The 72,089-nt window shown below is 39.6% G+C and overlaps 1 long non-coding RNA gene across 1 annotated transcript; it reads left to right on the top strand.

Annotated features, from left to right (window-relative positions):
• The first annotated feature begins 5,389 nt into the window (after positions 1-5,389).
• LOC142172890 (uncharacterized) lies at positions 5,390-32,883 on the top strand. Its single transcript, XR_012702007.1, has 2 exons — positions 5,390-6,276; positions 32,637-32,883. It is a non-coding gene; the product is annotated as an uncharacterized LOC142172890 (long non-coding RNA).
• Positions 32,884-72,089: the final 39,206 nt, after the last annotated feature.

The raw sequence follows: 72,089 nt of genomic DNA on the forward strand, positions 1-72,089 counted from the left end.
TGAGAAAGATTGTACTGGGCTTTCTTTGAATTAGCATTTCATGTTGGACCTTGTAGCATTTCAGAGAACTTCACGTTAGGACACTACAATATTCTCGAGAGTCTCATGTTTTGGATTTTCAAAGGCTCTTACGTTTAGGACTTTGTAAACTCTCAAAGACTCACGTTTTTGGACTTGTAAACTTTCAGAGAGTCTTATGTTTTTGGACATTGTAACCTTTTATGTTGGAAATAGTTAGTTTTCTTTAATAGTGTTGGAAGATGGTCCCTTTTTTTCAAAGAGAGTGGGACACACTTTGATGGATTAGTTGGCCACTAATCCCTTCAAATTATTGCCACATTTCATGTGATATTATTAGTCATTAGGTTACACATATTTGGCTGCCACGTTTTTGTGGGGGGGGGGAGGGATTAATCTTATCCAAATACATCTCCAATTAATTGGGTAATGTCCCGTTACCCCGGTAATTAATCATTACCTGCAAAATTGAGAAATATTCTCACTTACTTAAAACATTACTCACTTTTCACATACCTTATACACCTTATTATTATGGTCATGTGGTACCCTGTATCATACTAGTCCATAAATAATGAGTATTTTAGCTCGAGCCGTATTTTATCCCAACATGCCAAACATGGACGAAAATTCGTTTTCTTTGACTTGCTCCCTCTTTCACCTTTACTAATCACTTGTGAAATAGCATAATCCTTATAATCTCCAAATAATCTTTTACTTGGACTGATGTTAATTACCTTAAGACAAATTTAACGTACAATACTACAAGGTGCAACATCGTTGTAACTTAATACTACGAAGCGTGATATCATCGTAATGTAATACTGTTGGGTGCAACACTATCCTAACTTGATATTGCAAAGCGTAACATCACCGTAATGTAATACTGCTGGATGTAATACTATCGTAACTTAATACTGCGAAGCATAATATCATCATAATGTAATACTACAAGGCGTAACATCATCGTAATATATAACTGCAGAGGGTAATATCATCATAATATATTACTGCAGAGCATAACATCGATGTAATACTGCGGAGCGTAACATTATTCCCCCTTTTGGAACATTCATCCTTGAATGTTGACTGATGCACTTACCATTTTCATAACTTATATCTTTCGAATACTTTAGAACTTCCCTTGCCATTTAGGTGACTTTTCTGCGAATAAGTCCAAAGTCCAGGGCATTCCCCCATTTGGCCTCCTTCTCATACCACAACTTGTAGTCGGAATCCTTCCAATCTCGTAACGGTTGCTACCTTTCATCATGCAGCCTGTACAATTTTGACCTTGTAAGTGTGCCCAATCTCTAGGCTTCATAGATGTCCATTTGGGCATTTATAAGTATATTGAAGTTCTTCGTTCGGTACTTTGTTGAATTCACGAATATTGCTATATCTCATCGCATAAGTCCGTTTAGCCATCCGTATGGATTTATAGCCATAACTCTTACTTTAATTTATCGTTGCTGAGGTCAGCTACCAAATCCTAGCTTACTCTCGTTGCTTATTCCATATGTAAATTTAAGTCCTTCAATGCTTCCTCATTACTGCTTATCTTTAGAATGACGGCCAAATCTCATCTCATACTTTGTGACTTTTATCCATCCATTATTGATTCACCTCAATTTTGATCTATAATATACAATTGATAACTTGACCTTTTATTTAGCACCGCGGCTAGAGATCACGTCGCATCAAGGAACATTGGAAGTGATTTTCCTGGTCCACCCGGGGGCGATACCATACTTCTATAATAGTATTTCTATAGCATTCCAAGGTGATTCTCTTACGTGGGTATTTTAATCCCGTACAATTCATGAATCCCTTTTCTTTTTTTTTCAAATCATTACTCAATCAAAGGCCCAAACGTCATCCTTTATCTATCACAATTACACCCTTATTCTACTATTAGGGCAACATTCCATCTCTTCTAAATGCTACTTATGAAGAGTAACTCCTTTGAGTCCATTCAGGCTATACTGAGCTTACTATAACATAGAGAAGCCATTAGCTCCCTTGTTTTCATGGGCTTAATCCTGAGGACTAATCCATTCTCGTCACCTTCTCACTCGCCTTTTCTCGTTCTTACATCCTGTCATAAAACTTTGTCGCTTTACTATACTTTAGCTTGAGACCTATACATATCTATTTATACTGCTTGCAACTTTCCTTCAACTTGCTTGCACCATAGATTTTCTTATGTTATTCTGGAATGTTAAGCAAGATATCATATCGTCTCTATCCCTTCTCTACTCTCTTAGCTAGATTTCTCAGTACTTAGAAACAATAGGCTAGAAATATGCCACTGACGATGTCGCTATCATTCCTAATTATTGGATCCCCGCGCTTCTAGCCTTCTACCCGAAGTATGGACTATTCACAACTTTCTGCATTTAAGTATCTTGTATGTTATTCACCTTTACCTTATTTACTTAAAATCTCGCATCATATCTCCTATCTCTTTCATAATCTCCCTTCCACATAGGTATAATTCACACCACAATCTGAAGCTCTATTATAATACTACAATTCAGTAGGAGCTTCATACTGACTTCTTATGAGGTTGTTAGTTTTTTAACTGGTTTTATCATAGAGCTGTTATAGACTATGGTTGGTGTACTTTATCTCTTGTACCTCTGATATTAAGAGTGATCATGCAATGTTCTCTATCACTAGGTCCATAATATTCCGGGTCAAGTAATCAGACTCTTGATTTACTTAGTTGATGTCACTCTTTAGTTTCTTCTTAACTCTGATCAACCTTTATGTAGGCTTAATCTATCTTCCGATCTGTGGTTCATGGTATTAGTTATGGGCTTGAGAAATATGCATGATACAACCCTTTAATAATTTAATCCTTCATTTATGACCTGACTCAATTCTTTCTTTTAACGTATACCAGAATCTTCTATGGCTGTATATGCTACATGTATAAAACTCTGAACCCTTAAGTGAGTTCATAACGTAACAAACTTTGGATCATTGATCGAATAATTTCTTTCGTTCCATTTTAGCTTTCTTTCAACGTAAGCTATTACTTTTTCTAGTCTTTCTGCCCCTTGTTGCGTCCATACTTAGCTCATCTTAGTGCTCATACATGCCAGAGTTTTTATGCAACTCATACGATCTCGAATATTACTTTTAATTTTACTTCTTGTTCATTAGTCATGGTAGGTTCCACTTTCCTTTGGAGTGCTTACAATGTTGTTGTGAGACTATTATTACACGACCATTTCCTCTATAGGTCATTGTATTTAAGTTGAAGCCTTATTCCTTATTTCCTCAGCTAGTCTTTTGTTGTAGTACTTAAGAATAACCCTTGACCCTCGTAAAGTTGTGAGCTTATTACAGACCTTTTGATGTTCTTGCCCATAATTATCCGTAGTTACTTACCTCCGTGCCCTTGTGCTTATAGGGTTGCTTCTGAGCTGACATTTTGATTGCCTTCCCAGTGTCACTTTCTTTTATCCCCGTAACACTCATACGGAACCTTTAACTACTCCAACTCCTATTTGAATATATCTCAAGTATTATAATGACATTACTGCGAGGTTGAATTCTCCATGTTGGGGTTTACTACATTCATCTTGCATGATCTGTTGAATTTTCCGTAACTTCTTGTCTAGTCATGACTAGGCTCTTCATGAATCAACTACTAATTACTCGTCGGCCCATTCTCATATCCATATTCTGTGTAATCTTTCTCAGGTTATTTCCTTTGTCTAACTTACCTCTTGCACTGGCTCCTTATTTATCAATAACCTTCTAGGCAAGAAACCTTACTTCTTTTTTCTGACATCATGCTTATGTAACGTTATGGAATCATAGCATAACTGTAGGATTCAGATAAGTGCAATCTCATCCCTTTCTCATTTTTATCGCATTCTTCCTTTATCATTCCATATTCCCCCTTTAGGGGAGTACTAAGACTTGGAGCTGCGACAACCTTCCTATAGATGTTTTTCCTCTCCATCTTTGGCGTCCTTTCGCATCATTAATGACGCTTACTTGCCTTGCGGTAATTCTTATGTACCAAGGATAACAAAATTCTTCAATCGCAATGGTGGCACTTAGTGTAAGTGGCACATATAGTCCCTTAAGCTTACTTTGCTCACATTGCTTGCTTTAGAGAAGCATTTTTCTGAATGACCATCCTTTGAATTCATCATGGATCTTCTTCTGTTGTCCATTCTATTATTGCTAGAACGCAAATCTGAAATTCTCATGATGCTGACTATTATCAAATCACTCAGTTCCTAATTCATGTTTAGTTCATCTTGTTTACCAGTCCATATTGATTTCTATTAATCTGGGGTCTAACTTTTCCTTCTGTTAATCACATTAGAGTTCCAAACTTATTTCTTGAAATGAGGATATGACTTTATGGCCTATATTTTATTTTATTTTATTTTTCTCAAGGCCTGTCATCTTTCGTCTTTTCCTTCACTTGACTGTAGACTCTGTAATACTGTCATCATTTTTTGACCTACCTTTGTCATCCATGTATCACATCTTACTCATAATGCTTCATTAACTCTCTTCTTATTTCCTGCTAATCATCTAGGTCTATTGCTTTAGTTTGAAAACTTGAACAAAATATTCTTTTGCTTTTGGCTCCCCTTGCTCCATCCCTTGGCCCTTCGGATTGCGAAGCATTCTCGTTCTACTAGGAATGGGAGCCATACTAAGGTAATATTTATCCCTTTAAGGCTTCCAGTGCATATCTTTGTAGTACTCATATCTAGCTGTATTATTTTAGAGTGCACCATCTGGGTGTCTCATAAAGAGATCCATTAGCACATTTGCAATATCCTTCAGAAATGTCAACTGACGCAAACAATTCATCTATCATATCTTCTTATACTACTTCTGTTAACCCCCATAGGTATATCTGGAATGGGTGCGACCAATTGTATATACATCTGTTACTATTGAATATAACTCAATAGCTTATATTCCTCTGCCTCAATTATAAACGCCGTCAATCTTCAATAATTGGGCGCCTCGTACCTCTAGAGATGTGATTTTTGACCCTCCCCAAGATTTTACATATTTTAGCGTTTAAATACTTAGTTTAGGTCTAATATAGGTATTTCAACTAATTTTTACTCTTTTACTTTATTTCGTCACAAAAAATGAAAATTACAAAAATATTTTAGTTTACGTATCTTTCATAAATTTAAATAAAAAATATACAAAATAGTACCTTATTTTTTTATTTTTATATAATCTTGAAAACACAAAAATAGTTTTAATATAGTTTAGTTTAATCAATTAGAATTAGTTCTATATTTTTATATTATAAATTGTATATAATTTTAGAAGGAGAAATTAGTTTTGGGTTGGTTTATCCCGTCTTTATGAATTTTGTAGTTTTTGTAGTCTTTGGCCCAATTTCAAGGCCCAATAATACCAAACCCATACCCCCTTAACCTAAAAAACTTTCTATATAACTTAAAACCAGTATAAAAATCCCTAGACCTACACAGACCTAGACCCTAAGAATCAACGCCGTTCAACATCAGAAACTGCCATCCCCTCCCTGAACCTGAACATCGATTCTTCTTCAACAAAGATCGAAAAATGCCCAAGTATGAGCATCAGCTTCTTCAGCGTTTGAACACACGAGAATACCCCCCCCCCCCCACCCCCACCGTTCTGCTTCTTCTTCAACCTTCCAATGACCCCTCCTCTCCAAAAACACAGCAGCAACAACCACTAAGCCCGCCTGAAATCCATCTCCTCTCCATCGTTACTGTCATCGCCTCACAGCCGAAATCCGGCGAAAAGACACTAGTAGCAAAAAGCTTAAAATCAGCCGCAAAGAACAAGAACAGAACGCTCTCCTCCATCTCCAATATCCAATGACACCCATCCTCTTCACCACCAAGCCAGCCGTCGACCACCTTGACCACCACTCCGATGCCTCGCTCACGAACAGACCCTTCCCCCTAGTTTGCCTTTTCTTCTTTTCCTATCCATCATCTCAAAACAAATTCCTTCAATCTCTCATCCATAATACGCACGCAGATACACATAAAAACTGATGAGGAAAAGTTGGAAAGAAATTCCGAGATCTAAGAAAACTGGAAAAAAGTCGCAAATTGCTTCTGTCATCTTCCTTGACTCTGATTTTCATTTCATTGCTTGGTCTTGGGTTTGTTTGAAAGCAGAAGGGAGGACTATTGTGTAGGGTTCTATTTCATCCGTGGCTATTTTTTTTCAGATCTAAGATCTATTTGCTGCTACTAGGTATGTCAAAATCCGCTTGGAGCTCCCTTTGAATGTGCAAATAAAGATTTAAAGGATTGTTTGATTCCATGGTTATGTTTAAATTAATGAACTCTTTGGTTTTGTTTGTTTGGATATGTTTTTGTTTGGAATCTTGTTTTATTTTCTTAGTTCTTTAATAAATATGTACTATTGGTCTCTACTATATTATGCTTTTGTATTGTGATATTCCTTTTTGGTTTTGATGAAGATTCTAAATTTGATTAGTGAATAATTTGTAGAAATTAATCTTTTCGCTAGGAAAATATGTGGGCAAGTAAGAAAGTGTACTGTTTTTTGGCCTGTTTGGTTTGAATTATTTTGGAAATTTATTCTTAGAGAAATGTTTAAAATATAATCAATTCAATGAAGTAATGATTTTATTTGCTCAATATCTTTTGGACATTAACAAGACACTAATTCTGATTGTGATATGAGATATGTTTTGAAACAGGTAAATTGATCCAAACCAAAAATACCCATATAGTAAACAAACATTGTAGCTTGCTTTAGGCGTGCATTAAATCTATCATCCTGATTGTGGACACGTTCGCGTGACATAATTACGATTTTAAAAAACAAAATCGGAGTATGCGTTCGCGCAACTTCAACTAAATTTTCTTAATAATAATAATAAAGCATTATTAATTGTGGACACGTTTGTGTGACATGATTTTTGACGCGCCAAACAAATGGGTGCACGTACGCGTGACCTGTTTCAAGATAATTTCCTAATTAAAAGAGGCAAATGCATATATGTTCTAAAATCAGTAATCAAACAACTTAAATTAGCCAAGTATGATCAAAGCGATCGTGCTAGAACCACAGAACTCGGGAGTGCCTAACACCTTCTCTCGGGTTAACAGAATTCCTTACCCGGATTTCTGTGTTTCGCAGACATTAATACAGAGTCAAATTTCCTCGATTCGGGATTCTAAACCGGTGACTTGGGACACCATAAATTATCCCAAGTGGTGACTCTGAATCTAATAAAAAATCCCGTTTTGATTGTCACTTAAATTGGAAAAAGCTCCTTTATACCATCCTGGGGGTAGTAAAAAGGAGGTGTGATAGCCTTCTTTGTCTTGCTTCTTTTTCTTGTTGAAACTTGTATTTATCTTCTTAATCTCTCATTGTCTTTTACCATAAAGATGGATAGACATTCTTGCCTTAAGGCTTCTTATCCAGAAGCTTGCATATTTTAGTACACCCATGATCTGCTAAGGATCTTACATTTACTTGTCGTAGGAATCTTACAAAAATCTAATTTCTCTGACTCAGCTCTTCCACAACTATCTCTCTTTCCAGTCCTTCTTTCCGGATATAGGTATCGTCTTATTATGAATAAAAAAAGAATTTTGAAATTTAAATAATTATAAGTGAGGTCTACCACACTATCTAGAGTAAGAAGAAAGACTGACAATCCTAAATGCCCTGAAGCCTCCTGCTAATAATGCGGTTCACAACACACCCATAAACAAGACTCTACTAGACATGGCTTGTAGACTCCCAAGGACAGAACTGCTCTGATACCACTTTTGTCACGACCTAAACTGATGGGTCGCGATGGGCACCCGGTACCTTACTCAACTGAGTACCAATGTGATGTATCTTTCTTATTACATCATCATATACGCGTGACATACGGGCCTAATAAGCCAACATGATCATTTATAACTCAAAACATAGGCCGATAAGGCCGTATAATCTTTCACGTACACGACATATGTCTACAAGCCTCTAAGAGTACATAAATGTCATAAAGTTCGGGACAGAGTCCCGCCATACCAAACAATACACGTCTAAATCATGCCAACCAAACAAGCAACTCCGAAGCAAAATGGAGCTCACCAACATCTTCCGCTGAGCTGATAGCCTACTTGGAGGGCTCTCGACCTGTCTATCGGGACCTGCCAACATATAACGCAGCATCCCCAGGGAAAAGGGACGTCAGTATGAAAAATATACCGAGTATGTAAGGCATATAAATAAGTACATAACAGACATGGAAGAAATATAGAGTAATCGACTCAACCTGTAAATCTGGATAACTCTATAAATCATGAAATACTTTTAGCGTCATGCATATGCGTATGAATGTCATGTCATGCATAGGTACATGTTTCATAACATCATCAGCCTCTAAGGGCATCCCATCATATCATATCGGCCACTGTGGGCAAAATCATCAACGTATACCAGCTGATCAGGTAGTGGTGCATATATAACGCCATAACCTTTTCCCATATCCCATATACATATAATATACATATATATATATATACATACATATATATATATATATATATATATATATATATATATATATATATATATATATATATATATATATATATATATAATGTCATATGATCACGAGTTAATGTACATGAATGCAATGCATGAAAGTACGTTAATAAAATCTTTTGGAATGTCATAAGATCATTTTGCCTTTGAGTAATATCATAAAATAAACTCTTTTCAACTTTCGTATTTTTCTGAGACCCATGAACAAACGATAGAATAATATGACACATGAGGAATCAATAATATAAGCATCTCCAATATTTTTATGAATAGTGTCATGTATGGAAATTGTGCATTTGCACGTTTTATTTATATCGTATGGATCATACCAAAAGAAAGAAGGGATGACCTTAACATACACGAACTAATTCTCTTTTGCGAAAACACGTAACGGCGGATCGAAGTAGAAAAATAAATCTGTATGTTATCCTTGAGAAAGTTTGTACTGGGCTTTCTTTGAATTAGCATTTCATGTTGGACTTTGTAGCATTTCAGAGAACTTCACGTTTGGATATTGCAATATTCCAGAGAGTCTCACGTTTTGGATTTTCAAAGACTCTCACATTTAGGACTTTGTAAACTCTCAAAGACTCACATTTTTGGACTTGTAAACTTGTACAAAGTCTTATATTTAAGGACATTGTAACCTTTTATGTTGGACATAGTTAATTTTCTTTAATAGTGTTGGAAGATGGTCCTTTTTTTTAAAGTGAGTGGGCCCCACTTTGATAGCTTAGTTGGCCACTAATCCCTTCATATTATTGCCACATTTCATGTGAAATTAGTATTCATTAGGTTACACATATATGGCTTCCACATTTTGGGGGGGGAGGATTAATCTTATCCAAATATATCTCCAATTAATTGAGTAATGTCCCGTTTTCCGGTAATTAATGAATTACTCGCAAAATTGTAAATTATTCCCACTTACTTGAAATATTACCCACTTTTCACATACCTTATACACCTTACTATTATGGTTATGTTGTACCCTGTATGGTACTAGTCCATAAATACCGAGTATTTTAGCTCGAGCCGTATTATATCCTAACATGCCAAACTTGGATGAAAATTCATTTTCTTTGACTCGCTCTCCCTTTCACCTTTACTAATCACTTGTGAAATACAATAATCCTTATAATCTCCAAATAATCTTTTACTTGGACCGATGTCAATTACCTTATGACAAATTTAACGTACAATATTACAGGGTGCAACACCGTCGTAACTTAATACTACAAAGCGTGACCTCATCGTAATGTAATACTGCCGGGTGCAACACTGTCGTAACTTGATACTGCAAAGCGTAACATCACCGTAATGTAATACTGCTGGGTGCAATACTGTCATAACTTAATACTGCGAAGTGTAACATCATCGTAATGTAATACTGCAAGGCATAACATCATCATAATATATTACTACAAAGGGTAACATCATCGTAATATATTACTGCAGAGCATAACATCAATGTAATACTACGGGGCATAACAGATAATGTTTGTATTTTTTATAAAAACATATCAAATATTGCTTGATTTATTTTACCATTGTTTTAAAATGTTTTATGAACCGCCGATTATCATGTTGATTAAATTGTTTGCTTGCCTAATGGTATCGTTTGGGCTCCATCACAGTCTATTGTGGGTACTAGGTCGTGACAGTTTGGTATCAGAGCACTAGGTTCACTTAGGTCTTACAAGTCATGAGCAAGTCTAGTAGAGTCTTACGGATCGGTACAAAGATATATGTACATATATTCAAGAGGCTTTGAGGCGGTTACGAGAACTTCCCTCTCTTTATTCCTTATCGTGCAATTTAATTTCAGTTGAAGCTTATGTCTTCAGTTCCTTCCTACTCATGCGTACACGATGTCGAGCAATCGATATCAGTTGGGCACCGACGAGTTGTGGAGATGCTACAGATGTGGTGCAGGATACTTTTCCCTACGTATGCGGGTAGGCTACTATCATCACCTTGTGGAGGGGTGTTCAGTCGTTTCATTCTAGTTTTGGTGTTGCCCACGAGTTCAGGGCTATTCATGGTGTATTGTGATATTTTCTATTTGTTATCACGCAGTGTTGGTATAAATGGTAGGTTTTCTACTTATGTGTTGTGGTAGTGAATGCTTCAGAAGGAGGATTATTCGGTTTGTGACTAGAAGATTCAGTATTTAATTTTAGCACAGGAGAGTCAATTGAGCTATGGATGTTCAAGCTTGGGTTGACGGAGTAGCGAGATTTGATATCTCCGAACATAGTGGAATTCTTGTTTGTGTTGTGGTGTCATCGTCCTCGTTTGAACACATTAAGGTTTGTCGGTATGATGGTCTTAATTTGTTTTCTTTGGGGTTAGGTTTTGCAAAGTGGTACCTTATTGGAGATGACAGTGTATTGCGACTTTAGGGTCGAATCGGTGTTCCTTGTGTTGATGGTTCGAGGGAGATGATCCTTGAGGTGGTTTATATACTTAGGAAGTTCGAATGTGATGAGAAGAGTTTGCTTGGAATGTAGAGGAAAGTGAATGCTTGAATATCGTTTTGGGATGCAATATGGCTTTGAGTTTTACACATATTGTTGCACCTTAAGTTGATGTTAAATGGAATGGACGAACTCTTACAGCTAGTAGGCGAGTGTGGACTTCGGAGGATTGGCTGATTTCATAGTGGTTATAACCATGGAAATGTCATTGGAATATATAGATATGAGGCTACACAGGTGGACTATCCCCTATGTTACATCAGGGGTTGCATGATTTCTGATGAAGTTCCCATGAAAAGTTTTACCTTCTATCCAACAGGAGGCATATACTGCAATGTGGGCCTGGATCGTCTGAGGAAGATGGCACGACCGTCATGAAGTTGAGTGTATATTGGGGCTGACAATTCGGGTTATGCCATTATTTATGCAACATGAGCTTACGAGAATTCAGCTGGGCAATTGTGCGAGATCGTGGTAACTGAGAAGGAGAAGTTATTGTGGGTTCTTAGGTTATGTGATTGTGGGTTAAAGATAAGTGGGGAGCCAACGGTTGATGATTAGGTCACATGGTCATGTGTTTTTATAATTTCTAGATTTCGTAACATTGGCGGATTAGTTATGACTTGAGAGGAGTACATTAGGGGCAACTCGAGCAAGGAACTTGATGGAGGTGTGTTACTCGAGCAAATGTGAAGCCTGCCAACCCAATATCCCCTTCGAAAATGCGATATAAATTTTGCAAATGCGGTTCTCGCAAATGCAAACTGATGCTCGCATTTGTAATAAATACTGCACCAATACACCAATAGCTGTGATTCAAGTCCAATCCAATCCGAAACACATCTAAAACTCACCTGAGCCACCAAGACTCCACTCCAAACATCCACACAAGTAAAAAAATATTATACGAACTTGATCGCGCCTTAAAAATACCAAAATAACATCCTGAGCCATGAATCAGACACCAAAACACATAGAATTCACAATAAAACTCAAGAATCACTAAAATCACAACCAAGCGTCCTATTCTTATCTAACCAACTCGGAATGACGCCGAACTTTGCTGACAAGTTCCAAATGAAAAAACAGACCTGTTCTAAGTCGAGAAACAAAAATCCAAACCCGATAGCCAAAAAGTCAAACCATGGTCAAATTTAGAAAATTTCTAAACCTTCAAATTGTCAACTTTTGAATAAATAAATAAAAATAACTTAGGAACCTCCGAATCCAATTTCGGGCATACGCCTAAGTCCAAAATCACCATACAAACCTATTGGAACCATCAAAACACTATTTTAGGGTCATTTTCACAAATATCAAACCTCGATCAATATTTCCAACTTAAGCTTCCATATAAGAACCAATTGATCCAAATCAATCCAAGACCTCCCCAAAACAAAACCAACCATCCTTGCAAGTCATAAAATGAAAAATTTACATACGGGAAGCTTCAAAAAAGGATACGAGACTTAAATATATGAAACGACTGGTTAGGTCTTTACTGTCTCCCCTTCGTAAACAAGCGTTCGTCCTCGAACGAGTATAGAGACATGCCTGAAGTGCCAAAAAGATAAGATAATGCCTCCGCATATCATTCTCGGTCTCTCAAGTAGCCTCCTCGACTTGACCTCTCCATTAAACCTTCACCAATGTAATGTTTTTTGACCTCAACTTCCGGACCTGCCTGTCCAAAATATCCACTGACTCCTCAATAAAGGTCAAATAATTGTCCAATTGTACCAGCTGAAATCTAACACATGTGATACATCGCTATAATACTTTTAGAGCATGGAAATATGGAATACCAGGTGAAATTTTTATAAACTGGGTCACAAAGCAAATCTGTAGGCCACCTCACCCATTCTCTCAAGAAACTCAAAAGGACTAATATATCGAGGGCTAAACTTTCCCCTTCTTCCCAAACCTCATCACACCCTTCATGGGTGAAACTCTGAGCAGAACCCTCTCACCCCCCGTGAATGCCATATGACGAGCCCTCCTATTAGCATAAATCTTCTGCTCGGACTGCGTTGTATGAAGCCGATCCTGAATCAATTTCACCTTCTCCAAAGCATCACTAACCAAATTAGTGCCCAATAACCTAGCCTCTCCAGGCTCAAACTAACTAACTAGAGAATGACATTGCCTCCCATATAAGACCTCGTATGGAGCTATTGGATGCTAGGCTTATAGTTGTTGTTGTAGGAGAACTCTCATAGTGGTAGAAAATGATCCTATGAACCCCCAAAATTAATAACGCACGCACGTAACATGTCCTCCAAAATTTGAAGAGTGCGCTCGGACTGCCTGTCTATCTGTGGATGAAATGATGTACTCAGCTCGATCTGTGTGCCTAACTCACGCAGCACGACTCTCCAAAAATATAATGTGAACCGCGTGCCTCGATCTGAGATGATAGATACCAGCACACTATGAAAACAAATAGTGTCACTAAGATAAATCCGAGCCAACTACTTTAAAGAGTTGGTAGTCATAATTAAAGCATCGTCCACCACATTCACCTTTCCAAGATAATAAAGAATGGTAATACCATAGTCCTTTAGCAGCTCTAAGCACCTATGTCGCCTCAGGTTCTGATCCTTTTGCTTGAATAAGTGTTGTAGACTCCTATGACATGTGACCACCTCACATGACACGTCGTAAAGATAGTGGCTCCGAATCATCAATGCATGAATAATGGCTACCAACTCCAAATTATGCACTGGTAGTTCTTCTCATGGGGATTCAACTGACGCAAAGAATATGCGACCACTCTATCCTACTGCATCAACACACCCCATTGTCAATCCGTGAAGCATAAAAATAAATTGTATAAGAACTCGATGCTGAAGGCAAAACCAAAACTAGAGTTGTAGTAATGGCAGTATTGAGCTTTTGAAGCTCTTCTTACACTCGTTAGACCACCTAAATGGGGCACCCTTCTGAGTCAATCTAGTCAAAGGAGCTGCGATAGATGAAAAACCCTCCACAATTTGGCAATAATACCCAACTTAGCCTAGAAAACTTCAGATCTCAATAGTGGTAGAAGGTCGGTGCTAACTCTTGACTGCCTCCACCTACTTCGGATCCACCTTAATCCCCTCACTGGACACCAAGTGTCCCAAGAATACCACTTAATTAAGCCAACACTCGCACTTGGGGAATTTGACATATAGATTCTTCTCCCTCAAAGTCTAGAGCACGATCCTTAAGCGATGCTCATGATCCTCCCAGCTATGAGAACCACTATATCATCAATGAACACGATGATGAAAAAATCAAGATATGTCTGGAACATGTTGTTCATCAAGAGTATAAAGGCTGCTGAGGCATTGGTCAGCCCAAAAGCCATCATCAAAAACTCATAATGGTCATCGCGGGTCCTGAAAGCCGACTTTGGAATATCTGAAGTCCGAATCTTCAACTTACGGTTCCTCAATCTCAAGTCAATCTTCGAGAATACCCTAGCACCCTGAAGCTGGTTAAACAAATAATCAATATGTGGTAGTGGGTACTTGTTCTTGACTGTAACCTTGTTCTGCTGGCATGTACTCAATACACATCCTTATGTTATCTTTCTTCTTCACAAATAGAACTGGAGCACCCCAAGGTGAAATATTTGGTCTGATGAAATCCTTATCAAGCAACTCATGAAGTTGTTCCTTTAATTTCTTCAATTCCATTTGTGCCATGCGATATGGTGGAGTAGAGATGGGCTAAGTGACCGACACCAAGTTAATACCAAAATCAATATCCCTATTGGATGGCATGCTCGGTAGGTCTGTTGGAAATACATCTGGTAACTCTCTCACTACCGGAACTGACTCAACGATAGGAGTATCAACACTAATATCCCTCAAAGAAGGCCAAATATTTTAAGCACCCCTTCTTAACCATCCGTTGTTCCTTCAAAAAAGACACCACCCTACTAGGATCATGTCCCAATGAACCTCTTCATTCCAAGCCCGATATAGCCAATGTCATGGTCTTAGCATGATATTTAAGAATAACGTGATAGGGTGACAACCAATCAATATCCAAAATTACATCAAAATCCACCTTATTGAGTAACAAAAGGTCCACCCTAGTCTTGTAACCCCCGATATTGACCAAATTGGAACAATAGACACGATCTACCATAATAGAATCTCCAACAGGAATAGGTAGACACATAAACATGAGTACACAATGAATCACGAGACATATCCAAATATAAAGCAAAATAGGATGACACATACGAATAAGTGGAACCTGGATCAAACAAAATTGATGCATCTCTATAACAAACTAGAAAAATATGTTTTATGACAGCATTTGATACAATAGCCTCAATCCTACGGGCCTGGCCTCCCCCTCTAGGACGCCCTCTATAAGATGCACTGGAAGATGGCTGTTCGAAATGAGTACTTTGGGGTCCTTGAATAGCTAGAGCACTCTGAGTAACCTGAAGTGCAGACTGAACTAGTAGACTGATGAAGCCTCTGCCATGAAGAGTTGATACTGCTGAGCGGGTACCACTAAAACATCCAAAATTATGAGGCCTATTTGCGTGCCTATCCTTTCTCTCTTGATCACGGATACTTTCCAAACTCCCAGCGATCTTCACAAACTGCTAAAATGAAGTATGAGTCTCAAACTCTTGTGCCATGCCAAATCTAAGGCCATACCTAAGTCCCTCAATGAATCTGTAGACTCTCTCTCTAACAATGGAAACCAAAGTAGGTGCATGAAGAGATAGCTCACTGAACCTCATAGCATGCAAGGACACAGTCATAGTCCTCAGACGCAACTACTCAAACTCGGCATGCAACACATCCATGTGGGTCTATAGAATAAATTCCCTCAAAAATAGATCAGTAAATTGATCCTAAGTAAATGGCGTTGCTCCAGCTAACCTACTCTCCTCGTAAGCTTGCCACCATCTATATGCTGACTTCATCAATTAGAAAGTGGTAAGGTCGACCCACTCACCTCCACTATGCCCATAGTGCATAAAATATGGTGACACTGGTCCAAAAATATATGTGCATCCTGAGAAGTTGCACCATTGAAAGAGGGAGGAAAATACTTCTTGAACCTCTCTAGCCTCTTCTGCTCCTCCTCTGACGCTACTGGCCTGACCTCAGGCTAAACCGCTATAGCACCCAGAGCCTGATCAACATGAGCCCGTTGCTATTGAGTACGGGCAGCGACAGTCTAAGCTCTTCCGCTAGCCTGAGAATTAGCTTGTGTAACTAGGATCAATTGCTAAAGTCTCCTAAAGCAAAGGGGTAGCGACATGCGCCTCGAGTTCATGCTCCCTAGCCGGAGCTACTGGTGGCTCCTCAACTGCAGCTCTAGCATGGCCCTTTGCTGCAACATGTGTTTCCTCGTCTGCCTCAGCCTTTGCCATGCCCTCTAGTAACACCGGTACTGGGGACAACATTATTAGTAACTGAAGCTCATGTCCTCACCATCTCTGAGATAATAGAAAGACAAAGGCTCAGATTCCGAAATCAACAAATTTGCACAACAAGGAATGAAAGAAGTAGAATTTCCTAATAGTTCTTTAGCCTCAAGAAGATAAGTACAGATGTCTTCGTACTAATATGCAAGGCTCTACTAGACTTGCTTATGACTCGTAGATTTTATAAACTTAGAGCTCTGATACCAACTTGTCATAATCCAAAATCCCACCTTGAGGATCGTGATGGTACCTAATTTCTAGGACTAGGTAAACTATCACATAGACAGATCAACAGAATCAAACAATGACTTAAATATTAAGAAAGCTGAAAGTGCTAAAACATTAATCGAAAGCGGAATACAACAGTCACACAAATCCCAAAACCCAGTAATATTGAGTCATAAGCTCTATAGAGAGTGTAAGCATATGATTTTTGCCCTGTATGAGAATTACTCCCAAAAAAAAATTCAAAATAAAACAATTTTCCTTTGTGTGCAATTTTTGGAATTTTCGTGACATTTTTTTGATAATTATTTGTATTTTTTCCTGTGCGTGTTAATGTATTAAATTAATAAAAAAAATATAAAAATATGTCGCATTTGCATTTGATATTTAATATAGTTTGTTTTACAAAATGAAAAAATCATAAAAATAATGTATGTTGCATTTTTAGCATTTAATGTCCAAATTGTGTGATTTTATCGTTAATCGATATTTAATTGTGTGATAATTATTATTAGGAGTTAATTAAGTATTTTAAGATAATTTTGGTTTTTATAATTTAATTTTAGCATTTTAGTTTTATTAATAAGTAAAAGAAAAGAGAGCAAAAAATATAAGGAAAATCGGATTGGGCCACTTTCTAATTCAAATCAACAATGACCCAAATCAAATAAAATGCCACCGGGTCGACTCGACCCAGTCCATAACCCCAAAGACCCAACCCCTTTCTTCATTTTTCATTTTTCTTGCATTTTCCTAACCCTAAACCTAACAAACACTACCCGCCTCCCCCCTCTCTTCTTCTCCAAACTCCAAACCTTAGCCAACCATGGCTGCCCCCCACAGCAACACACACACACACACAGCAACACACACACACAACAACACATACACAACACGTACACACATACACAGCCCTCGTCATCAACACCCCTCGAACCCCAATCCGCCATGGCTGCTGCCTTTTCTTCTTCGTCAAGCTCTAGCAGCCATCGCGCGAGCTGCCAGGCTTCACCTTCTTCGTCGTCGTCACGTCGCCGGAAAACCTTCGTCGAGACCCAGATCCACCAAGCCAGCCCGTCACCTTGCTGCTTCTTTATCGTCTTCGACCAAACGACCTTACTGTGTCATCACTGCTGCTGCCCGTCATCCATGGCTGCTCCAGCAGCGTCGCTGCTGCTGCTCTGTCCAGCCAGTAGCACGCCACTGCTACGTTCAGCTGCTTCTTCGTTGGTCGTCTTCGTCGTCGAGTTATTTTGGTGCGATAATTGTTTTCGAGCAGATTTGTTTCCGTTCGAGTTCGTCGTTATTCCAATCCGGTTAGTTGGTTTAAGTTTCATTTCTGTCCGTATTTTGTTTGATATTTTCGGATCCAAAATTAGTATAAGTTTGATTCTTTTCTTGTTCATTATTTTCACTTTGATTATTTCTTCAGTTTGTTTTTATTCATTTATTCTTGTTTAGTTTTAATATAGAAATGTATTAGTCAATTGAATCCTTTAACTTGTTTGTAAAATTGTTAGATTTAGTTTGAGGTGCCATTGATTATTGAGTTTAGTGATTTGAATTTGTTTAGTTGTTCCGTTTAAGTTAAATTCGAATTTGAATAAATTTGTTTGTTATTGTTGTTGAATCTGAAAGTAGGTTTGTTGTTAAAAAATATTGTTTAGTCAAAATAATTCCGGTTGTTTCTTTGTTGTTCATCATTTAGTTTGAATTTTTTGATTGAATTTGATTAAAAATTGGTTATAGTTGCTATATTTTGGTTAATTGATTTAGGTGAATTGGTTATAGTTGATGGGGGTTGAACGGTAATTTTACTAATTTTAGAGGGGTATTTTTGGAATTGAAAATTTGAGCAATTATTTATTTTGAGTGCTCCGCACATAAAAGCGGTTAAAAGTCAAAATTCGCACATATGTTCAACATGTATTATATCAGATAACCAAGCCGAATATAATAGTTGAGCGACCGTTCTAAAACCACGGAACTCGGGAATGCCTAACACCTTCTCCCGGGTTAACAGAATTCCTTATCCGGATTTCTGGTGCGCAGTCTGTTAAACAGAGTTAATATTTTCCTCGATTTGGGATTCAACCGGTGACTTGGAACACCATAAATCTCCCAAGTGGCGACTCTGAAATAAATAAATAAATTCCATTTCGATTGTCCTTTAATTGGAAAAAACTCCCTTCCGCGCCCCTTGCGGGCGGCGCGGGCGAAAAAGGAGGTGTGAGAGCTCTGGTGACTCTACTGGGGAACGAACCCAGAATCTCTGGTTAAGGGTTCAGAATTCTAGCTTGAATGAATTGTTATATTTGGCTTTATTATTATCTGATCTTATTACATGTTTTGGCCTAAATGTGCAAAATGATGCCTTTTACTGCTTTGATATTATTTGAACTGTACATATAAACTGTGCCGAAACCTTCTTTTCTTACCTCCGGGGATGTGCTTACTGGTTGAGACTCCCTATTCTGTTAGTGTCATACCCTAAATAAAAGAGGCTCGAAAAGTTTCTAAGCCGGCTGGCCTTTTGGTTCCCGGAAAGGAGCTCCTTCCTCAACTCGAGTTGTCCGCTCGGGTACACTGTCTAGAACATATACCCAGGTTGAACCTAGAATAACTTGACTTCATGCCGGATCCCTAGTAGGAACGTTTATTTGCATCATGTTGCATTTGACTTAGGGGACTCAACACAGGGGTTGGGTCCGTCTAGGACAAGCAACCTGAAATGAAAAAAGACCATCCTGCTGCATTTTGTTTGTATTGCACATTTATTTGCTTCAGATCTGCATGCTGACCGGCTTCTGAAATCGGGAATTTTTGAAAAATTGTGGAAAAAAAAAATAGCAGTGTAGGGAGATAACTACTCATTTTTAGAAAAATAAAACCAATGTCCAAGTAGTGTCGAAACCCTGCCGAAATTTTGAAAAATGGAAAAAAAAAATTGTTTTTTTTGGTTTGATTTATTTGAAAAATAAAAGAAAGGAGTCTTGTTTACAAGTTTAGTTTATGTTGGCGAACTACACCGGTTTGATTCTCACAGGGGGTGAGATACCTAGGCAACCCTCATCGGGTCCAACCTCCCCTTTTGTAAAAATAGCAACAAAAAAAATGTGTCAAAAATGTGGAGTCAGAGATTAGACTCATGAAAATGGGAGGCAAGGGTTAGCCTTATACAAATATGGAGTCAGGGATTAGACTCATGCAGATATGGAGTCAAAGATTAGACTCATGCAAGCATAGAGTCAGAGATTAGACTCATGCAAATGGGAGGCAAAGGTTAGCCTTATGCAAATATGGAGTGAGGGATTAGACTCATGCAGATATGGAGCCCAGGATTAGACTCATGCAAGTATGGAGTCAAGGATTAGACTCATGCAAACATGGAGTCAGAGATTAGACTCATGCAAATGGGAGGCAAGGGTTAGCCTTATGCAAAATATGGAGTCAGGAATTAGACTCATGCAAATATGGAGCCCAGGATTAGACTCATGCAAATATGGGGGACAGGGATTAGTCCCATGCAAATGTGAAGTCCAGGATTAGACTTATACAAATATGGAGGACAAGGATTAGTCCCATGCAAATGTGGGGGACAGGGATTAGTCCCATGTAAAGACCGAATAACAGATAAGGGTAGTGTATGTCTTAGCTGGAGATATGTTCAGTGTCTGATGGCCGGATGGATGGTTAATTTGTTTTGTGTATACATGTTTTGTGAATGCCACCGTTACGTTAAATGTGTTTGTGTTCAGAGAAAAATCATAAGTTTTATGAGGGGAGGTTGGTTCTTACTTCGTCTGCCGGCCTTGCTCTGCTCCGCTCTGAAAGCCCCCTTTGAGTTTCCCTAGGTAGCGCTTGACTGTTATAGAAATAGAATTTTTGAAAAATATGCAATCATTGATAAAAATAGAATTGTTTTGGAAGCGTATTGATATATCAAGTAATTTTTGATGAACCAACGACTATGACACATTTCAAAGGCATTGCAGCTCTCTTATGGAACCTCAAAATTTTGCCCCAGTTTGGTAGATGATTTTTAACTGTTTGCAGATGGCGGAACCTGCTGAATCTTCTTCGGAATTTTGAGAATCCTTCTCAAAATTCTGCCCCAATTCTTGACTAATTACTGACTTTTCTGACGCATGTCGAATCTTCTTCGGAATTTTGAGAATCCTTCTCAAAATTCTGCCCCAGTTCTTGACTAATTACTGACTTTTCTGACGCATGTCGGCGATGGCTGGACTTGCTCCGGAATTTTGAGGACCCTCCTCAAAATTCTTCCCCAGTTTCTGATTTTAGGGGAAATGAAAATTTTATTATGATATGACCGTAACCCATAAGGCTGCCTACGCGTCCCCTCGTAAACCGGAATCAGGTCAAGCGTAGTTCAATTACATCAGAAAAGAAATGTGAAATAATCTAGGCATAGTATCTCTTGACTGCGTCTGAATTGATTAGTTTTGGCCAGATTTCTCCATCCATTTCTGCAAGTATGAGTGCTCCTCCTGTCAGGACCTTGTGAACCATGTACGGACCTTGCCAGTTGGGAGAGAATTTCCCTTTGGCTTCATCTTGATGCGGGAAGATTTTCTTCAATACCAGCTGCCCTGGTGCAAACTGTCTTGGTTTGACTCTTTTGTTGAAAGCTCTAGACATTCTGTTCTAGTAAAGTTGGCCATGACGTACTGTGTTCATCCTCTTTCCATCTATAAGGGCCAATTGTTCATAGCGGCTCATTATCCACTCTGCATCGCTGAGTTCAACTTCTTGTATGATTTTCAAAGAAGGAATTTCCACCTCGGCTGAGATGACAGCCTCGGTACCATAAACCAGCATGTAAGGGGTTGCCCCGGTGGACGAGCGAACTATGGTGCGGTACCCTAACAGAGCAAAGGGTAACTTCTCATTCCACTGCTTGTGATTCTCTACCATCTTCCTCAGTATCTTCTTAATGTTTTTGTTGGCGGCTTCTACGGCTCCATTCATCTGAGGTCTGTAGGCGGTGGAATTCTTGTGCTTGATTTTGAAAGTTTCACATATAGCTTTCCTCAGATCACTATTGAGGTTGGCGAAATTGTCAGTAACAATGGACTCAGGAACTCCGAATCGGCAGATAATACGATCCTTGACAAAATCTGCGATGTTCCCGAAAGGGACGTCGGAAGGCTAACTTTGCATAAACGGCCACCTTAGGTCATTTTTTTAGTTTTTCGACCGTTGACCCACACAGCCTTAGAATCTTCGTCCCCGAGGCGCTGAAGGGCCGTGTTTGCAAATATTTGGTTTTCTATTTTTGAAAAGAAAAAAAACAAGAAAAAGAGTCATAAATAAGTCGGTGGTGCTGTTTTTGCCAAAAATAGCCGAATATTCTCGAAAGAGGCACCGGAAGGCTGACTTTGCATAAACAGCCACCTTTGGGTCATTATTTTAGATTTTGGCCAATTGACCCACACAGCCTTAAAATCTTCGCCGCCAAGGTGTCGAAAGGCTGTCTTTGCAAAACCTGGCCTTTTTATTTTAATTTGAAGAAAAAAAAGGAGTCAGTGGTCAAGTAAATACCGCTTAGATTTTTAGTCAAAATAAGCCATTCCAGCTTTGGAGATTTATTAAACCGTTCTTGCCGAGATAGCCTTAGAGTATCTTTCAGTTGTCGAAAGGCTATTTTCGTAAAAGAACGGACTAGTTTGTAGTGTCATAAAATAATCCTCCACGCCTCAAATTCATGTGAAATTTGGAAGGGGCCATGTTTGCAATAATAACCGTTTGGTTGCATTTGTCAAACAGAGAAAGGAAGCCGGCCATTCGTTTTTGAGTTTGTAAATCTTTTTATTAGAATATGCGGGTTGTTTGATTTTCGAGTTTGTAGGTCATCTTTAAACCTTTGAAACCCAGTTTGTTTTATTATGAAAATTGAAAATTCCCAAAAAAAAATGTTTCATTATTGTTACCTTTCATTTAATCCGAACTACGCAAGGTCTGATTCATGCGGCGACATGATACGTAGGCAATCTACATAAGGTTCAACCACCGCTAAAAAAAAGTGAATAAAAGAAAAGAAAAAAGAGAGAGAGAAAAAGAAAAAAAAGAAAAAAAGAGGGAATGGAGGGTTTCCAAAACACTTGAAAAAGGCACAAATAAAACAAGCCGGGAAGATGCATGTGATAGGAGCAAAAACATGTTAGAAATGGTTAACTGCCTAAGAACATTGCATCCCCCAACGTGCAATTGCAATATTTGTTAAAACTCTAACGCTAACAAGTTTGTTGATTGTCCAATTCCAAACAGTTAGTTGTTAAAACGTACTGGCACCATACCATTATCAAATAAGATAAAAAGGGCCTATACCAGGAAGTATGACTGGCTCAGAAAATAGTGTTGAGTCGGAAAAGACGGCACATCAGATGCTGAAGGAGGCGATGGCCAATATGGAAAAAATGAGATTGGAAATAAATGAAATGTAGCTAGCCATGGCTAAGGTGCAAAAGGGGCCCGAACCACCTGTCACTCCTACTCCCCCACCGGGACACACGCCGGAATACCCTTCCCCCGGCCCTTCAACAAGCTTCCCAAGCTACCACTACTATCAGGGGAGAGATGCCTATGATCCTCAAGCTCCGCCACCCAATCAGAACCCCCCACCACCAAATGTTCCTGTCTTTGTGGCACCTCCTCCAGCCACATTACAAAGATCGTCTAGTGAACCACTGTTCCAAGTTCGCGACACCCAATATTTTCCTCCTGAACCCACTTTTAAAGCTCCTGAGCCATACACATATACACCCAAATTTGGGATCCCAGAGAAAGCTGAGAAACCGGTTAAGAATACAAAACACGAGGAGGTGATTCGAAAGGTCAAATGCCTGGAGCAATCCTTCAGGAACATGCACGGGTTAGGCCACCAGGTGAGTGTGGCCTACAAGGATCTATGCCATTTCCCTGATGTCCAATTGCCAGCAGGGTTCAAGATGCCCAAGTTCGATTTATACGAAGGGAATGGCGATCCTATGGCACATCTACGGGGTTTTTTTAGCAAGATGAGAGGAGTTGGTGGCAAAGACGAGCTGTTGATAGCTTACTTTGGCCAAAGCCTAAGTGGGTCAGCACTGGAGTGGTATACAAGACAAGATCCGAGCAGGTGGTACACCTGGGATGATCTGGCACAGGCTTTCGCAGGACACTTCCAATACAACCTTGAGATAGTCCCTGACCGTCTCACATTGCTAAAGTTTGAGAAGAAGCCCGGGGAAAGCTTCCGGGAATTTTGGTTCCGGTGGAGAGAATAGGCAGCCAGAGTTGATCCTCCAATGAGGGAAAACGAAATAATGGACTATTTTCTGCAAATTCTAGAGCCAACGTACTTTGGTCACTTGGTGACGTCAGTTGGCAAATCCTTCAATGAAGTAATGAAAATGGGAGTTATGATAGAAGAGGGACTTAAGTCCAATAAGATCCTGAGTTACTCGGCAATCAAGGCAACGACTCAAGCCATTCAAAGCGGCACGGGAGTTGCGCTTGGAAAGAAAAAGAGAGAAGAGGTCGCGACAATAGAGGCAGGCAATTGGTCTAGATCGAGAGGTCCTTCCCCTCGCTACCTACCTAGACCCCATTACCTAAACTACCCTCACACTCCAAATTACCCTCCACAACCCTACTTCCTGCCACAAGAACCACACTTCTCCATACACCAAGTCCAGACATACACTCAGCCTCCGGCCCGCCCGCAATGGCGCGCGTTGGCTCCCCAAAACACATATCCACCTCCACAAAATACATACCCACCTCCACAAAACACCTATCCGCCACCAAGGGCCTACAGGAACCCTCCAGGGGCAGGTTTCCGGGAAAATCAGGCTTTCAGAAATGAAAGAATATAGAGAACATTCACTGAGTTGGGAGAAACCTATACTGCCGTGTTCCACAAATTAAGGCAGTTAGGCTTGTTGAGTCCTGTTGAGCCCAGATTGCCAAATCCCCTTCCCAAAAATATGGACCACTTGGTAAGTTGTGAGTATTGTTCGGGGCTCCTGAACATGATACCGAGAAGTGTTGGAAGTTGAAACATGCAGTGCAAAATCTTATTGACACCAACAAGATTGAGGTTCAAACACCAGAGGCACCCAACATCAATCAAAACTCGTTGCCAGTGCACCATGAGGCCCACATAATCGAATTAGTGCACGAAGGAGGGAAACCTAAAACACCCTCACAAACGATAATGATGATTCGTACCAGTCCAATCGAAAAGTCGACCAGTGGAAAGGTAGTGGTACAGTAGGGAAAGGTAGATGACAAACCAGTTATGGTGATGGGGGAAGGGTCCAGCAAGGCAGATGTGCAGTTTGTGGGGCTGAAAGCAAAAATCAACAATTGAATGGCTACTCATCTTCCTATCCGAAGGGAGTCTTGGTAGTGGACTTTGATTTTCTTTCTTGTTGTCTGGATTATTCCAAGGTTGTAATCCAGATTTCTTTTTGTGCTCGCCAAAGTGTGAAACCTTGCTATCCCGTATTTTAATAAGTGAAAGTTTTTTTCTTCATTCCTTATTTTGTTTTAATTTTTCTTCTTCTTTTTCTCTTCTGAACAGTTCTCTTTATACTGGTTTTAATGACATGGCATGCACGACGGATCTTCAACCTAGTCTAAAAAATCAATCTGATTTCGAACTTATAGTACAAGATTGTGATGATGAGTCGGAATACGATGAGGATGAAGCCTTCGAAGAAATTAACAAAGAGTTGAGCCAATTTGAAAAAAACCAACTCAAATGACACGGAAGTCGTCAATCTAGGGGATGCGGATGATATCAGGGAAGCTAAGATAAGCGTCCACATTGAACCAAACATCAGGGAAGAACTAATCAAAGCACTTATTGAATTCAAAAACATTTTGCATAGTCATACGACGACATGCCGGGTTTAAGCACCAATCTAGTGGTTCACAAATTGCCCACTGACCCGGCATTTCCTCCTGTCGAGCAAAATTGAGGAAGTTCAAAACCGACATGAGTGTGAAGATTAAGGAAGAAGTAACCAAATAGCTGAATGCTAAGGTTATTCGGGTCGCTTTATATCCTGATTGGTTGGCTAATGTGGTGCCAGGGCCAAAAAAGATGGAAAAATCAGGGTGTGTGTTGATTATCGCAATCTGAACAAAGCAAGCCCAATGGCGCTTTATGTTTAACAGATATCGAAGGGAAATGCATCGACATGGCTATCAATTCTGACGCAATTAAGAGATATTATGTATGATTTCTTGTAATTGTAATTGTTGTTTGTTTGTACTTAGCATTTATCGGAGAATGAAGTGACAGAGGCAATTCTTTTTTTTATCCAAACACTTTATCCTTTGCTTCCCCTTTTGAGCCTTATTTATTCTTTCATATCCCTCTTTTTGGAATCAGTAATGAAAATGAAAGAAAAAGAAAAAAAATGATAATAAAGACAAAAGAAAAGTCACAAGAAAAAAAAAACAAAGGAATTGGGAACTACGTTTGACCTGATTCCTCAAAGAAGGATACGTAGGCGCCTCACGGCTCGGTCATAGTGTAACAAAAAAATAAAAATCCCCAAGCAAGAAAACTGGGGCAGAAGTTGTGTTTATAATTTTGGGAAAGAAAGTTTGATTCCAAGAGTTATAATGTTTTACCCATCAAAATTATTTTTGAGCTTTTTTTTAATACCCCTTTTCCTTTTAGCCATACCCAAAAATACATATTGATGTCCAAGAAAAAAGACCTCCCGATCAGTCTCCGAGAAGTGCCAAGTCATACAAATGGAAGTCGGGAATAACACTCTGATCCCAAGCAGACATGGGGATCATGAGCTGGAAATGAATTGATAGCTGAAAGAATCCCCAGTAGAGAGAGACATATCGACAGCACTCCAATCCCCAGCTGAAAAATAAAATAAAATGAGAGAGTCTTATCGGTGAAACCTTCACAGACATCATAAGGCGACGAAAGATGAGAGAAATAAAACGAGAGAGTCTTATCGGTGAAAACCTTCACAGGCACCATAAGACAACGGGAGTTGAGAGAAACGAGAGAGTCTTATTAGTGAAAACCCCTCGAAGGGCACTATGAGGCGACAAGACAAGATTGGCGGGAAGGATCCGCATTTGGCAAAGAGTTGAGTGCCTGTTTATCCCCAGCAACATGAGGCCGTCTGAAAGGTTGATTGATACAAATAGACTGGGTTGATTAATCCGGAATGTGCGACATGATCGTTGGGATCAGTTATATCATTCGGATAAGTTCTTTTCTTTCCTTTCCCCCAGCATTTGTTCAGAAAGACTTCTTCTTTTTCTATTTTTTGAGATCATCACTTTTTCATTTCTTGGTTTAAAGACTTTACCTCCCCAGCAGTTTGTTTTTGAAAAGGATTTTCAGAGCTTACTACCAGTTGCCAAAATGATGCAAAGCAAAATGCGAATAGGACAGGCCAAAGATAAGGCGATAAAGCGAAAAGAAGTTGGTCGCAAGACCAAATGATGAATGGGTCTAGATCCTAAGAGGACCAAATTTCTAGGGGAAGTTGGAGAAAAACAGGAAAACAATGGTTGAGAAAATTGTGGACCTAATTCCAAGAGGGCCCCAGCAGATCATCGAGATGTAGGAGCACCCCCAACAGATTTTCGACCAAGTTCCGAGAGAGTCGGACAATACAGAGTGGGGAAGGAAGAAAAGGAAAATTCATCCCTAGCAAAATAATCCCCAACAAGTTTTGATAGCGTAATGAAACACAGAGCGGGGAAGGGAGAAAGGGAAAAACCATCCCCAGCAGGAGTGGCACGACCACTCACCATGTTTTAAAACTAACAAATTTTCTTTGATTTGAAGCAGGAAAAGGAAATCTTATTAACGGTGAAAAACATGCCACAAGGAAAAGCACCAAAACTGGGGCAGAAAATTTTCTGCCATTGTCGAAAATTTTCCCGGAGGAACGAGGAAATCAATTCAAGTTTTAAGGGATATCAAGACAGCACGATTTTAAGAAAAAGAGTTGGAGGTAAGACAATTTCAAGTTTTGAAGATGGGTCTATCCGCCCTCGAAAAGGATATTTTGGGTTCGTCCGCCCTCGAATAGGATATTTTGGGTTCGTCCGCCCTCGAATAGGATATTTTGGGTTCGTCCGCCCTCGAATAGGATATTTTGGGTTCGTCCGCCCTCGAATAGGATATTTTGGGTTCGTCCGCCCTCGAATAGGATATTTTGGGTTCGTCCGCCCTCGAATAGGATATTTTGGGTTCGTCCGCCCTCGAATAGGATATTTTGGGTTCGTCCGCCCTCGAATAGGATATTTTGGGTTCGTCCGCCCTCGAATAGGATATTTTGGGTTCGTCCGCCCTCGAATAGGATATTTTGGGTTCGTCCGCCCTCGAATAGGATATTTTGGGTTCGTCCGCCCTCGAATAGGATATTTTGGGTTCGTCCGCCCTCGAATAGGATATTTTGGGTTCGTCCGCCCTCGAATAGGATATTTTGGGTTCGTCCGCCCTCGAATAGGATATTTTGGGTTCGTCCGCCCTCGAATAGGATATTTTGGGTTCGTCCGCCCTCGAATAGGATATTTTGGGTTCGTCCGCCCTCGAATAGGATATTTTGGGTTCGTCCGCCCTCGAATAGGATATTTTGGGTTCGTCCGCCCTCGAATAGGATATTTTGGGTTCGTCCGCCCTCGAATAGGATATTTTGGGTTCGTCCGCCCTCGAATAGGATATTTTGGGTTCGTCCGCCCTCGAATAGGATATTTTGGGTTCGTCCGCCCTCGAATAGGATATTTTGGGTTCATCCGCCCCCGAATAGGATATTTTGGGTTCATCCGCCCTCGAATAGGATATTCTGGGTCTATCCGCCCTCGAACAGGATATTGAATTTAATCCTTTCTCCAAAGGACGTTTAATTTATTTCGACCCGAGTGGTCCTGCTTGTATGAACATTGCCAAAACATATTCCAATGGCAATTTATTTTCAAAGTTGTTGATGAGGTCAGGAGCCCTCCTGAAGAGAGGAATGGCGATTTATTTTCAAAATTGTTGATGAGGTCAGGAGCCCGCCTGAAGAGATGAATGGAAATTTATTTTCAAAGTTGTGGTTGAGGGCTCCTGAGCCCGCCTGAAGAGAGGCATGGCAATTTATTTTCAAAGTCATTATTGAGGTCAGGAGCCCGCCTGAAGAGAGGAATGACAATTTATTTTGAAAATCATTATTGAGGTCAGGAGCCCGCCTGAAGAGAGGAATGTCGATTTATTTTCAAAATTGTTTTTGAGGTCAGGAGCCCACTTGAAGAGAGGAATGGCAATTTATTCTCAAAGTTGTTGATGAGGTCAGGAGCCCGACTGAAGAGAAGAAAGTCGATTTATTTTAAAAGTTGTTGATGAGGTCAGGAGACCGCCTGAAGAGAGGAAAGGCGATTTATTTTCAAATTTGTTTTTGAGGTCAGGAGCCCGCCTGAAGAGAGGAAAGGCGATTTATTTTCAAAGTTGTTTATGAGGTCAGGAGCCCGCCTGAAGAGAGGAATGACAATTTATTTTCAAAGTTGTTAATGAGGTCAGGAGCCCGCGTGAAGAAAGGAAAGACGATTTATTTTCAAAGTTGTGGTTATGGTCAGGAGCCCCCCTGAAGAACAAAATGGCGTTTTATTTTAAAAGCTTTTGAGGTCAGGATCCCCCCCTGAAGAAAAGAATGGCGATTTATTTTTTAAAAGTGGTTGAGGTCAGGAGCCCCCCCTGAAGAACAGAATGACGATTTATTTTTCAAAGTTGTTGGTTGAAGTTGGGAGCCCGCCCATATAATAGAGGAATACATTTCAAGTCAGTAAAGCAGAAGAATCCAACCGGAATCCCCAGTGGGAAACAACAAGAATCCCCAGCAGAGGAAGGAAGTCCAAGACTCAATGGAAAAATAATGCGAAAAGGAAATAAGCAGTTCGAGATCGGCAGTCAAGGGAGAATACAAGACAAATCGGAAGTAAAGAAATACCAGAGGAGTCACCGATACATCAAAGCAACAAGAGACACAAGAGCATGATCTAGATAAGATTTTGTAATTCATAGACTATGGTCTAGTCTAGCTTCTTGTTTTCTTTTAGCATGGTGTAATAAGGAGATCAGCAAGCAGTAAAAATAGCATGCAACAGCAGTAACATTTCAGTCCCATGGTAGTCCCAGCTACCAAAACTTCCCGAACTACATTAACCTGATTCCCTTTTAGCTAGGGATATGTAGGAAACCTTTGAAGCAAAGGTTCGGTTAAATTTTTTTCAAAAAATGCTTCACACGGAGTACTCAGATGGGCAGAAAATCACTCACTTTATTTTTGCACAAAAACTCTTCGTGTCTTCGGACAAAGAGGGGCAGCTGTAAGCACGTGATTTTTGCCCTGTATGAGAATTACTCCCACAAAAACAAAAAAAAATTCAAAATAAAACAAGTTTCTTTGTGCGCAATTTTTGGAATTTTCGTGACATTTTTTTTATAATTATTTGAATTTTTGCCTGTGCGTGTTAATGTGTTAAATTAATAAAAAAAATATAAAAATATGTCGCATTTGCATTTGATATTTAATATAGTTTGTTTTACAAAATGAAAAAATCATAAAAATAATGTACGTTGCATTTTTAGCATTTAATGTCCAAATTGTGTGATTTTATCGTTAATCGATATTTAATTGTGTGATAATTATTATTAGGAGTTAATTAAGTATTTTAAGATAATTTTGGTTTTTATAATTTAATTTTAGCATTTTAGTTTTATTAATAAGTAAAAGAAAAGAGAGCAAAAAAATATAAGGAAAATCGGATTGGGCCACTTTCTAATTCAAATCAACACTGACCCAAATCAAATAAAATTCCACCGGGTCGACTCGACCCAGTCCATAACCCCAAAGACCCAACCCCTTTCTTCATTTTTCTTGCATTTTCCTAACCCTAAACCTAACAAACACTACCCGCTTCCCCCCTCTCTTCTTCTCCAAACTCCAAACCTTAGCCAACCATGGCTGCCCCCCACAGCAACACACACACACACACAGCAACACACACACACACACACAACAACAACACATACACAACACGTACACACATACATAGCCCTCGTCATCAACACCCCTCGAACCCCAATCTGCCATGGCTGCTGCCTTTTGTTCTTCGTCAAGCTCTAGCAGCCATCGCGCGAGCTGCCAGGCTTCACCTTCTTCGTCGTCGTCACGTTGCCGGAAAACCTTCGTCGAGACCCAGCTCCACCAAGCCAGCCCATCACCTTGCTGCTTCTTCATCGTCTTCGACCAAATGACCCTACTGTGTCATCACTGCTGCTGCCCGTCGTCCATGGCTGCTCCAGCAGCGTCGCTGCTGCTGCTTCGTCCAGCTAGTAGCACGCCACTGCTACGTCAGCTGCTTCTTCGTTGGTTGTCTTTGTCGTCGAGTTATTTTGGTGCGATAATTGTTTCCGGGCAGATTTGTTTTCGTTCGAGTTCGTCGTTGTTCCAATCCGGTTAGTTGGTTTAAGTTTCATTTCTGTCCGTATTTTGTTTGATATTTTCGGATCCGAAATTAGTATAAGTTTGATTCTTTTCTTGTTCATTATTTTCACTTTGATTATTTCTTCAGTTTGTTTTTATTCATTTATTCTTGTACTTTGATTATTTCTTCAGTTTGTTTTTATTCATTTGTTCTTGTTTAGTTTTAATATAGAAATGTATTAGTCAATTGAATCATTTACCTTGTTTGTAAAATTGTTAGATTTAGTTTGAGGTGCCATTGATTATTGAGTTTAGTGATTTGAATCTGTTTAGTTGTTCCGTTTATGTTTAATTCGAATTTGAATAAATTTGTTTGTTATTGTTGTTGAATCTGAAAGTAGGTTTGTTGTTAAAAGATATTGTTTCGTCAAAATAATTCCAGTTATTTCTTTGTTGTTCATCATTTAGTTTGAATTTTTTGATTGAATTTGATTAAAAATTGGTTATAGTTGCTATATTTTGGTTAATTGATTTAGGTGAATTGGTTATAGCTGATGGGGGTTGAACGGTAATTTTACTAATTTCAGAGGGGTATTTTTGGAATTGAAAATTTGAGCAATTATTTATTTTGAGTGCTTCGCCCACTATTATTTAAATAATATTAAAATAATATGTAGTGGGGGACAAGACCTAATGGTGGGGAATTTTTATATTGTTTAATATAGTGGGGGACAAAACATGCGGTAGTGGGGCAATAAGTGATGTGTTAATACATTGTTTAATATAGTGGGGGACAAAACATGCGGTAGTGGGGCAATAAGTGATGTGTTAATACATTGTTTAATATAGTGGGGGACAAAACATTAGGTAGTGGGAAATAAAAGGGGGATGGGTAGAAGATCGTGAGATTTAATTTTTAAAATGCTGAAAGTTGGTATTAAATAGAGGGGATGGACACAAAAGAGAAGGGGGGGATATTGAAAAGAGAGGGAATTCCAAAAATATTAAGACTTCCAAAATAATAGAGAGAAGAATTCCGAAAAATATTGAAAGGGGATAGAGGATTGGCTGAATATTGAGAAACCATTTCGAAGGAGAGTCGAAAGAGAGAGTAGTATACACCCGATATACAATCTGCATACACTGGATGTACAGAGGGGTCAGGATTTAAGGGTTAAACATTAACTGGTTTTTCAATTTAAAAAAAAAAAGATTCACTTTGTTTCTGCCCGTTGATTGTTGTTGGTGTTTCTGGATTTTCATTTGGTTTGTTCCTTGAGTTTGGTTGGTTATTTGCTACTACTTCATTGGTTATTGCTGGATTTCTGCTCGATTTTTAAAATCTGTTGCTGGGTGTTGTTGTTGTTGTATGCTACTGCATTCCTGCTGATCTTCCTTTTCTTTTGCTTTCAATACCAGGTACACAACTGACACGGTGGTTACTGTAAACTGAAACATGAAGCATGAATATGAAATGAAGAGTTGAAGTTCTGAATTTATCTTAGTTATATTCTGAATTTTATTTGTATATGTACATTATTTAGCTTCCTAATATCAGAATGATGTAGTTGTTTAATATATATAATGGAACATCTGATAGTAGCTTAGTGGACGAATTGTCTATGTATTGCTAAAAAATAAATAAACGGTGTAGTAACTCTGTCCAGTTAGTTCGTTATTGTTGGATGATTATCATGTCTCAAAAAGCATGTTAGCTGATTTAGACTATTTTTAAACATTCAACAGTTAGCTCATTAAACGAATAAACCGTTTCGGAACTTGTAGGAATATTGTTTAGCTAGATACTATTGGTTAATTTCAGCATGTAAATGGTTTAGGATTAAAATTAGATTGCCAAGTTTTTTTTTTTAATTTGACAAACTGTGAGCATGCCTAGTATAATGTAACTAGATAGTAACATGTGAATGAGATGACCCAGGTCCAGTTTTGTGCCATACACGTTGGGCCTGGGTCTACGTTGGCCAACGGGCTGTCCATATTGTGTTTACATTCTGATTTAACAAATTGCGTTCGGAACCCGACTATAACAACTCGTAAGCATGTAAATAAATTAGGACCTTTTCTTTTTCATTTTTTAGAGACAAATTTAATAGAAAAAATGTAGGCACTTTAGGATTATCCTTTTTAAAATAAATGAGATGAGCCTCACCCAATAAAACGCACAAGTTGCGGGGCCCTCAATAAATGGTTAATAATTGTATAGACTTCGGGATCGGTCGTTTAGCATATTTCACGGCCTTACCCAAAATAATGATACGCTAGTTGTTTTAGGCGCGCCTTTAACAATTTATTTTCTTAAACTCGGGTGCACATTTATGTGACCCAAATCCAAATCTCAGTAGAGTCGAAATATGTCAATAATCACGGGTACATTGATGTGACGTGGTTCGAGATATATTTTCACGATGTTACAATTCTCGATAAAAATAATAATAATGATAAAAGCGGTTAAAAGTCAAAATTCGCACATATGTTCAACATGTATTATATCATATAACCAAGCCGAATATAACAGTTGAGCGACCGTGCTAGAACCACGGAACTCGGGAATGCCTAACACCTTCTCCCGGGTTAACAGAATTCCTTATCCGGATTTCTGGTGCGCAGACTGTTAAACAGAGTCAATATTTTCATCGATTAGGGATTCAACCGGTGACTTGGGACACGATAAATCTCCCAAGTGGCGACTCTGAAATAAATAAATAAATCCCGTTTTGATTGTCCTTTAATTGGAAAAAACTCCCTTCCGCGCCCCTTGCGGACGGCGCGGGCGAAAAAGGAGGTGTGACAGAGAGTAGTGATACGGTAGTGAACCCAAAGGGTGGGAATAACAATCATGTGATGGCGGTTACAACAAGAAGTGGGGAGAGGCGGTGATGTGAATGCCTCAAAGCTAAAGCAAGTTGTGGATGAAGATGTTGAGTTGTGTGATGATAATGTACCTTTGGGTATTGGAGAGGTGGTTGAAGACAATGTGAATAATGATGTGCGGATTGGTATTGATGATGAAGCTGAGGTAGAGACTCAAGATGTCGTGAACCCGTCTAGGGAACATGTGATTGACATGCCCGAGATGGTTGCACCAAAAGCCAAGGCTCCTTTGCCAAGGCCACCTCCACCTTATCCTCAGAGGCTCGCGAAGTAGAAGAATGATAATCAGTTTAAAAAGTTCATTGATATGATGAAGAGCTTATATATACATGTGCCATTGGTGGAGGCACTTGAACAAATGTTGGGCTATGCAAAATTCATGAAAGACTTGGTTAAAAAGAAGCGTTTTATGGATTGTGAGACTATAAAGATGACTCACCAAGTTAGTACTATAGTGCATTCAATAGGCCCGAAGCTTGAAGATCTCGGTGCTTTCACCAGTCCTCGCACCATTGGGAGTACTGATTTTGCAAAGGCCCTTTGTGACTTGGGGGCTAGTATAAATTTGATGATGTACTCGGTCTTCAAGACTTTGGGAATTGGAAAACCTCAACCCACCTCAACGAGACTTCAAATGGCGGATCGATGAAGCGACCTTTGGGCATAATCGATAATGTACTTGTCCGGGTTGATAAGTTTGTACTACCGGCCAACTTTGTCATATTGGATTGTGAGGTGGACTTTGAAGTGCCGATTATTCTTGACAGGCCTTTCCTAGCTACGGGGAAGGCATTGGTTGATGTTGAAGCGGGTGAGTTGACTTTCCGAGTGGGGGATGAGAAGGTGGTATTCCATGTTCGCAAATCAATGAGACAACCCAATAGCACGTAGGTGCGTTCATTTGTGGACATTGTCACAGCTGTGACAGTGGATGACACAAGTTCCATAATCCATGTTGAAGATCCCCTTGAGGCCGTGCTTCTTAATATGGATGTCAATGAGGATGCTAGTAGAGTGGGATGCATGAATGCATTGCATAGTATAGGTTCATATTCATATGAGCCTAGGAGGCTATCCTTGGATCTTGAAAACCACAAAACTCCACCAACAAAGCCATCGATTGAGGAGCCACCGGTGTTGGAGTTGAATCCACTTCCTCCACACCTCAGGTATGAATTCTTGGGTTCAAATTCTACTTTACCTGTTATTCTTTCTTCTTGCCTTACTAACATGTAGGTTGAGGCCACCTTAGCGGTCCTTCAAAAGCGGAAAAAGGCAATCGGATGGACTCTAGCTGATATTCGGGGAATAAGCCCCGTATTTTGCATGCACAAAATCATCTTGGAGGAGGATGCAAAGCCTTCCTTGGAGCTTCAAAGAAGACTAAATGAAGCGATGCAAGAGGTAGTGAAGAAAGAGGTTATCAAGTGGCTAGATGCAGGGGTGGTTTATCCTATTTCTGACAGTTCATAGAGCTCTCCGATGCAATGTGTGCCGAAGAAGGGTGGTATGACCAATGACAACAATGAGCTCATTCCTATTCGAAGAGTCACCGGGTGGAGAGTTTGTATGGATTACCGGAAGCTGAACAAGGTGACTAGAAAAGATCATTTCCCATTGCCATTCCTTGACCAAATGCTTGATCGTCTTGCGGGCTGGGCTTTCTATTGCCTTCTGGATAGTTACTTGGGATACAATCAAATTCTAATTGCCCCAGAGGACCAAGAGAAGACCACCTTTACATGTCCTTATGGCACATTCGTTTTCTCTAGAATGCCATTTGGATTGTGTAATGCTCCGGCGACCTTCCAACGTTGCATGATGGCTATTTTCACTGACATGGTGAAGGATATCTTGGAGGCCTTCATGGATGATTTTAGCGTGGTTGGGGATTCTTTTGAGGAGTGCTTGGTAAACTTGGATAGAGTGTTGGCCCGATGTGAAGACAGCAACCTTGTTCTCAATTGGGAAAAGTGTCATTTTATGGTAGAAGAAGGTATAGTGTTGGGTCACAAGATCTCGAAGCAAGGAATTGAAGTTGATAAGGCCAAGATTGAGGTTATTTTGAGGCTCCCTCCCCCTACTTTTGTCAAAGGGGTGAGGAGTTTCCTTGGGCACATGGGTTTCTACCGGAGGTTCACAAAGGATTTTTCTAAAGTGGTACATCCGTTGTGCAAGATGCTAGAGAAAGATGCAAAGTTCTTGTTCGATGAGAGTTGTATGCAAGCATTCGAGCTTCTTAAGCTCAAGTTGACTTCTACCCTCATCATTACCGCACCAAATTGGAGCTTTCCTTTTGAGCTCATGTGTGATGCTAGTGACGTTGCGGTTGGGGCTATTTTGGGCCAAAGAATCAACAAGATGTTTAATCTGGTGTAGTACGCAAGCAAGACCATGAATGAGGCTCAAAGAAACTACACAGTCACCGAGAAAGTATTGTTGGCTATAGTGTTTGCTATGGAAAAGTTTCGATCTTACCTTATGGGGCCCAAAGTTATAGTGCACACCGATCATGCCGCCCTTAGGTATTTGACGACCAAGAAGGAATCCAAGGCAAGATTGATGAGATGGGTGCTACTTCTTCAAGAGTTTGATCTAGAAATTGTTGACCGGAAGGGTAGTGAGAATCAAGTGGCGGACCACTTGTCCCATTTGGAAGAGGAGTGGAGGCCTTGTGACGGCCTTGAGATCAATGATTCATTTCCCGACGAACAACTCCTTGCAGTGTCAATGAAGGATATGCCATGGTTTGTCGATGTCGCCAATTACCTTGTGATCGGAATAATCCCGTGTGAGCTCTCTTCTAACCAAAGAAAGAAGCTCAAGCGGGATAGTTTGGATTTCTATTGGGATGAGCCATACTTGTTTAAGATTTGCACAGATGGTGTGATTCGTAGATGTGTCCCGGAGAAAGAACAATTGAGTATTCTAGAGGCTTGCCATTCTTCACCCTATGGTGGCCATCATGGCGGGGCGAGAAAGGCTTCTAAAGTGCTTAGTTGTGGATTCTATTGTCCCACCTTGTTCAAAGACGAGGGAGATTTGGTGAAGAGATGTGATGAGTGCTAAAGAGCGGGCAGAATTTTAAAAAGGGATGAGATGCCCCTCAATACGATTCTTGAAGTGGATATCTTTGATGTTTGGGGCATCGATTTCATGGGTCCATTTGTTAGCTATTGTGGGAATACTTACATTCTCATGGTAGTTGATTATGTCTCAAAGTGGGTTGAAGCCGTGGCTTTGCCTAATAATGAAGCCCAGAGTGTTGTTGCATTTCTTAAAAAGAACATCTTCACAAGGTTTGGCACTCCTCGTGCTATCATTAGTGATGGGGGTCTCACTTTTGCAACAAGGCTTTCGACACGTTGCTTTCTAAGTACGGTGTCAATCATCAGGTTTCGACCCCCTATCATCCTCAAACTAGTGGCCAAGTGGAAGTCTCCAACAGAGAAATTAACAGTATCTTGTCTAAAACTATCAATACTAATAGGACCAATTGGTCGAAAAAGTTGGATGACGCTCTTTCGGCTTATCGGACGGCTTACAAAAATCAAATTGGTATGTCGCCATATCGGTTGGTGTTTGGGAAAGCTTGTCATCTTCTGGTGGAATTAAAGCACAAGGCCATGTGGGCTTTGAGGAAGTTAAACTTAGAATGGGATGTTGCGGCAAATCTGCGGGTTGAACAACTTAATGAGCTTGATAAGTATAGATGTCATGTCTACTCCAGCTCGTCCTTGTACAAGGACAAAATGAATTACCTTCACAACAAATATGCTCGGGGTAAGGAGTTCAAGGTTGGAGATATGGTTCTCTTGTTTAATTCCTGGTTACGTCTATTTCTGGGTAAGCTCAAGTCAAAGTGGAGTGGGCCGTTTGAAGTTGTGTTCGTGACCCCATTTGGTGATCTTGATCTAAGGAACAAGAATGGTGAAGTATTCAGAGTCAATGGACATCGGGTCAAGCATTATCTTGGGAAATTTGATGATAGCCACGTGGTGGCACTTCTCTATCTAAAGTGATGTGCTGGTAACATGCGTCGTGCCGCGACGTTAAATCAGGCGCTGTTTGGGAGGCAACCCATGTTTTTTTTCCTTTTTGTTGTTTTCTATATTTTCTTGGTAGTGTAGGTTTGATTTTTGAGCTAACTGATTGTGAGATGTTGCAGGGATTGAGTTGATGCAGTACAAAATAGTTTGAAAAAAGAGTTGAACAGTCTCTGAAGATTGCCAGTGTGACCACGGTTGCTTTTGTGCGGTCCGAACTGGTGATGGTCAAAAGTGGTGCTCTCTGAAGTCTGCCATAGCGGTCGCATTCCATTTAGTGCGGTCCGCGGAGGTTGCCTACTCAAGCTTCATTTGAACAAACCCAGCGCGGTCCGCCGTCGGTTTTGTACGGCCGCGCTGGTAGATAAGGCCGGGTCCCATGGTTTTTCTATAAATAGATCCCACAGGTCACTATTTACCCTTTTCGAACTTTTTACACTCAGGGACATAATAGTACTGTTCATAACCTCTTTTGACCGTGATTCTTGCTTGATATTAACAAATTACATTTCATCTTCTCATTTGGTAATGTTTTACTCAGTCCTTGTGTATTCACTTGATTAATTTTGTTTTATTTTTTAGCTCATAACTTCTTTTTCTTCTCGTTAGTTTCGTCTTCTTGATTTAGTTGATAGCTTAGGGTAGTTTTAAAAGCTGAGTTTGTGTATTGGATATGCATAATGGTTGGGCAAATGAGTAGGGACAAAGTAGGTGAACAAATTTGAACAATTGTGCAAAAACATGAAACCCTAACTTAGTGCCTGTGCAAAATACTCTCCGCGGCCCGCGGTCGCCTTTGTGCGGCCCGCGGTGCCCTGATGCGGTTCGCATTACCATTTTACGTGGACCGCGGTGCCCAAGTGATTGAAATTAAACCTATGCCCAGCGCGGCCGCATTGCACTTTATGCGGTCCACGCTGGCCTACCGCGGCCACTGTGCTACTTTGTGCTAGCCGCGGTGGTTGGATTTAGAGAGGTGGTGTTACAGTCCTTACATCAGTGCGGACCGCGGTCGCTTTTATGCGGTCCGCTGTGCCCTAATACAGTTGCACTACTTTTTGTGTGGGCTGCGGTGGGGAGAATCAGAGAGATATTGTCCAGGGCCTTGTCTCAATGCGGACCGCGGTCGCCTTTGCACGGTCTGCAGTGCGACCACACTCCTATTTGTCCGGGACGCGCTGCCATGTTCTGCAACTATTTCTGCAACATTTAACCTGCTGTTTACAATTCAATTTCAAGACTTGTTTCACTGCCTGTGCTGATACTAACCATGTTAGATGTGTATGCTTGCAGATAATGGTCAAACAATGAGGTAAAGGTGCCAAACAACCCGTCCGAGGTAATTCCTCCCGGGGAGGGAAGCAACGGAAGGTAAAACTCACTCCCCAGGCTAGACAAAACATAAATGACATGAGGAAAGCAATCAAAGCGGCTGATAGAGCCCTTGACACCTCGGGGAGTGAGTACGAGCCCTCTTGGGAGATCTCTTCAGATTCAGTCCCTCTATACATCCCATATCCGGAGAAGGCCATACATAGAGACACTCCCCCATCTTCCCCTGATGATCAAGCCTCAATCAACATTTCTTCTGGGTCATCTAAGGGCTCAACGGCAGGTAGTGGGGATGAATACTCTACCTCTCCCACAGCATCAATATCTGGAGAGGGTGTTAGAGGTAATGGGGGAGATGGGGAGTTACCGGGGGTGGTGTGCCACAGGTTGGGGGTGTTTACCGGACTAGGAATCCCGCTGTTTAGGAGGATAAATTCGTCAGCCAGGTGGCGTTCCACAAGTTTAAGGAATGGTGGCTGGCACAAAAGTTGATTCTCGTAAGGAGTTTCATTGACAAAGACCTTCTACCCCTACACCCCAATGTACATAGACAGTTTCAGGCTCGAGTGGGTTGGGAGTTCTTTAAATATAATTGTGTGAAGGCAAATGAGCATATGGTCAAGGAGTTTTATAGCAATGTGGCTCACATCTTGAAGGGCACTAAGGTGACCAAAGTGAGAAACAAAAATGTGGTATTTACCAGGAAGGCAATAAATGAATACCTGGGGTTCAATGATGAAGATGAGTCCCTTTACAATGAAAAGTTGGCAATGGACGAGGAGGTTCGTCCGTAGTTAGCGTCATACTTGGAAATCCCGGGTACGGTTCCAAAGTGGTTACAATCAGGGACCAAAATACTTCGGAGAACCTTTAACTTTGAGGCTAGAGGGTGGTTGACTTTTGTGTGTAATCGGCTCGACCTCCCTACCCATGATCAGACTATTCCACTCGCTCGGGCTATTCTTATTGCTTTTATTATGGCATTATATCCTATCAACGTGGGCAATGTGATGTCCCGCGTCATTTCTGCAGTGGGGGTTGAGCATGACCGGAACTACCCTTTTCCCAGCACCCTCACTATGTATTTCCGGGACCTGGAGGTGGAGAAGAGACCTTTTGATGTCAAGGTCAAACCTGTGGCTCCGTTTTCATGGTATAGTTTGAAGGGGTCAAACAACCCCAAGGACAAAAATTACAAGCCGCCTGCTTCTGCCCCAACCAGCCAGTCTGAAGAGCCGGTTGCAGTAGAGCCCTCCACTGAGCCTACTTCCATAGTTGCTGACATGCCTCCCGGACCTTCCACTACTGTTGGTCCCTCTACTTCAGCTGGCCCGGGGATTCCATCTTCCCGGACCCATCCTATCACCGCCCACCAGTTGAGCCAGATACTTCATAGCTTGAACAACTGGATGGCGACTGCTTCATCCAAGTTGTCCACCTTGACTTCTACCATTGCGGCTCAGTCGGTACCACAGCCAGTGCAGGTGCCCCAGTCTATCGAGGATTCACTTAAGGAGATTCTTACCAACCAGCAAAAGATCCTCGATTCTCAGGCTACCTTGGCTAAGCCGGTGAATTCACATGGCAAGACCCTGAAGGAGCTTGCCAGGGAGCACAAGAAGCTGCGCAAAACACGGGCTTTCATGGAGTCTGTGAAGGAGCTGAGGGAGGATGTTGACAAACTGAAGGCAGACCAGCTGCCTTTAGACTTGCTATTCGAGGATCCAGCCCCAGTAGCAGCACCAGTAGCAGAGCCACAGCAGGAGCAGACACAGCAGCTTCCAAAGAATAAGAGGAAGCTTCCTAGGGCAGATGAGGCGATCATCTAGTTGGCGGACCCACCAGAGGATTCCTCCAGTTAGCCACAGGATGTTCCTGATATTCAGCCCGTACAGGTCCAGGCCCCAGTCCCAGCAGCTAAGCAGCAGGAGACCGGGAACCAGTCTGAGGTTCATACAGAGGCCCCGGGGATCACTCATGTTCCCATGCATACAGACGAGGCTTAGGGAGCTCCTATATCCTTTCATCTTGATTTTTTATGCTTATTTGTTAATTGGCATTGGGGACAATGCCAGCTTTTATTTGTGGGGGTGCGCCCTACTCTTTTTTTTATCTAGATGATTGTATATATTAGTTGACTTACTTTATGTTTCTGTTGATTTTTTTTATTTAGTCTGTATATAACTTTACATTTAGTTACTTTTATCGCACTTTTTATATTCTCTTTGGTCTGTATATAAAGTTACATTTTTGTATATATATTCATCCCCTGTTTTTTATTCTAATCCCCTATTGTAAATATTCATTCTATTTTCTATTTTCGTACAAAGTTTTCATTTTTAGCTTAGTAGATAGGCTCGCAGCCTTTTTGTTTCGGTTTTGGTGCTTTCAATAAGCCCTTGGTTTTCTTAATGCCACGGTTCTTTCCAAGGGTGGAGTATTGTGTGAATCGGGTGGCTCTTCCCGATGATGGATGGCGTGACAACCTTCTTAAGGGTTTGAGTCGGTTTTTGATTTTTCTTTTGTTTTTAGTAGTTTATAGTTAAAGGTACCTCAAGCAAAGCTTCACTTGGGCCTAACACATTTGCCTTTGATCCCATGGTCAAAGACAAGTGGTTGTGTTTAGGATGGTGAAAATAGTGACCTTGAGACTCTTGTTTTGACCAAACAAACATCATGTGGTCTTTCGGGACTATTATGTGCTCAATCGTGTCTAAGGTTGTTGTGGGCCCCCGACTGTATGTCTTAAGCAATCCTTGAGTGTGTGTGGTGAGAAATCGAATTGTGAGTCCAAGTCCCAAGCCAATGGTCTAGAACTTGCCCTGAATGTTTGTTGAGGCGAAATTTTGAGTGAAATTCGACTTGATAAGTGATTATAGGCTCTCCTTGATCCAAACAATAGTCGAACAATTCCATAGCCTACCAATGATATAATCCCTAGCTAACCCTTTTGAGCCTTAAACCATTTTCTTTTAAGAACCAATGCTACAAGCCTATGTACGTTTTAAATTATACCCTCTCTTGGCACCCAAATCGTCCCTTAGGTAATGGTAAAAGTCTAAGTTTGGGGGGGAGAGACAAGAAAGGAAACAAAGTGATAAAAGGTACAAAAGCAAAAGGAAAGGAAGGCGATGAAAAGAAGGAAAAGGAAAAGACAAAAAAAAAGCCCAATGTGCAAAGAATAAAACGGGATTCAAGAAAAACAAAAATGAAAAAGGTGTAGAAAAAGTAGAAAAGAAGAAATGCTTTGAATCGCATAAGAAAGAGTGACAATGTGTCTCTCTAACCCCTTGAAAAGAAGTGAAATACTCAAAGAGTCAAAGAGAATTGTGCCAGAATGAATCACAAGAAGTGCTTAAGGGAAGATGGAACCCATATAGACTAACAACTTTTCCTACCCTGAGCCAAAAGCCTTCACATTGACTCCACGAAAGCCCTATATGATCTAGGGTTGGATGACACTCGCATTAGTGGATACATATATGAGGGTCAAGCATATGGTATTTAGAGCCGGACTTGTGACCTTTCTTTGAGAGAGACGAGTGAATCCCCATTAACCTTGGTTTGCGTGCTTCTACTCTAAAAGGTGAGGTTTGCTTAGGGAGAGTTGAGGATGTGTGAATTTGAGTTCCACAGCGACCAAAGTAATTGAGATAGTTCGTTGATGTAATGAGTCAATTCTTGATGCTCTTGTGTCACACTTGATCCATAGTTTTTCAAAGTTTAAATTTTGTTAATGATCCATTCGTATTGAGGGCAATTGTTAGTCCCAATTGATGCTTGTTGAGGTTACTTTAGGACAACTGGAATTACTTGGATTTTCCTTTAAGGGGTGAGTCTTATTTTGTTTGCTTCAGGATAAGCAAAGGTTTAAGTTTCGGTGAGTTGATAAGTTAGGATTTTAACATGTTTTATGCCTCTACCTTCCTATGCTTTGATCATATATTGTTACAAAATAGTCATAAAAGGCTCACAAGTTGTGCTTGATTGCAGGTTTGATCGACAAAGTGACGAAATGTCAAAGATCAACTCAAAAAAGAGTGAAACCTGCTCAAGTATCAAAGACCAAGAAATTTAAGAAAAGAAGGCCTAGTGCGGACCGCGCAAAGTGGAATGCGGCCGCACTAGGTGGTTTAGAGAGTTGGTGAATCAGGCTAGAAGAAGCACGGCCGCGGTACACATCTCGTGGTTCGCTGTGAAGGCTCCGCGGCCGCACTACTCTTTTGTGTGGTCCACGGTCATGGGATTCAAAGAGATGAAAGTTTGCAAAGTCAGTGCCATGCGGTCCGCAGTCGTGATTGCGCAGACCGCGCCAACTCCCTCCGCGGCCGTGGTCCATTCTACGCAGTACGCGGAGTCCAAGTTCAGAGAAGAACAAGTCAAAGTCAAAGAGCCTAGTGCGGCCGCGGTCAATTTAGTGCGGCCCGCACTGACCCCATGGGGGTATCTTTGTCCAGTTTTTTAGCCTAGTATAAATAGAACATTTTACCATTTTTTAGAGGGGAGAGAGCTCAGACAAAGGCTGCGCTCCTGAGAACGAATTTTGTAGCCATTTTTGGCACTTTTGCTTTATATTTACAATAGATTCTTGTATTTTAATTTTAGCAATTAATTAATATGCTTAGTTCTTCATCTATTTTTGTATTTTATTCTTCAAGCATGAGTAGCTAAACCCATTAGCTAAGGTTGTGGCTCAACCCTAGTGTGGGTAATTGATGGGTGTTGCCATCTAATGTTAGATTGACTATGAGTGTTTGCTATTTGGGTTGATTTTATGTTTTAATCTAGAATTGGTGGTTGCAAACACTGATTCAAGCTTTGTGGGTTTAACTCTTCTGGATAAAGAGAGTCTATGACCCCAAAATTGACCCAACAAGGAATTGGGATGGACTCATGAGAAATGATAGTCCCAATTAACGGGTTAAACCTCGAGAGAGTAATTACCCTACTTGAATCCTAGTTGCTTGGTCTAATTTGCCTACCCATTTGGTCTTGAGAGAGTCAATTGGGCAAAGTCACTTTCTCTATCGAGAGGTGTGAGTGTGGGTAAAATTGTGCAACGGTTATAGCATAAGCCCCAATTATGTCAATCGAACCTTAGTAACATCTACCCGTCAATTAGCCACCTAGGTAGTGTCACGACCCTAGTGCCCTTCTTCCCATTAGATACAACTTAGAAATATTCTCGTTGCATAATTTAGTGTTAATCAATAGGTTTATAAAAATAGTTATAATTCGAAAACCCAAAAATGTTTGAAGTGACATTAGGAGTACAAACACATCTCTAGGCTAGACAGAAAATCCAACTCCACTACTAACTCCCTAAGGGAATCGATCCCGACCTTCATATCGGGTAAAAGCTATTGCGACCCGATCTTCCTACCTTAGTGTAGCTTTGAGTTGGCAGTGATCACCTATCATATCATATCGGCCACTGTGGGCAAAATCATTAATGTATACCAGCTGATCAGGTAGTGGTGCGTATATAATGTCATAACCTTTCCCATATATATATATATACGCGTATATAATGCCGTCTGGTCACGGGTCAATGTACATCAATGCAATGCATGAAAAGTACGTTACTAAAATCTTTCGGAATGTCATAAGACCATTTTTCCTTTGAGTAATATCATAAACTTAACTCTTTTCATGTTTCATATTTTTCTGAGACCCATGAACAGACGATAGAATAATATGACACATGGGGAATCAATAATATAGGCATATCTAATATTTCTATTAATAGAGTCATGTATGGAAATTGTGCATTTGCACATTTTATTTATATCGTATGGATCATGCCAAAAGAAAGAAGGGATGGTCTTAACATACCAGAACCAATTTTCTTTTGCGAAAACACGTCACGGCGGATCGAAGTAGGAAAATAAATTCTTATGATATCCTTGAGAAAGATTGTACCGGGCATTCTTTGAATTAGCATTTCATGTTGGACCGTGTAGCATTTCAGAGAACTTCATATTTGGACATTGCAATATTCCAGAGAGTCTCACCTTTTGGATTTTCAAAGGCTCTCACGTTTAGGACTTTGTAAACTCTCAAAGACTCACATTTTTGGACTTGTAAACTTTGAGAGAGTCTTATGTTTTTGGACATTGGAACCTTTTATGTTGGACGTAGTTAGTTTTCTTTAATAGTGTTGGAAGATGGTCCCTTTTTTTCAAAGAGAGTGGGACCCACTTTGATGGCTTAGTTGGTCACTAATCCCTTCAAATTATTGCCACATTTCATGTGACTTTAGTAGTCATTAGGTTACACATATTTGGCTGTCAAGTTTTTGTGGGGGGGGGGGGAGGGATTAATCTTATCCAAATACATCTCCAATTAATTAGGTAATGTCCCGTTACCCCGGTAATTAATCAATTACCCGCAAAATTAAGAATTATTTCCACTTACTTAAAATATTGCTCACTTTTCACATACCTTATACACCTTATTATTATAGTCATGTGGTACCCTATATGGTACTAGTCCATAAATACTGAGTATTTTAGCTCGAGCCGTATTTTATCCCAACATGCCAAACTTGGACGAAAATTTGTTTCCTTTGACTTGCTCCCCCTTTCACCTTTGCTAATCACTTGTGAAATAGCATAATCCTTATAATCTCCAAATAATCTTTTTCATAAACTGATATCAATTACCTTACGATAAATTTAACGTACAATATTACAGGGTGCAACATCCTCATAACTTAATACTGTGAAGCGTGACATCATCGTAATGTAATACTGTTGGGTGCAACACTATCCTAACATACATAACATCACCGTAATGTAATACTGCTGGATGCAATATTGTCGTAACTTAATACTGCGAAGCGTAACATCATCATAATGTAATACTACAAGGCGTAACATCATCGTAATATATTTCTGTAGAGGGTAATATCATCATAATATATTACTGCAGAGCATAACATCGACGTAATACTGCGGGGCGTAACATTATTCCCCCCTTTGGAACATTCGTCCTCGAATGTTGACTGATGAACTTACCATTTTCATAACTTATATCTTCCGAATACTTTAGAAATTCCCTTGCCATCTAGGCGACTTTTCTGTGAATAAGTCCAAAGTCCAGGGCATTCCCCCTTTGTCCTTCTTCTCATACCACAACTTGTAGTCAGAATCCTTCCAATCTCGTAACTGTTGCTACCTTTCATCATGCAGCCTGTACAATTTTGACCTTGTAAGTGTGCCCAATCTCTAGGCTTCATAGATGTCCCTTTGGGCATTTATAAGTATATTGAATTTCTTCGCTCGGTACTTTGTTGAATTCACGAATATTGCTATATCTCATCGCATAGGTCCGTTTAGCCATCCATATGGATTTACTACCATAACTCTTACTTTAATTTATCATTGCTGAGGTCTGCTACCAAATCCCAGCTTACTCTCTTTGCTTATTCCATATGTAAATTTAAGTCCTTTAATGCTTCCTCATTACTGCTTATCTTTAGAATGACGGCCTAATCTCATCTCATACTTTGTGACTTTTATCCATCCATTATTGATTCACCTTAATTTTGATCTATAATATAGAATTGATAACTTGACCTTTTATTTAGCACCGCGGCTAGAGCTCACATCGCATCAAGGAACATTGGAAGTGATTTTCCTGGTCCACCCGGGGGCGATACCATACTTCTATAACCGTATTTTATTGCATCCCAATGTGATTCACCTTACATGGGTATTTTAATCCTGTGCAACTCATGGAATCCCGCTCTTTTTTTTCAAATCATTACTCAATCAAAGGCCCAAATGTCATCCTTTATCTATCACAATTACACCCTTATTCTACTATTAGGGTAACATTCCATCTCTTCTAAATGCTACTTATGAAGAGAACTCCTTTGAGTCCATTCAGGCTATACTGAGCTTACTATAACATAGATAAGCCATTAGCTCCGTTGTTTTCATGGGCTTAATCCTAAGGACTAATCCATTCTCGTCACTTTCTCACTCGCTTTTTCTCGTTCTTACATCCTGTCATAAAACTTTGTCGCTTTACTATACTTTAGCTTGCGACCTATACATATCTATTTATACTACTCGCAACTTTCCTTCAACTTGCTTGCACCATAGATTTTCTTATGTTATTCTGGAATGTCAAGCGAGAAATCATATCGTCTCTATCCCTTCTCTACTCTCTTAGCTAGATTTCTCAGTACTTAGAAACAATAGGCTAGAAGATATACCGCTGACAATGCCACTATCATTCCCGGTTATTGGATCCCCACGCTTCTAGCCTTCTACTCGAAGTATGGACTATTCACAACTTTCTTCATTTGAGTATCTTGTATGTTATTTACCTTTACTTTATTTACTTAAAATCTCGCATCATATATCCTATATCTTTCATAATCTCCCTTCAACATAGTTATAATTCACACCACAACCTGAAGCTCTATTATAATACTACAATTCAGTGGAAGCTTCATATTGACTTCTTATGAGGCTGTTACTTTTTAACTGGTTTATCGTAGAGTCGTTATAGACTATGGTTGGTGTACTTTATCTCTTGTACCTCTGATATTAAGAATGATCATGCAATGTTCTCAATCACTAGGTCCATAATATTCCGGGTCTAGTAATCAGACTCTTGATTTACTTAGTTGATGTCACTCTTTAGTTTCCTCTTCACTCTGATCAACCTTTATATATGCTTAATCTATCTTTCGAGCTGTGGTTCATGGTATTAGTTATGGGCTTGAGAAATATGCATGATACAACCCTTTAATAATTTAATCCTTCATTTATGACCTGGCTCAAATCTTTCTTTTAACGTATACCAGAATCTTCTATGGTTGTATATGTTGCATGTATAAAACTCTAAACCCTTAAGTGAGTTCATAACGTAACCAACTTTGGATCGTTGATCGAATAATTTCTTTCGTTCCATTTTAGCTTTCTTTCAATGTAAGCTATTACTTTTTCTGGTCCTTCTGCCCCTTGTTGCGTCCATACTTAGCTTATCTTAGTGCCCATACATGCCAGAGTTTTTGTGCAACTCATACGATCTCGAATAATACTTTTAATTTTACTTCTCGTTCATTAGTCATGGTAGATGCCACTTTCCTTTGGAGTTCTTACAATGTTGTTGTGAGATTGTTGTCATACGACCATTTCCTCTTTAGGTCATTGTACTTAAGTTGAAGCATTCTTCCTTATTTCCTCAGCTAGTTTTTTGTTGTAGTACTTAAGGAGAACCCTTGACCCTCGTAAAGTTGTGAGCTTATTATAGACCTTTTAATGTTCTTGCCCATAATTATCCGTAGTTGCTTACCTCCGTGCCCTTGTGCTTGTAGGGTTGCTTCTGAGCTAACATTTTGATTGCCTTCCCAGTGTCACTTTCTTTTATCCCCGTAACACTCATACAGAACCTTTAACTACCCCAACTCCTGTTTGAATATATCCCAAGTATTATAATGACATTACTACGAGGCTGAATTCTCCATGTTGGGGTTTACTACATTCATCTTGCATGATCTGTTGAATTGTCCGTAACTTCTTGTCTAGTCATGACTAGGCTCTTCATGAATCAACTACTAATTACTCGTCGGCCCATTCTCATATCCATATTCTGCGTAATCTTTCTTAGGTTATTTTCTTTGTCTAACTTACCTCTTGCACTGGCTCCTTATTTATCAATAGCCTTCTGGGCAAGAAACCTTACTTTATTTTTCTGACATCGTGCTTACGTAACGTTATGGAATCATAGCATAACTGTAGGATTCGGATAAGTGCAATATCATCCCTTTATCATTTTTATAGCATTCTTCCTTTATCATTCCATATTCCCCCTTTAGGGGAGTACTAAGACTTGGAGATACGACAACCTGCCTATAGATGTTTTTCCTCTCCATCTTTGGCGTCCTTTCGCATCATTAATGATGCTTACTCGCCTTGTGGTAATCTTTATGTTCCAAGAATAACAAAATTCCTCAATCGCAATGGTGGCACTTAGTGTAAGTGGCACATATAGTCCCTTAAGCTTACTTTGCTCATATTGCTTGCTTTAGAGAAGCGTTTTCCTGAATGACCATCCTCTGAATTCGTCATGGATCTTCTTCTGTTGTCCATTCTATTATTGCTAGAATGCAAATCTGAAATTCTCATGATGCTGACTATTATCAAATCACTCAGTTCCTAATTCATCTTTCGTTCATCTTGTTTACTAGTCCATATTGATTTCTATTAATCTGGGGTCTAACCTTTCCTTCTGTTAATCACGTTAGAGTTGCGAACTTATTTCTCGAAATGAGGATATGACTTTATGGCCTATATTTTATTTTATTTTATTTTTCTCAAGGCTTGTCATCTTTCTTCTTTTTCTTCACTTGATTGTAGACTTTGTAATACTGTCGTCATTTTTTGACCTACCTTTATCATCCATGTATCACATCTTACTCATAATGCTTCATTAACTCTCTTCTTATTTCCCGCTAATCATCTAGGTCTATTGCTTTAGTTTGACAACTTGAAGAAAACATTCTTTTGCTTTTGGCTCCCCTTGCTCCATCCCTTGGCTCTTCGGATTGCCAAGCATTCTTGTTCTACTAGGGATGGGAGCCATACTAAGGTAATATTTATCCCTTTAAGGCTTCTAGTTCCTATCTTTGTAGTACTCATATCTAGTTGTATTATTTTAGAGTGCACCATCTGGGTGTCTCATAAAGAGATCTATAGGCACATTTGCAATATCCTTCAGAAATGTCAACTGACGCAAACAATTCATCCATCATATCTTCTTATACTACTTCTGTTAACCCCCATAGAGCATATCTAGAATGGGTGCGACCAATTGTATATACATCTGTTACTATTGAATATAACTTAATAGCTTATGTTCATCTGCCTCAATTATAAACGTCGTTAATCTTCATTAATTGGGCGCCTCGTACTTATAGACATGTGATTTTTGACTCTCCCCAAGATTTTACATATTTTAGCGTTTAAATACTTAATTTAGGTGTAATAAAGTTATTTCAACTAATTTTTACTCTTTTACTTTATTTCGTCACAAAAAATGAAAATTACAAAAAAAAAATTTAGTTTACGTATCTTTCATAAATTTAAATAAAAAATATACAAAATAGTACCTTATTTTTTATTTTTATATAATATTGAAAACACAAAAATAGTTTTATATAGTTTAGTTTAATCAATTAAAATTAGTTCTATATTTTTATATTATAAATTGTATATAATTTTAGAAGGAGGTATTAGCTTTGGGCTGGTTTATCCCGTCTTTATGAATTTTGTAGTTTTTTTAGTCTTTGGCCCAATTTTAAGGCCCAATAATACCAAACCCATACCCCTTAACCTAAAAACCTTTCTATATAACCTAAACCAAGTCTAAAAATCCCTAGACCTACACAGACCTAGACCCTAAGAATTAGCGTCGTTCAACATCAGAAACGACCATCCCCTCCCTGAACCTGAACATCGATTCTTCTTCAACAAAGATCGAAAAATGCCCAAGTATGAGCATCAGCTTCTTCAGCCTTTGAACACACGAGAATCCCCCCCCCCCCACTGTTCTGCTTCTTCTTCAACCTTCCAATGAACCCTTATCTCCAAAAACACAACAGCAACAACCACTAAGCCCATCGGAAATCCATCTCCTCTCCATCGTTACTGCCATCGCCTCACAGCCAGAATGCGGCGAAAAGACACTAGTAGCAAAAAACTTAAATACAGCCGCAGAGAACAAGAACAGAACGCTCTCCTCCATCTCTAGTATCCAACGACACCTATCCTCTTCACCACCAAGCCAGCCGTCGACCACATTGACCACCACTCTGCTGCCTCGCTCACGAATAGACCCTTCCCCTAGTTCACCTTTTCTTCTTTTCCTATCCATCATCTCAAAACAAATTCCTTCAATCTCTCATCCACAATCAATACGCAGATACACATTAAAACAGCTGAGGAAAAGTTGGAAAGAAATTCCGGATCTAAGAAAACTGGAAAAAAAATCGCAAATTGCTTCAGTCATCTTCCTTGACTCTGATTTTCATTTCATTGCTTGGTCTTGGATTCGTTCGAAAGCTAAAGGGAGGACTATTGTGTAGGGTTCTGTTTCATCCGTGGCTGTGTTTTTTTTCAGATCTAAGATCTATTTGTTGCTGCTAGGTATGTCAAAATCAGCTTGGAGCTCCCTTTGAATGTGAAAATAAAGATTTAAAGGATTGTTTGATTCCATGGTTATGTTTAAATTCCTGAACTCTTTGGTTTTTTTTGTTTGGATCTGTTTTTGTTTGGTATCTTGTTTTATTTTTTTAGTTCTTTAATAAATATGTACTATTGGTCTCTACTATATTATGCTTTCGTATTGTGATATTCCTTTTTGGTTTTGATGAAGATTCTAAATTTGATTATTGAATAATTTGTAGAAATTAATCTTTTCGCTAGGAAAATATGTGGGCAAGTAAAAAAGTGTATTGTTTCTTGGCCTGTTTGGTTTGAATTATTTTGGAAATTTATTCTTAGAGAAATGGTTAAAATATAATCAATTCAATGAAGTGATGATTTTATTTGCTCAATATCTTTTGGACATTAACAAGACACTAATTCTGATTGTGATATGAGATGTGTTTTGAAACAAGTAAATTGATCCAAACCAAAAATACCCATATAGTAAATAAACATTGTAGCTTGCTTTAGGCGTGCATTAAATCTATCATCCTGATTGTGGACACATTCGCGTGACATAATTACGATTCTAAAAAATAAAATTGAAGCATACGTTCGCGCAACTTCAACTAAATTTTCTTAATAATAATAATAATAATAATAATAAAGCGTTATTAATTGTGTACACATTTGCGTGACATGATTTTTGACGCGCCAAACAAATGGGTACACGTATGCGTGACCTGTTTACAGATAATTTCCTAATTAAAAGAGGCAAATGCATATAGGTTCTAAAATCAGTAATCAAACAACTTTAATAAGCCAAGTATGATCAAAGTGACCATGTTAGAACCACGGAACTCGGGAGTGCCTAACACCTTCCCTCGGGTTAACAGAATTCCTTACCCGGATTTCTGTGTTTCGCAGACATTAATACAGAGTCAAATTTCATCGATTCAGGATTCTAAACCGGTGACTTGGGACATCATAAATTATCCCAAGTGGCGACTCTGAATCTAATAAATAATCTCGTTTCAATTGTCACTTAAATTGGAAAAAGCTCCCATATACCCTTCCGGGGGTAGTAAAAAGGAGGTGTGACAGCCTTCTTTATCTTGCTTCTTTTTCTTATTAAAACTTGTATTTATGTTCTTAATATCTCATTGTCTTTTACCATAAAGATGGATAGACATTCTTGCCTTAAGGCTTCTTATCAAGAAGCTTGCGCATTTTAGTACACCCATGATCTGTTAAAAATCTCACATTTACTTGTCGTAGGCATCTTACCAAAATCCAATTCCTCTGACTCTGCTCTTCCACAACTCTCTCTCTTTCCAATCCTTCTTTCCGTATGTAGGTATCGTCTTATTATGAATAAAAAAAGAATTTCAAAATTTGAATTCTTATAAGTGAGATCTACCAAACAATCTAGAGTAAGAAGAAAGACTAACAATCCTAAATGCCCTGAAGCCTCAAGCTTATAAGTGCGGTGCATGACACGCCCATAAACAAGACTCTACTAGACATGGCTTGTAGACCCAAACCGATGGGCCGCGATGGCCACCTGGTACCTTACTCAACTGAGTACCAATGTGATATATCTTTCTTATTACATCATCATATACACGTGACATACGGGCCTAATAGGCCAACATGATCATTTATAACTCAAAACATAGGCCGACAAGGCCGTACAATCTTTCACGTACACGACATATGTCTACAAGCCTCTAAGAGTACATAAATGTCATAAAGGTCGGGACAGAGTCCCACCATACCAAACAATGAACGTCTAAATCATACCAACCAAACAAGCAACTCCGAAGCAAATGGAGCTCACCAACATCTTCCGCTGAGCTGATAACCTACTTGGAGGGCTCTCGACCTGTCTATCGGGACCTGCCAGTATGAAACGCAGCATCCCCAGGGAAAAGGGATGTCAGTACAAAAAATGTACCGAGTATGTAAGGCATATAAATAAGCAGGAGAACAAGGTTACAGTCAAGAACAAGTACCCACTACCACATATTGATTATTTGTTTGACCAGCTTCAGGGTGTTATGGTATTCTCGAAGATTGACCTGATATTGGGGAACCATAAGTTGAAGATTCGGACTTCAGATATTCCAAAGTCGACTTTCAGGACCCGCGATGGCCATTATGAGTTTTTGATGATGTCTTTTGGGTTGACCAATGCCCCAGCAGCCTTTATACACTTGACGAACAACATGTTCCAGTCATATCTTGATTTTGTCGTCATCGTGTTCATTGATGATATAGTGGTGTATTCTCATAGCTAGGAGGATCATGAGCATCACTTAAGGATCGTGCTCTAGACTTTGAGGGAGAAGAATCTATATGTGAAATTCTTCAAGTGCGAGTGTTGGCTTAATTCAGTGGTATTCTTGGGCCACGTGGTGTCCAGTGAGGGGATTAAGATGGATCCGAAGTAGGTTAGAGTTAGCATCGACCTTCTACCGCTATCTCGAGTTTTCTAGGCTAAATTGGGTATTATTGCCAAATTATGGAGGGTTTTTCATCTATCACAACTCCTTTGACTAGATTGACTCAGAAGGGTACCCCATTTAGGTGGTCTAACGAGTGTAAGGAGAGCTTCAGAAGCTCAATACTGCCTTGACTACAACTCTAGTTTTGGTTTTGCCTTCAGCATCGGGTTTTTATACAATTTATTTTTATGGTTCACGGATTGACAATGGGTCTGTGTTGATGCAGCAGGATAGAGTGGTCGCATATTCTTCGCGTCAGTTGAATCCCCATGAGAAGAACTACCAGTAAATAATTTGGAGTTGGTAGCCATTGTTCACGCGTTGATGATTCGGAGCCACTATCTTTACGGCGTGTCATGTGAGGTGGTCACATGTCATAGGAGTCTACAACACTTATTCAAGCAAAAGGATCAGAACCTGAGGCGACAGAGGTGCTTAGAGCTGCTAAAGGACTATGGTATTACCATTCTTTATCATCTTGGAAAGGAGAATGTGGTGGATGGTGCTTTAGTTATGACTACCAACTCTTTAAAGTAGTTGGCTCAGATTTATCTTCATGACACTATTTGTCTTCATGGTGTGCTGGTATCTATCATCTCGGATCGAGGCATGCGGTTCACATCATATTTTTGGAGAGTCATGCTACGTGAGTTAGGCACACAGGTCGAACTGAGTACATCATTTCATCCACAAATAGACAGGCAGTCCGAGCGCACTCTTCAAAATTTGGAGGACATGTTACGTGCGTGCATTATTAATTTCGGGGGTTCATAGGATCAGTTTCTACCGCTAGGAGAGTTCTCCTACAACAACAACTATCAGTCGAGCATCCAATAGCTCCATATGAGGCCTTATATGGGAGGTGATGTCATTCTCTGGTTGGTTGGTTTGAGCCTGGAGAGGCTAGGTTATTGGGCACTGATTTGGTTAGTGATGCTTTGGAGGAGGTGAAGTTGATTCAGGATCGGCTTCGTACAACGCAGTCCGAGCAGAAGAGCTATGCTAATAGGAGGACTCGTCATATGGCATTCATGGGGGTGAGAGGGTTCTGCTCAGAATTTCACCCATGAAGAGTGTGATGAGGTTTGGGAAGAAGGGGCAAGTTTAGCCCTCGGTATATTAGTCCTTTTGAATTTCTTGAGAGAGTGGGTGAGGTGGCCTACATATTTGCATTGTGACCCTGTTTATAGAGATTTCACTTGGTACCATATTTCCATGCTGTGAAAGTATTATAGCGATATATCACATGTGTTAGATTTCAGCTGGTACAATTGGACAATGATTTGACCTTTGTTGATGAGTCAGTGGCTATTTTGGACAGGCAGGTCCGAAAGTTGAGGTCAAAGAACATTACATTGGTGAAGGTTTAATGGAGAGGTCAAGTAGAAAGGCTACTTGAGAAACCGAGAATCATATGCAGAGGCATTATCTTATCTTTTTGGCACTTCAGACATGTCTCTATAATCGTTCGAGGACGAACGCTTGTTTACGAGGTGGAGACAGTAATGACCTAACCAGTCGTTTCATATATTTAAGTCTCAATTCCCCTTTTAAAGCTTTCCGTATGTGAATTAGTCATTTTATGACTTGCAAGGATGGTTGGTTTTGTTTCGGGGAGGTCTTGGATTAATTTGGATCAATTGGTTCTTAGTTGGAAGATTAAGTTGGAAATATTGATCGAGTTTTGATATTTGTGAAAATGACCCTAAAACAGTGTTTTGATGGATCTAATAGGTTCGTATGGTGATTTTGTACATAGGCGTATGCCCGAAATTGGATTCGGAGGTTCCTAGGTTATTTTGACTTATTTATTCAAAAGTTGACAATTTGAAGGTTTAGAAATTTTCTAAATTTGACCATGGTTTGACTTTTTGGCTATTAGGTTTGGATTTTTATTTCTCGACTTAGAACAGGTCTGTTTTTTCATTTGGAACTTGTCAGCAAAGTTTGGCGTCATTCCGAGTTGGTTTGATAAGAATAGGACGCTTGGTTGTGATTTTAGTAATTCTTGAGTTTTATTGTGAATTCTATGTGTTTTGGCATCTGGTTCGTGGTTCAGGATGTTATTTTGGTGTTTTTAAGGCGCAAGCAAGTTCGTATGATATTTTTAGACTTGTGTGGATGTTTGGAGTAGAGTCCTGGTGGCTCAGGTGAGTTTCAGATGTGTTTCGGATTGGATTGAACTTGAATCACAACTATTGGTGTATTGGTGCAGTAGTTATTACAAATGCGAGCATCAGTTTGCATTTGCGATAACCATATTTGCAAAATGTATATCACATTTTCGAAGGGGATATTGGGTTGGCAGGCTTCGCATTTGCTCGAGTAACACACCTCTATCAAGTTCCTTGCTCGAGTTTCCCCTAATGTACTCCTCTCAAGTCATAACTAATCCGCCAATGTAACGAAATCTAGAAATTATAAAAACACATGACCATGTGACCTAATCATCGACCGTTGGATCCCCCACTTATCTTTAAGCCACAATCACATAACCCAAGAACCCACAATAACTTCTCCTTCTTAGTTACCACGATCTCGCACTATTGCCCAGCTGAATTCTCGTAAGTTCATGTTGCACAAATAATGGCATAACCCGAATTGCTAGCCCCAATGCACACTCAACTTCATGACGGTCGTGCCATCTTCTCAGACGATCCAAGCCCACATTGCAGTAAATGCCTCCTGTTGGATAGAAGGTAAAACTTTTCATGGGAACTTCATCAGAAATCATGCAACCCCTGATGTAACACAGGGGATAGCCCACCTGTGTAGCCTCATATCTATATATTCCAATGACATTTCCATGGTTATAACCACTACGAAATCAGCTAATCCTCCCGAGTCCGCACTCGTCTACTAGCAGTAAGAGTTCGTCCATTCCATTTAACATCAACTTAAGGTGCAACAATATGTTTAAAACTCAAAGCCATATTGCATCCCAAAACGATAGTCAAGCATTCACTTTCCTCTACATTCCAAGCAAAATCTTTTCATCACATTCGAACTTCCTAAGTATAGAAGCCACCTTAAGGATCATCTCCCTCGAACCATCAACACAAGGAACACTGATTCGACCCTAAAGTCGCAATACACTGTCATCTCCAATAAGGTACCACTGTGCAAAACTGTAACCCCAAAGCAAACAAATTAAGACCATCATACCGACAAACCTTAATGTGTTCAAACGAGGACGATGACACCACCACACAAATAAGAATTCCACTATGTTCGGAGATATCAAATCTCGCTACTCCGTCAACCCAAGCTTTAACATCCATAGCTCAATTAACTCTCCTGTGCTAGAATTAAATACTGAATCTTCTAGTCACAAACCGAATAATCCTCCTTCTGAAGCATTCACTACCACAACACATAAGTAGAAACCCTACCATTTACACCAACACTGCGTGATAACAAATAGAAATATCACAATACACCATGAATAGCCCTGAACCCGTAGGCAACAACAAAACTAGAATGAAACGACTGAACACCCCTCCACAAGGCGACGATAGTAGCCTACCCGCATACGTAGGGAAAAGTATCCTACACCACATCTGTAGCATCTCCACAACTCGTCGGTGCCCAACTGATATCGAATGCTCGACATCGTGTACGCATGAGTAGGAAGGAACTGAAGACATAAGCTTCAACTGAAATTAAATTGCACGATGAGGAATAAAGAGAGGGAAGTTCTCGTAACCGCCTCAAAGCCTCTCGAAGATATGTACAGACATCTTTGTACCGATCCCTAAGACTCTACTAGACTTGCTCATGACTCGTGAGACCTAAGTGAACCTAGTGCTCTGATACCAAACTGTCACGACCTAGTTCCCACAATAGACTGTGATGGAGCCCAAACGCTACCATTAGGCAAGCAAACAATTTAATCAGCATGATAATCGGCGGTTCATAACACATTTTAAAACAACGGTAAAATAAATCAAGTAAGATTTGATATGTTTTTATAGAAAATACTAACATTATCTGTTATCCCCCGTAGTATTACGTTGATGTTATGCTCTGCAGTAATATATTACGATGATGTTACTCTTTGCAGTAATATATTACGATGATGTTACCGCTTGCAGTATTACAGTGCGATGATGTTACACTTCGCAGTATTAAGTTACGACAGTATTGCACGTAGCAGTATTACATTACAGTGATGTTACGCTTCGCAGTATCAAGTTACGACAGTGTTGCACCCAGCAGTATTACATTACGATGATGTCACGCTTTGCAGTATTAAGTTACGACGGTGTTGCACCCTGTAGTATAGTACGTTAAATTTGTCGTAAGGTAATTGACATCGGTCCAAGTAAAAGATTATTTGGAGATTATAAGGATTATGCTATTTCACAAGTGATTAGTAAAGGTGAAAGGAGGAGCAAGGCAAAGAAAATGAATTTTCGTCCAAGTTTGGCATGTTAGGATAAAATACGGCTGGAGCCAAAATACTCGGTATTTATGGACTAGCACCATATAGGGTACCACATGACCATAATAGTAAGGTCTATAAGGTATGTGAAAAGTGAGTAATATTTCAAGTAAGTGGGAATAATTCATAATTTTGCGGGTAATTGATTAATTACCGAAAAACGGGACATTACCAAATTAATTGGAGATATATTTGGATAAGATTAATCCCTCCCCCACAAAAACATGCCAGCCAAATATGTGTAACCTAATGAATACTAATGTCACATGAAATGTGGCAATAATTTGAAGGGATTAGTGGCCAACTAAGCTATCAAAGTGGGTCCCACTCACTTTGAAAAAAAGGGACCATCTTCCAACACTATTAAAGAAAATTAACTATGTCCAACCTAAAAGGTTACAATTCCCAAAAACATAAGCTTTTTGAAAGTTTACAAGTCCAAAAACGCAAGTCTTTGAGAGTTTACAGAGCCCTAAACGTGAGAGTCTTTGAAAATCCTAAACGTGAGACTCTTTGGAATATTGCAATGTCCAAACGTGAAGTTCTCTGAAATGCTACAAGGTCCAACATGAAATGCTAATTCGAAGAAAGCCCGGTACAATCTTTCTCAAAGATATCATACGGATTTATTTTCCTACTTCGATCCGCCGTTACGTGTTTTCGCAAAAGAGAATTAGTTCGGGTATGTTAAGGCCATCCCTTTTTTCTTTTGGCATGATCCATATGATATAAATAAAACGCGCAAATTCCATACATGACTCTATTCATAAAAATATTAGAGATGCCTATATTATGTATTCCCCATGTGTCATATTATTTTATCGTCTGTTCATGGGTCTCAGAAAAATACGAAAGTTGAAAAGAGTTTACTTTATGATATTACTCAAAGGCAAAATGGTCTTATGACATTCCGAAAGACTTTATTAACGTATTTTTCATGCATTGCATTCATGTACATTGACCCGTGACCAGATGGCATTATATACGCGTATATATGTATATATATATATATATATATATATATATATATATATATATATATATATGGGATATGGGAAAGGTTATGGTGTTATATACGTACCAACACCTGATCAGCTAGTATACGTTGATGATTTTGCCCACAGTGGTCGATATGATATGATGGGATGCCCTTAGAGGCTGATGATGTTATGAAACATGTACCTATGCACGATATGACATTCATACGTATATGCATGACGCTAAAAGTATTTCATGATTTACAGAGTTATCCAGACTTACAGGTTGAGTCAATTACTCTATATTTCTTCAATGTCTGAACGATAGACACGATCTACCATAATAGAATCTCCAACAGGCGTAGACACATAAACATGAGTACTCAAAGAATCACAAGACATATCCAAATATAAAGCAAAATAGGATGATACATACGAATAAGTGGAACCCGGATCAAATAAAATTGATGTATCTCTATAACAAACTAGAATTTACGTGTTATGACAGCATCTGATACAACAGCCTCAATCCTACGGGCCTGGCCTACCCCTCTAGGATGCCCTCTATAAGATGCACTGGAAGATGGCTGTTTGAAATGAGTACTTTGGGTCCTTGAATAGCTAGAGCACTCTGAGTATCCTGAAGAGCAGACTGAGTTAGTCGACTGATGAAGCCTCTACCATAAAGAGCTGATACCGCTGAGCGGGTACCACTAAAACATCCAAAATTACGAGGCCTATTTGCCTGCCTATCCTTTCTCTCTTGGTCACGGTTACTTTCCAACCTCCCAGCGATCTCCACAAACTGCTAAAATGGAGTATCAGTCTCAAACTCTTGTGCCATGCCAAATCTAAGGCCATACCTGAGTCCCTCAATAAATCTGCAGACTCTCTCTCTAACAATGGAAACCAAAGTAGGTGCATGAAGAGATAGCTCACTGAACCTCATAGCATGCAAGGACACAGTCATAGTCCTCAGACGCAACTACTCAAACTCGGTGTGCAACACATCTATATGGGTCTATGGAATAAATTCCCTCAAAAATAGATCAGTAAACTGATCCCAAGTAAATGGCACTGCGCCAGATAACCTACTCTCCTCGTAAGCTTGCCACCATCTATATGCTGACTTCATCAATTAGAAAGTGGTAAGGTCGACCCACTCACCTCCACTATGCCCATAGTGCATAAAATATGGTGACACTGGTCCAAAAATATATGTGCATCCTGAGAAGTTGCACCATTGAAAGAGGGAGGAAAATACTTCTTGAACCTCTCTAGCCTCTTCTGCTCCTCCTCTGACGCTACTGGCCTGACCTCAGGCTAAACCGCTATAGCACCCAGAGCCTGATCAACATGAGCCCGCTGCTATGGAGTACGGGCGGTGGGAGTCTAAGCTCTTCCCCTAGCCTGAGAATTAGCTGGTGCAACTGGGATCAATTGCTAAAGTCTCCTGAAGTACAGGGGTAGCGACAGGCACCTCGAGTTCATACTCCCTAATCGGAGCTACTGGTGGCTCCTCAACTGCAGCTCTAGCACGACCCTTTGCTGCAACATGTTTTCCTCGTCTGCCTCGGCCTCTGCCCCGCCCTCTAGTAACACCAGTAATAGGGACAACATCATTAGTAACTGAAGCTCATGTCCTCACCATTTCTGAGATAATAGAAAGGCAAAGGCTCAGATTCCGCAATCAACAAATCTGCACAACAAAGAATGAAAGAAGTAGAATTTCCTAATAATTCTTTAGCGTCCCGAAGATAAGTACAGATGTCTTCGTACTGATATGCAAGGCTCTACTAGACTTGCTTATGACTCATAGATTCTATGAATCTAGAGCTCTAATACCAACTTGTCACAATCCAAAATCCCACCTTGAGGATCGTGATGGTATCTAATTTCTAGGACTAGGTAAACTATCACATAAACAGATCAACAAAATCAAACAATGACTTAAATATTAAGAAAGCTGAAAGTGCTAAAACATTACTCGAAAGCGGAATACAATAGTCACATAAATCCCAAAACCCAGTAATATTGAGTAAGCTCTATAGAGAGTACACCATAAATCTCAAATACAACACTATTTAGAAATATAAACAGCAACAAAGAAACTATAGAAGATGACTCTGAGGCCTGTGAGAAGAACATCATATATACCTTGAAGTCCCCGTAACTCAGCTCAAATCTCTAGCGACCAAAGCGATCTAAGGTGCCTGGATCTGCACAAATATGTGTAGAAACATAGTTTGAGTACACCATAGCGGTACCCAGTAAGTATCAAGACTAAACTCGGTGGAGTAGTAATGGTTCAAGTCAAGACACTCACTAGACATATAACATGTTCAGAAGATCAATATAGAACTAACAACAGAAAGCATAATCAATAAATGACAACAAAGAGTAAGCATGTGATAATATGACAAATTAACCAAAACAAGTAAAAAACAAAGTGAAATCAATTAAGGTAAACAATGACATGTTCTAATCATCAAGCCGTTACAATACAAGATTTACAACAAGATTCACCTCGATGTACCAGTCATCACAAACACAAATCACCCTTATGACGCCGCGTGAGCTTCACATTTATTTTAGTTTTTTGAAATATTTTCACACGCATAAGCCCCCTTATCTCGCTGCGTGTGCATCACAATGAAGTATTTTCCCTTGCTAGCAACATGCGCATAAGCCCCCTTATCTCTCTGCATATGCATTAATATACACATCACTATTATGTCACCGCATGCGCATCTCATTCACAACAAAATAATCAGTTGTACCATACGTGCACATATGCCACCACATCGTCCAAACAACAATACCAAAGTCATAACAATACATAGTCCACGGCTCAACAATAATATGAACAAGTATCTCAACAATAACACAAAGGTATGGGGAGTAAACAATAAGAGTGCTTCAAATAACAAACAATTCCAATTCAAGGCATATTAATAGTCTAAACTATAATTCGGTCAATTGCCACACATACACCCGTGCACACACTCATCGCCTCATGTACACGTCGTTCCGCATAATACAAATAATGCAATTAGACTAAATTCTAAGGGAAAGTTCCCCCCTCCCCTCCCCCCACAAAGTTAGGCAAGTTACTTACCTCAATTAGGTCAATTTAATACTCTAAAAATGTTTTTCCCTTAAAATTTACCTCCGCTCAAATCAATTCTAATAAAAAATGACTTAATATTACCAAGCAATGGAAGAGAAACCAATTTTGATTAATAAAGTAAAGATCTTTACACAATTTTTCAAGAGTCAACAAAAGTCAACCCCGGCCCCGCTCGGTCAAAACTCGAGTCAAAGGGTAGATCTCGACTAACTATAACCCCACGAGTCCATATATGTATTTGGTTTTTAAATCCGAGTCCAAATTGACTCTCAAATCCTAAATTTTCCAAAAATTTTCCTTTAAATATCATGATTTAGATGTTAAATTTCACAAATAATCATGTTATATAATCAAAAGTGAGTTAAAATCAGCTACCCAATAGTTTTGTATGAAAATCTCTCCTAAAGTCTCCTCCCACCAAGTCTAGGACTCACAATGTGATAAAATGAGACTAAGTCCCGAAATCCCAACCTTTTGTTCAGTTGTGGATGTCGCAAATATGGCTTGGGTTTGTAAATACGACCCTCGCAAATGTAGAAAAGCCATCGCAAAGCGATGCTGAGTAGCTCTGAACAAGTCGCAAAAGCGACAAAATCTTCCCAAATGCGAAGTCATACCCTTCGCGAAAGCGGTCAATGGGTCACAAAAACGACCTGCCCCAGCCCAATCCCCCTTCGCATTTGACAAGCTGTGTTCGCAAATGTGAAGCCTGCCAACCCACTAACCCCTTCGCAAATGCGATTCTCACAAATGCAAACTAGTGCTCGCATTTGCGATAACTACAGCTCCAACACACCAACAGCTGTGATTCAAGTCCAATTCAATTTGAAACACGTCTGAAACTCACCCGATCTCCCGAGGCTCCACACCAAACATCCACAGAAGTCTAAAAACATCATACGAACTCGCTCGCTGGCTCAAAACACCAAAATAACATTCAAAACTACTAATCGGACACCAAGACACATAGAATTCACAATGAAACTCAAGAATCGTTAAAATCACAACCAGGCGTCTGATTCCTATCAAACCAACTCGGAATGACGCCAAACTTTGCAGATAAGTTTCAAATGAAACAATGGACCAGTTCCAAGTCCCAAAATCAAAATCCAATTTCGATAGCCATGGAGTCAAACCATGGTAAAACTTAGGAAATTGCTAAACCTTCAAATTGCCAAGTTTGGTCAAAACAAGTCAAATCAATCTAGGAACTTCTGAATCCAATTTCGAGCATATTCCTAAGTCCAAAATCACCATACGAACTTATTGGAACCATCAAAACACCGTTCCATGGTCATTTTCATAAAAGTCAAACCTCGGTCAATATTTTCATTTTAAGCTTCCAAACTAAGAACCAATTGATCTAAATCAATCCAAAACCTCTCTGAAACGAAACCTACCATCTCCGCAAGTCATAAAATCATTAATGCACAAACGAGAAGATTCAAAAGGGGAAACGGGGCTCAAATTCACAAAACGACCAGTCGGGTCGTTACAACGTCTTTCTTCAATTTTTATTTTTTTATATTATAATTTTTATTTAATATCGCATATTCATATTTCTAGTGAATGTAGAAGAAAATCGATGAATGGATCTATCTATAGATATAGATATATAAGTAGAATTTATTTAAAAACAATTAGATTTTATCCTGAAAGTGCCAAGTTACATTTTTCTCAACAATGTTTTAAAGTTTTTCAAGAGATTTTTATAATATAATATTATATCTTACCATTTAAAATAGCACTTTCAATTTTCTCTCCCACAAATTTTTTTTAAGAAAAAGAATTTGCAGTCTTTCTTGTAGAAAATGATTGCAGTATATGCTTTTATCAAATAATGGTTTTGTTGAGTCAAACATTAATCTTTATTTTACAGTCGTTCTAAAGGGTGGTACAAATGATCATAATTCATGTATGAAAATTTAATAGATATGGTAAGACCTTGGCTCGTTGCTCAAGATCAGGCATCTATTTGAGACTGTTTTTTATTCTCAATCCATTTTTAATAAAAAGGTCGTACATTATAACAAGTATAAAAGAACGACGAATTATGTTACACAGAGGGCATATTTGGTTTGAATTTAATTCCGTCATGTTTAGTTGACTTAAATATTTTGGAAAATATTTTTCTCAGGAATTCAAATTCCTCCAATTGGAAGAAAATGACTTCCATACCTAAAGGAGAAAAAATATTTTTTATAACTCTTTTTCAACCATCCCTACCCTATTCCCCATCCCACCCCTCGATCCCTCCCACCCAAACCCCACCCCACACCGGCCTTCACCACTCCCCTCTCCCCATTAGTTGATATGGTAACCTAAAAGACAAATTAACTTCTTGTTATTCTAATTACTTATATTTTGCAAGAGTGTAAAAGCTTTTTATGCTATCAGTATATATGATTTAGAAGATTTAAAAAGAAAGAGAAAGTTAGACTTTGATAAGTTGCTTTGATCTCTATGTAACACCAGGAGTTGATATCCTGATGACCAACTTGAAATAGAGGTGAATCCACAGTTTAAATTTTATTAATTTAATTTTTAAGATTTTTAGTATTAAATTTATTATATTTTAAAGGTATGATTTATATATACTATTTATTATAATTTTTATAATTTTTTACCCATAAATTTATGCTCTGCATCGAAAGTTATGGGTTCAATTGAACCCGTCATTTTAATACTACATGTGCCCCTGAACTTGAAGTGTCCTTCCAAAAATATATAGAAAAGTAAATCAAAGATCATCAATTAGTGTGATGGCATATTAAAAGTTCATAATTTGAGAGTTCCAATGACAAATCAGCAACTGAAAGAATGACAAACTTTAGGTAAATTGAGACTCTCTAGGATTTAATTTAATGACGCTGCTTTCAACTCCAATAAGGATGCAATGCTAGCCATCATTAGCGACCAATCAAAGTTAAAGTATTTTGGCCTTTAAAATTAATCTATTTTATCCATAAGATAACCTGGATTTCAAAAATCTATTGGTCTATTCTAGGGGCGGATGCATGGTATTATAAGTCAGTAAGTCCGTGAATGCTGGTTACGTAGCATCCATGTCAAACGATGAGCTAGTAAAAGTGGATTGAGAAAACAAAAATGGGAGGCTTTAAATTAGCCAACTTTTGAAAAAAGCTGCATAAAATATAAATTCTATTATGGCGAGGAAGAGGCAAATCCCAAAATAAAAAAGATAAAGAACATCAAATTTTAACGTGAAAAATCCTTCAAATCGAAGGTAAAAACCATGAGATCACAAAGATCCAAAAAAACTCCACTATAACAATAAGAGGGTTACAAAAGTTCTCCAAATTGGCTATACAACAAGTGTCAAACACGGAGCAACAATAGCAACAAGAACAACAACTAATCAATTGAATAAAGAGTATAATCCATAAAAACGAAGTTGTTATTCGAGACTCGAAATCAGATGCTACGAGCCTCTAAATCCGATCTCCACCTTTCAAATCCAAGATCAAGATGTTACGAACACTCGGTCAATATTTCAGCCCGATCCAACGGTTAACGAATCGAAAAACGTGATTTGAAGCTGGCTGGTCGGAATAAAAATCTTCATCAAAACAAATACTTTTCTTCTCTCTTCTCTCTTGATGAAAGCTCTCTCAAAACCCACTCTTATGTGCTTAAGTCTTTCAAAGACTTGTATCAATGAGCATAGAATAATTCTCCAAGGTTGTCCTATTTATATATCATGAGTGGTGCTTCCTCTTAAAGACAAAACCCATTCAAAATAGGAATAAACCGAATCCAATTCCAAATAAAAATGGAAACCAAAAGAGAATAGGATTAGGTCATTGGGCCTTTAGCTGGACAACATGGGCATGTGCCCAACAAATTCCATATCGGAAAGGATGAAAAAGCAAATAGATATATATAAGACAAAGCATAAATTCATATAGTATATAGTATATATATGCTTTGCACTTGTTGTGGCGTATATGTAAGGCAAATTTTGTGTGGTTTATTGGGTGAAAGCAAACAATACATGACATGCATGGGTTTAGGCTGTGACAAGTATAATGTCACAGCAGAATTCCAACAGTATGATTGTATGAGGTAAAATATGTTCATAATTTATGATCACGTGAGAAAGTAATATGTGGAGTTGAAGATAGAAAACAATCGAACCCAAAGGCAATGATATCATCTGTCATCGAAAAGAGTGATATTCATAAAGACAAAATAAATATCTGTCATTCGGTAGCATTCAATGAAGTATATTCTACAGCATTAAGTGCATGATCCGTTACAGAGAATATGACATTCACTGCCCACCGTTACATATTCTTCAATGGCCCTCATAATTATTATTTAAGAGGGGCTTGATCCTAGGACCTTGTTCCCTAGCTGTAACTATAAATAGTGAGCTCTACCATCATTGTGATGGGACGAATTCTCTGAGAAGCATACATTATACTTTATCAAAAGCTCAAGAACATTTTACTTTCTTGCTTATTTATATTGTTCTTACTGCTTCCGGAAGCTCTATTTCCGGGACTAAGATATTTGCCGTTTATTTCAATTTCAAGGCTATCTTATATTTTTATCTAATTCATTTGTTATTTTTGGATCAAATTAATTCACCTGTCTATAAATGACATATAAATTCAACTGTGCCATTTTACGGAATAAACAATTTAGCACCCACCGTGGTGCATAGATAGTTGTGTAATTGAATTGATCCCTGCATCTATTACTAACTTGTTTGATTCTTTGTTTTTTTCAAAATCATTAAAAATGGCAGATAATGGTGTTAACAATATACACAACGTTGAGGCCCAAGGAAATCAGCCTTAGCATGAAAATTTCATCGGCGATACCCGTAATGAGGGGAATGAGGCCATGCCGGTCCACGACGGCCTATATCCCTGACATATTCAGAAGGCAACTCCTGATGATGCAGGAGATGAACACGTTGTTGAAACAACAAGGATCTTGAAGGAGCAATAAGAGGCTATAATAGGTCATCTCACACGACAAGATCATGTCATGACAGAATTAAAGCAGGCGTTGTCGAGTTCTTCCAACAATGCGAATGGACAAGGTGCAGTTCCTCCCGATCCTCCCGCAAATCAAACAACGTAGAGGGTCGATAACAACACCTCGAAGGGCGAAGTCAGCTTTGACCGGGCTGGAGGGAATGGTGGCGGATCCAGTCACAATAATGAGAGTGATCCCTTTAAAACCGAACTCATGCGGTTCATGAGGGAGGTAAACGCCCGAATGGATCAATTTTTGGGCGCACCACTAGTACTGAAAGGGCCGGACTCAAAGAAGTACACACAATTACCGTTCAAGCCAAGCGCGGCACTAGAATTGATCCTGAGGCGGTTTAAAATGCCATACATGCCAATGTATGTTGGGACTTCAGATTCTAAAGAGCACATCAGCACTTATACTGCGGCGGTGAAAGGGTATGATTTAGCTCCCCACGAGATTGAGTCGGTCATATTGAAGAAATTCAGGGAGACCCTTACGAAGGGAGCCCTGACATGGTATTCGCTCTTGCCCGAGTACTCCATAGACTCCTTCAAGATGCTCGCGGACTCTATCATTAAGGACCATGCCGGGGAAAGAAAGGTAACGGATGACATATTCAGGATTGCACAAGGAGTGTTCGAGTTGCTACGGGAATTTGTGACCAGATTACAGAAGGAAAGGATGTTGCTACCGGCCGTAACGGGCGAATGGGCGGCTAAAGCATTTACCAAAGGTCTGAACCTGAGAAGTTTAGACACTTCCCCGAAGTTAAAGGAAAGTTTGCCTGTGTTCAAGGCGACAATTTGGGCGGATGTTCATAACCGGTACGAGTCTAAGATAAGGATTGAAGATGATCAACTCGGTTTCCCAGCATCGTCTAAAGGTCGGGACGGGGAGAAGAATAAAGAGAAATCAAAAAATGATTTCGACACAGATCAACGATCTTCAAGAGGTCAGTTTTTGCCCTATGAAATGGCCGAGGGACGCGGTAGAGGTTTCCGATAGGCAGATAGATTCACTACAGATAGGAGAACTGATCGTGACCAAAATAATAAGTCGTTGCAGATCAAGGAGACCTCAGGTTCTCAAGATTTTTTCTACCCAAGGCTTTTCGAATATAACTTCAATGTCAGCGTAGTGTAGCTGGTATCTGTCACGATCCAAAATCCACTAAGGGAAGTGATGGCACCGGACATCGCTGTCAGGCAAGCCAACCATAAATACTTAATTAAATTCTCATTTAAACAATTGTGAAAAAAACTCTAATTTTTCTTCAATTTTTACTAGTAAAGATACTCAATTCAAATTAAATATACATGTCAAGAAGTCAATACAAAATACCTCATAACTATCCCAGAACCCGGTGTCACAAGTACATGAGCTATTTCTAGGTAACAATACAATACAACAACCGTCCGGAATACAAATTGGATAGAAAATAAATAAAATAATCTGGAAGAGACCCTACTAGCTGCGGGTCGTCTCGATAAGTGCAGCTCACCTAAGTCTCTACATAAACCATACTGCTACGCCCGCCAGGCCACTAGTGATGCATGTGCCTGTGCAACAAAAATGCACAGCAAGTGTAGTATGAGTATGAAAACAACATGTACCCAATGAGTATCCCATCTAATCTCGAAGAAGTAGAGACGAGAGGTCGACTTCAACACTTACTAGTGGTCCAATAATGATACGTCCGTAATATAATGAATCGAGGATTTATATAAATAGGATTTGTAATTCAATAGGGTGAAACATGTAAACAATTCTTTCTTTTATGCGAAATTTCCAAATTTTCTTTTTCCTCGTTTATACACATATTCTAAAGCTGGTAAGGGGCAATAACAACTTCAATAAGTTTCAAGGCAAGCAATACAAGCATGCGCAAATCATGCCGAGGTCGTACGGCCCGATCCAATAGAAATGTAAAATGTGCACTGCCAAGGGTCGAGCGGCCTGAACCATATATGCATCTATTACCCCACTCGCGAATCATCCATGCGACGCGGTCAATATAAAATAAACAAACACCCTACTCATGAATCATACATGCGACGCAAGTACACATAGAATCACATATTCAAAACAGTTAATCAAGACTTCATTATGGAACAACTACCCAAGGAAAGTCCAAATTCTCCTTTTTTAACGATTTAAGAAAAATGAAGTTTAATCATTTTAGAAATTCATTTACCAATTCGACAGAATTTAAGCAATTCACACCATCGATAGGATTAAAAATATTTCCAATTATAGCATGTTTTTGGGTCCTAGACTACCCGGACAATAGCATAATAGTAGCTACGCACGAACCCTCGTCACCTCGTGCGTACGTAGCCCCACAAATAAGAGCACATAACTAATTAACTCACCTATGGGGACAATTCCCTCTTACAAGGTTAGAAAGGAGACTCACCTCGCTCCGAAGATCCATAACCGGCATTCCAAGCTCTTCCGAAGGCTTGAATCAATGCACAATGCTCCCAAAACTAGCCAATAATTATGAAAATCCAGTGATATATGCTCAATTACTCATTACAATCCAATTTATAATAATTTCTAACTCCGATAGAAAAGTTGACAAAATTGCCCTCAGGCCCATGTGCCCGGATTCCAAATTTCTTTGAAGATAAAGTTTACCCATGAACTCACGAACTTAAATATATGATTTTCTCTTAATTTCATACCCAAAATCATGGTCAAATTCCAAGAATACGAATTTTCTAGGTTTCCCCTCAAAACCCAAGTTTTTACCAAATTTTCATGCTCAAATCCGCACATAATCAATGTATTTAGCTCAAGATAGGTGGGGATAGCTTACTTTGTCGTTGATGATGAAAACACCCTCTTGAAACCCTCCAAGAATCCCCCAAGCCAAGAGAAAAATGAAAGAGAATGGCCAAATCCCGATTTTTAAAACACTCACTGCCTTCAGCCCTTTCCGCAAATGCGGTCACTTGACCGCTTCTACGGTTCCGCTTGTGCGGTTCCAATACCGCTTTTGCGGTCCTCCTTCAGCTGCCCCAGCCCGCTTCTGCCCCGCACTGACCGCATCTGCGATCACGCAGGTGCGGGAATTCCTTCGCACCTGCGGCCTCTAACTTCTTCACTTCTAACCGCTTCTGCGATCCCCTTCCTCGCTTCTTCGGGGCCGCTTCTTCAGTGATACCTCCGCAGAAGCGGTTACACCAGCAACCAGACTCCTTCAGCTCATCCTTCAAGTTCCAATTCCACCCGGAATCCACCCGAGGTCCCCGGGACCGCAACCAATCATGCCATCTAGTCCCAAAACACATTACGGACTTGCTCGAGCCCTCAAATCATATCAAACAACGCTAAAACCACGAATCGCACTCCAATTCAAGCTTAATGAACTCTAAAATTTCAAACTTCCACTCTCGTGTTTAAACCTATCAAATCACATTCGATTACCTCAAATTTTGCACACATGTCATATTCGACATTACGGACCTATTCCAACTTCTGGAATTGGAATCCGACCCCGATATCAAAAAGTCAAACTCTCGGTCAAACTTCTCAAAAACCTTAAAATTTCTATCTTTAGCCAAATGACTTCAAACTAACCTACGAACCTCCGAATTCACTTCCGATCGCCCTCCCAACTCCAGAATCACCATACGGAGCTACTCCCAGACTCGGAATCCCAAACGGACATCGATAACAGTGAAATGCACTTCAACCCAAACTTATGAAATCTCTTCTAAAATGCTAACTTCCACAATAGGCACTTAAACGCTCCCGGGTCTTCCAAAATCCGATCCAGACATAGCCCTAGTACAAAATCATCATACGACCCTGCTGGAACCTTCGAATCCCAACTCTGAGGTCGTTTACTCAAAAATCCAATTTTAGTCAATTCTTCCAACTTAAAGCTTCCGAAATGAGGATTCTCTTTCCAAATCAACTCCAAACTTCCCGGAATTCAATTTCGACCATGCGCTCAAGTCATAATACCTGAAGTGAAGCTGCTCATGACCTCAAACTGCTGAACGATATGCTAGAGCTCAAAACGACCGGTCGGGTCGTTACATTCTCTCCCACTTAAATATACGTTCGTCCTCCAACGTGCTAAGAACTGTGCTGGAGTTGTCCGAAATCACTGTTTAACACCTCGAGCACCTACCCGTGCTACCATAACTCGGCTAAGCACCCTATCTCGATCAATACAAAGATATCCTTTTTCACTTAAGCAAATAAGCCTTAGAGCCCAATTCCAACATCCGAAATTCTCTGCCGGTCCTGCTTCTAATACATGAACACTGCATCAACCACTACACGAGGTACCAGAACATGACTGCATGCCTTTGCTGAATCCTCACCATGCACCACATCATTCATGGGACCATAAT

Source organism: Nicotiana tabacum, chromosome 18 (genome assembly GCF_000715075.1).
Source record: "Nicotiana tabacum cultivar K326 chromosome 18, ASM71507v2, whole genome shotgun sequence".
Classification (NCBI taxonomy): Eukaryota; Viridiplantae; Streptophyta; class Magnoliopsida; order Solanales; family Solanaceae; genus Nicotiana; species Nicotiana tabacum.